This window comes from Equus caballus, unplaced genomic scaffold, assembly GCF_041296265.1.
Source record: "Equus caballus isolate H_3958 breed thoroughbred unplaced genomic scaffold, TB-T2T haplotype2-0000451, whole genome shotgun sequence".
NCBI classification, from domain to species: Eukaryota; Metazoa; Chordata; class Mammalia; order Perissodactyla; family Equidae; genus Equus; species Equus caballus.
Window position 1 is genome coordinate 2,481,684 of NW_027221893.1, and position 72,089 is coordinate 2,553,772.

A 72,089-nucleotide genomic window follows, 5' to 3' on the forward strand; every position below is an offset into this window, starting at 1 on the left:
GAGAGGATGGGGAGAGACGGCAACTCTCCTACACTGCTGCCGGGAGTGCAGACTGGTGCAGCCACTATGGAAAGCAGTATGGAGCATCCTCGGAAAAACTAAGAATCCGTCTACCATATATATGATCCAGCTAGCCCACGGCTGGGTATTTATCCAAAGCACTCGAAAACACCAATGCAGAAAGACACCTGCACCCCTAGGTTCACTGCAGCATTATTCACAACAGCCAGAACTTGGAAGCAACCTAGGTGCCCACCAAGGGAAGAATGGAGAAAGAAGACGTGGTATGTATACACAATGGAATGCTACTCAGCCCTAAGAAATGGTGAGCTCCGGCCATTTGTGACAACGTGGATGGACCTGGAGGGTATTATGTGAAGTGAAATAAACCAGAGGGCGAAAGTCAAACACCACACGGTGTTTGTGATCTCACTCATAAGTAGAAGATAAAAACAATGACAAACGCACACAGAGCCACGGAGACTGGATTGGTGGTCACCAGAGGGGGAGGGGGGAGGGGAGAGAGCCAAAGGGGTGATGAGGCTCACATGTGAGGTGACGGACTATCATTAGTTTTCGGGTGGTGAACACGATGTAATCCACACAGAATTCGAAATACATTACAACGTACCTCTGAAAGCTACATAATGTTAGAATCCGCTGTTACTGCAATAAAATAAAATAAAATAAAATAAAATAAAATAACATAAAATAAAATAGAGAAGTGTTGGAGCCTCAAGAGGCTAACAGGCTTTTGAAAAGTTATTCTAGGGATTTGTATGGCTTAGCTCAGGGCGGCACACACCAGCCTGAGACACAGCTGTGACATAGCCCCTAACTTCAACTAAACTCTATTCCGCCTGGAGGGAAATCAAAACTACTGTAATCATAATTGATTGAAGGCTTCACTTTGTGCCAGATCCTGTGCCAACTGCTTTGCACCAACTGTCTCATTTAATCCTCACATCCAAAAGGCAGGTTACCGTTATTCTCCCCATTTTCAAGGTGAGGAGGCGGAAGCAGAAAGATGGCCATCTGCCTGGAATTCACACAAGGCTTCTCTAGGTAATGACATGACTTTTGGACAAGATTTAAAGGTTTAACACATTCCAGTGAAGACGCAGATCCCAGTATCACAGAACGTGAAAAACACTGAGTCCTGCCACATGTATTAAAACACTAACTATGGATCCTCACAATCTCTTGGCCTGTTTTTTCAGAGGAGGGAAAACCCAGGGTGAAAACCCGTTGAGGAGATGTCTGCAGATGAGGACTAGGTCTGGTCTTTAAAGCCGGGAACTATCCCAGTAGATTCTGAGTCAGTGGGTCCAGAGTAGGCGTCGAGCGTCTCCGTTCTTTGAAAAAGCCCCACAGGCTACACTTCCGTGCCCTTGGAGTTGGGAAGTACAGTCAGGCCCTACATCGGGACGTTTCAGTCAACAACGGGGGTCCCATAAGATTAGTCCCATAGAGCCTAGGTGTGTAGGAGGCTCTGCCGTGTAGGTTTATGAACTCCGTGGTGCTTGCACGATCACGCGATTGCCTGACCGTGACGCACTCCTCACAGCTTAGCCCCACTGTTAAGCAAAGCATGACTGCACTGCCTTAGATTCTCCACGGTTCCAGACCCTGCGCTGTTTAGATGACTGCACACGCAGAGGGCACCGTGTCTGAGGCAGAGAGCGGCTGGAATCACAACAGCTCTCGACGGAGAGTCAAGGAAAGGCGTGCTCTGCTTACACGACTCTCTACTTTTCTCTGTGTCTGAACTATTTTACAGCTAATCTACTTTTTTTAACCAAGCAGCTGTGCCAAAAGAATGTTACCAAGCAATACTAAACAAACCAATATCAACCATACATATTAAATAAGCCTAACCCTACTAGGCTACGGAAAAGGCTTTTATTTCCCTGGGATAATTTGGACAGCATTAGATTCTTTTACCAAGAGCAGCCAAGTCGAGGGAGATTATTTCTAAGTCCACAGTGCTGCAGATGCGGTCAGTAGCAACCGCAAGCTGGAAAGGAAACAAAGTTGGGTGTAATCCATTCCAGTTCACACGTTTCACCAGGGACAGCCTCCAAGCCTTGAATACTTATGTACGCATTTATCCATTTCTTTAACCAACCACTACTAACGCCTACCAAAGGCCAGACACTGCTCGAAGTACTTTACGGATGTGAAATATCCTCTAACCTTTACGCTCGCCTACGGAGTGTGTATGATAATCATCCCCGTTCTACAGATCAGGAAACTGACACGCAGAATGGTACAGTAACTTGCCCAAGTTCACACAGCCCGTAGGCGGCAGAGCCAGGACCCATTTGACAGAGTCTGGCCCCAGAGTCCACGTGCTGAATCACCACGCTTAGTCTCCAAAAACCTGTAGAAAGCGCCAGGCTTAATCGAAAAGTTTTGTTTTCCCCACCCCAGCCTACAGTCCCTACGCGGCCCCAGTCTCCAGGGCATTCTTTCAGCTCCTCTGACAGGCCATGCTCCTCCCTTGCCCTGTCCCAACACTCTCCCGCACAAGTCCTCCTTTTCTTTTAGGCATCCGCTCTCGGCTTCCACATCACTGCCTAAGTCACAAGGTCTAACAGTAAATGCTGCATTTCTCAGCACTCAACACAAAATTGCTTTTACGTACCTCCTAGGTAATTAGTTGCTGCCTGTCTGTCCTTTCCAACTAGGCTGTGAGGTCCCGTACGTCAAACAGCCTGTCAGTCTTGCTCACCAAGTGTCCAGACCACTGGACACGCACCGACCAGAGGAAAGGAAGGACCGGTCCCCAAGTCAACTCTCCAGACTTTCTGTGGAAGGAGGGAACGAACGGAGCACCCTCGAGCCTCACGCTTTCTTTGCCAGACTTTCAAGTGTGGGACACATACCTGTGCTCACAATGCTCCCCGGACAGACCCCACTGCACCCCTATCAGGTAGACCTCTGCACAGGCAAGGCCTTTGGAAAGCACCGGCTCTGCACACAAATATTATGTGGCCCTCGACAGGCCACTTCCCCTGAACCGGCCTGAGCTTCAGGGCCACAAGAGGCTTCGTGAAGACCCCAACGGAACGTAGCCTCGAAAAGAGGGAGACCTGCACTCCTCAGAACGCATGGAGACCAGTGTCGTTACCGACGTCGCGTCTGTCCTTCCAAGAAGCCAAGACCACGGGTGCCGCTTCAGCGCCCGACTCCCGGGCACCGCATCCCCAGGCTGGCCCCTGGGCAGGTGCCCGGCACACACCGCCCGTTCCACGAACGCGTGAAGGGCACGAAGAGACCCCCTCGCTCCCCGCGCCGCACAGCTGTCCCGCCACCTGACGGGCACCTCTCGGCGCACAAGCCTATTCCTCAGGGACACGCTCGCCTCCCACCAGCCCCCAGGCCCACGCCCCCAGGTACCTCTCCCAGACGGAATCCTCTTCGCAGGCGCCCTGGTCGTCCGTGTCCGGCAGGCAGGAAGAGCGGGAGCTGAAGGACGGCCTCCTCAGGCTAGCGGCCGGCCGTGGCTGTGGAAGGCCCGGGCTGCTGTGCCCAGCGGGGACACGGAGCGGCGTCCACGGACGCCGGGGCAACGGACGAGCCCGGCCCGGGAGAGAGCAGCAGAGCGCGGCCGGACTCCGCCGGGCTCGGCTCTGGGCAGGCAGGCGCGGCTGGCCGACGCCTCCCCGGACGGCGGCCCAGCAGCCGCGCGCTCCCCGCGCGCGCCGCCGCCCCCACGCTCCCCGGCCGCTGCCCCGCCCCCCCTCCGGCGGTGGACTGCGGACAGCCACAGGGACACCCTCCTGGGAGAACTCCTGGGGCCCCGCCCACACGCTGCTTCGGCCCTCCGCGGAGCGGCCAGGTGCGCTGACAGGGACGCAGGGGCCCCGCTACGCTGGCTCTCGGGGGAACTGCAGCCTCCTCGGGTTTGACTTGAATGTCACACCCGAAACCATGCAACGCCCACAAGAAAGCATAGGCAGTATGCTCTTTGACATCAGTCTTAGCAGCCTGGTTTCAAGTACCACGTCTGACTGGGCAATGCAAACAAAACACAAAAGGAACAAATGGGACTACGTCAAAGTAAAAGAAATCTTCTGCACGGCAAAGGAAACCCTCCACAAAACCAAAACACAACCTAACAGCTGGCAGAAGAGACTTGCAAACCATATATCGGATAAGGGGTTTCTAGCCCAAATACAGAAAGAACTCACACAGCTCAACAACAACAAAAATCAACAACCCAATTAAAAAGACGGGCAAAAGATCTGAGCAGTGATCTCTCCAAAGAAGACATGCGGATGGCCAACAGGCAAATGGAAAGGTGCTCAACATCATTAGCCATCAGAGAAAGGCAGATCAAAACTACAAGGAGAGGTCACCTTCCTCTGCTCAGAACGGCTCTAATTAACGACACAAGAGACAAGTGTGGGAGAGGATGGGGAGAGACGGCAACTCTCCTACACTGCTGCCGGGAGTGCAGACTGGTGCAGCCACTATGGAAAGCAGTATGGAGCATCCTCGGAAAAACTAAGAATCCGTCTACCATATATATGATCCAGCTAGCCCACGGCTGGGTATTTATCCAAAGCACTCGAAAACACCAATGCAGAAAGACACCTGCACCCCTAGGTTCACTGCAGCATTATTCACAACAGCCAGAACTTGGAAGCAACCTAGGTGCCCACCAAGGGAAGAATGGAGAAAGAAGACGTGGTATGTATACACAATCTACTCAGCCCTAAGAAATGATGAGATCCGGCCATTTGTGACAACGTGGATGGACCTTGAGGGTATTATGTGAAGTGAAATAAATCAGAGGGAGAAAGTCAAACACCGTGTGATCTCACTCATAAGTAGAAGTGAAAAACAATGACAACCACACACAGAACATCGGAGATTGGATTGGTGGTTACCAGAGGGGAAGGGGGCAGGGGAGAGAGCAAAAGGGGCGATGAGGCTCACATGTGAGGTGACGGACTATAATTAGTTTTCTGGTAGTCAGAAGGTTGCAAGTTCAAATCACGTCGGGGTCAAGGTTGTGACTTCTCTTTGGCAACCGATGTAAATTTTGTCTGGCACCTCCCAACGTCGGACTGTCTCTTACCTTTTCTTTACTCCCAAGGGAGTTCTTGTGAACAACTCTGCGATGGACAGGCACCTAAGCTCGACGGTAAGGATGACCTAGAAGGGAAGAAAAACCCAGACGATCTGAAATTTAGATTGTTATGTTCATTTCCTTATCTTGGCTGTGCTTCAGATATGACATGGAAACAGGGCATGAGGAGACTTTGTTAATGAATTTACCCTGGTGTGAAAGTGGTTTTATTGGGTCCCCAAATGGATATGGCATGGTGTCCCTGAGTGGATATTTGTGTCACCTTGATGAAGAAGTTAGTTTCCCAATTCTCTTCTCCTCCTCCCACCCCTCACACACACACAAAAACACACACACACATTTTTCACACTTTGAGCTTCCTTTGTCAAAAGCCCCTGAACACTGTGGTTAAAGGGAAAATACCGTGAAGCTGATGAACAATTTATGTTGAGGGTGCGGTCCTTGAACTCTCTGAGAGTGGAAAATTATCCTGACGTTTACCTCCTTTTTACTTAGGATTCATCTAATTGCGTCTCTCCAATAGGACTATGAAACAATCAAGTTCCAGATACAAACCAGTTGTCGTAACCTGAGAACGAGGAAAAACCCAAGTTTGCAGAAATGGAGATCTTTGTGGCTTTGTCAGGATTAAGCTTTCACTGCGTCAGCCTCACTCCCCATTCAGTTTAAAACCTGTCCTTTGCTGAGCTTAAAGAAATAATATAAAGGCTCTTCTAGGTACGGTTTTTAAAAGGCACAATTGATGAAATCTTCAAATCGACAGCATAGCACTTGCTTTGAGGTCCAAGTGACTTGAACACCCAACCTTCGGGTCCAAAGTCAGATGTGCTAACACTGTGCCAGGAAGTCACAGACACCAACCCTTTTCATATATTTAACGTATGCTAATTTCTCAGTTGCCAAGTTCGGTGTTTACTATCTATGTGTCCGGACAGTTTGGGATTCCTTCTAGGCTCCTTGTCCTTTCATCAGGAGGATGTACAAAAGCAAGATGAAAAGGTGGGAAAAGTAGAGAAAAACTTAGAGCAGACTTGTGGATGGGGGCTCAGGGAATACTTGCCTTTAGCAACCGCAAACAACCAGCTCTTCCTGGGGCTTTTGAGGCTCTGGCTACGCTCTGAGCTGGTCCCGCCCTTTTTCCAGGACTTCTGGTTCCAGCTGCCATTGAGGTTTACTCAGAAGGAATGTGAGGTGGGATGGGGAGAGTTCCCTTTGGCAAGGGAGCATCCTAAGGACCAGCAGGCGCCTGGGGGAATTTCTACCCATGGGGGAAATGGGAGAGGAGCCAATGGAAGCAAACGCTTGGAGTCGTTTGTCTTCCCGGGAGCGGGTGTTTGGGAGCAGCCTGGGTTCTTAGCTGGAGCCCTGTCCTATTTGGGGGACACAAAGTGGCCTGGGGACCCAACCTGTCCACTCCCTCCCTTCCTACCTTCACGTTCCTGAGAATGGCCTGCAGGACTGACTCCCCATGTCATCTGCCCAGGGACGGTCATGCTTGACCCTCCCTCCCTCCCTCCCATCCCTATGTTCAGATGCCTGGAATTTAGCTGGAGCTCTGAGCGTCCCAGGTCTTCTGTAAAGAGAAACGTGGGCGCTGCTGTGGGAATGGGCTCTCTGTGTGGTGGCTCCGCTTCTGAAGGTTTTCTTCTCTTTAGAGTGACCCTAAGAGCAGTTTTCCTAATTTGATTCCCAAACATTTCCATAATCCTAATAAGTCTCACATACACACACACAGACACACACACACACACACCATGTTCTAGGATGTCCAAGCACCGTTTTAGTTGCTGGCAACAGGTCAGAGAACAAACGAGACCCAGCTTTCAGGGAGGCATCAGTCTCAGAATGTACCTGAAGATATTTGACACCTGACAGGCACAACACATAGGGAAGCCTGAGGAGACGATGATGTCTGGATAGGGCTTCTCTTCCTTCTAGCCCTTCATACAAGAGTGTACTAGAGTCGCACCTATGAAGATGACTTTGGTTTTTCTCTATTTTATTTTATTTTATTTTAGCGTGTGTGTGAGTGAGGAAGATTGGCCCTGAGCTAAGATCTGTTGCCAATCTTCCTCTTTTTTTTTTCTCCCCAAAGCCCCAGTACATAGTTGTATATCCTACTTGTAAGTTAGTCCAGTTTTTCTACGTAGGATGCTGCCACAGCATGGCTTGACAGGTGGTGGGCAGGTCCACGCCCAGGATCCGAACAGGTGAAGCCCAGGCCACCGAAGCAGAGTGCTCGAACTTAACCACTATGTCACTGGCAGGCCCCTCTCTCTATTTTAAAAAGAGGATGATTGCTACTTTCTTTTCCTCTTAAAGAGTAAAATATGATTTTTTTAAATACAGGAAATTTGGAGGAGAAAAGTTAAAATTACCCATAATCAAACATCTCAGAGAAATCAAGGCTGTTGTGGTGATGTGCAGCTTCCCTCGTATTTTTCTATATCTGTATATCCTGAAACATTGCTTTCTTATAAAAAATTTTGTTGTACAACAATTTCCCCAGTAGTACTATACTGACAGGTATTACCTATACATTTAATGCGTATTTTCAAAACAGCTTTATGAAAGGAAGGAGGGAGGGAGGCAAGGAGGGAGGAAAGAAACTCAAGAGAGAAAGAAAAAGGTTGCCAACTGGCTACCCCAGTGGAGAGCCCAGTACACTTCCCATCGCAAAATCCTGTACAGCCAGATAGCCAGGAACCGCAACCAGTGTTGCCTTCCCAGGGTTCTTGGCTTACAGTGAATATGGTCCATTCATTCCACATTTCTGGGTGCGGGACATTGAATTGGTTTCTTTTCCAGAAAATCTGAAAGATTCCTCATTTTAGTCATTTGGGTATTAGATCATTTGAAAAATGGAAATTTCCAAAACAATTAAGTTACACAACTTTTTTTTTTTACCCCCAAGAAAAGAGATTTCTGGTGTGAAGCATGTAGAAGCTTCTCTCATTAAAACCCCTGGAAAGAGGCGGCTGGGCCTTATCGGGGAGTCCATAAGCTGTGCTGGTTGTGGCTCCTCCCCCTAGTGAAATCCAGTTCTTCTTCCTCTTCTGCTTCGAGCCAAAAGCCCTGCACACTGTAGGGACTGAGAAGACATTGAAGCTACTTAGAGAGGAAGGAAAGCAACTCAACTCTAGCCAAGAAGAATGTGAAATTGCCCATGGTTGCAAGGGCTTCTAGGAGTGACCAACTGATTTCCTGGGCCCTTGGTTACCCACTAGCCTCGGAATCGTCAGGCTGAGAGCAGGTTCCAAGGTGTCCTTTAAGCTCTGCTAGTTTCAGCTCTGCACAGGTGGAGCGTCTGCAGCATTTTCTCCAACCCAGTGGGGCACAATTTGGGACACACTGCTGCTTCCTACATCAGGGCCATGGGCCACCTGACCCTCAGTTCTTGCCTCTGCAGAACCGAGATGCAGAAATCTTTGGTTTCTGGGACTGAGACACGGGTCCTTGATCCTCTTTAGCTACGTAAGGGGCTCCTGGATCCTCTGGAACTGTCCAGCAACTCACAGACAAGAAATGAAACTAGGGGTGGGATTCAGGGTTCTGGCCCAGAGTCTCCTGTTCTTCCAGTTGAGATGGGACTGAGTGAGGATGCCAACCCACTAGGATGAGCCTTGGGAGCAAAATTTAAGGGTGTGTCTAAAACCTCAGTAATCAACATCAATAATATTTTAGTTGTGATGAAATACACGCAACATAAAATTTTCCACTGGGACCATTTTCAAGTGTACGGTTCAGTGGCATTAAGTACATTCATACTGTCATGCAACCACCACTACCATCCATCCACACAACTCTTTGCATTTTGCAAAACTGAAACGAACTCTCCATTCCCCTCGGCCCTAGCCCCTGGCAACCACGCTTCTACTTTCTGTCTCTGTTTGGCTGCTCTAGGTGCTACTTTAGATACATGCTCACAAAAGTCCTGAGAAGGCCCTAGAATTTCATCTTTGGCTGATCTCCAGGCTCAGTGCAAGTGAAGCAAAGTGAAGGAAGTGGAGGCAGAATTGTAAATGAACGGAGTATTCAATGAAGACCCAGGCATAGAGCTAACCTGCAAAGAATGAGAGTTTCTCTCTCTCTCTTTTTGCCTCCTGACGTTCAAGAAATCTCTATCAAAACACTAGCTGAATGCAAGCTAAAGGAACAGAGACTTCAGAGACTACCCAGGACAAAGAATACAGACTTTACAAAAATAGTTTAGAAAAGACACTAAACAATCATCTGCAGCCTACAGCAAGCAACAGAAAAACCCTGAACGGGGGATGAATCAGATTTTCAGGGTTACCACATTCTACTATTAAAAAAATTCATTTTCAGCAAAATGTTGTGAAGCATGCAAAGAAATAAGAAAGATGATCCATTCATATAAATCAACAGAAATTCTTGATGAGCCTGAGTGTAGAAGCTTTATTTTACTCTATAATTATAGGGATATACTGGAGCCAGAATTTCTAACTTTTTAATTTTTAAAATTGTAATTCAGGGGCTGGCCTGGTGGCTTAGCGATTAAGTTCACATTGCTTTGCTTCAGCGGCCTGGGGTTTGCTGGTTCGGATCCCAGGCGCAGACATTGGCATCGCCCATCAGGTCATACTGTGGCAATGTCCCATATACAAAATAGAGGAAGATTGGCACAGATGTTAGCTCAGGAACACTCTTCCTCAAGCAAAAAAAGGAAGATTGGCAACAGATGTTAGCTCTGGGCCAATCTTCCTCATCATAAGAATAAATAAATAAAATAAAGCTGCAATTCAAGCCTAGAGAAAAATTGTAATAGTAAATGAATTCCCATATTCTCCCCATCTAGACTTACTAGTTTTTAACATTTTGTTGTATTTGCTTTGTAGGTATATAAATTCATACACATATACACACATATACATATATTTATATGCAAACATATATACATATTATTTGTATTATTGTCATTGTTGTGAATCATTTGAGAGTAAGTTGCAGACCTCATGACACTTAAGCCCTAGACGTTTTAGCATGTATCATGATAAATTTTAGCATGTATTATGCTAAAGAACAGAGGCATTCTCTTATATAATCACAGCACAATGATCAAATCTTGGAAATGTAACATTAATACAACAACAATATCTAATATATACAACATACTTAGATTTTAAAAATTGGCCGAATAATGTCTTATACAGATTTTTTCCCTAATTCAGCATCCAATCCAGGATTATGCATTGCATTTAGTTTTCATGTCTCTTTAGTTTCCTTTAACCTGGTATATTTTCAGCCTGCCATTGTTTTTTACTACATTGATGTTTTTGAAGAATACAGGCTCACCGTTTTTCAGAATGATCCTCAATTGGGGTTTATCTGATTGTTTCTTCACGATAAGATTTAGGTTATACAGGATTTTTTTTGCTAGCGAAAATGCACAGGATAATGTATCCTTCTCAGGAGGAAATTCTAAAGCAGTGGCTGACATTCCCCAATATGCTGAAAAAGACGTTAAGGGGTTTGTACACCCGGAGGAAAAAAGGGAAGCACTTACTCCCTCAAGATAGTAACAACTACTAATAGCCAATATTTATTAAGTTCTTCTTCTCTCATTTAGTCTTCACAATAACCCATGAGGTAGGTACAATTATTATGCCTATTTTGCACATAACAAAACTGTAACTCAGGTTAAATCACTCTTTCAATGGCACATGCCAGTGGGCTTTGGAATTGGGATTTGAATCCTGGAATCTGGCTTAGCAACAAAGCACTTAACCATTCTCTCTGAAAGATTACTAGCACTTCGCTAAGAAGGCAGAAGAGGTGTGGTAAATAATGTCACAGAAATCATTGCTTTGGTTGGGACCCAGCTGGAGGAAAGAAACAATCAACTGGAAGAAAGTTTGAACACACTAAACAAAAAGAGTGAATGGGGGAACTGCTGACAAAAATCACCTCACCGAGGAGAAGCAGCACAGGCTCAAACTCAGCCTTCAGAGCACAGTATATGTCCTTCACTCAGCGAAGCTGATGCATGGGTTTAGAGCCTCAACAAAATTAGAGGTTGACAGGCAGGGGAGAAAGAATCCTTCACCTACAACTACTCAAGGCCATGCATCATTCCCAACCTGCTCGGGAAGCTAAAAGACTCTACAGTGAATGCAAACAAATACCATGACCTCCACTCACTTTAAGAGAAGAATTCCCTCACTATATAAATAGTGCTCAGATAAACAAGATGAGTCAAAGGGAACGCACCAAAGCAAGCATTTTATATAAAGAGTGGACCCTGAAAGATCTGTTTATCTTCAAAGATGATTAAATTGAGTTCTATTTATGGTTGACCAGAGGTTTGGACCAACCCTCCCATGGAGTACAAGCTAAATAAAACAAAACAGATGGTTGAAGCCATCAGAGAGCTACCCAGGCAATGAAAATTTGCAGAGACAAGATCTAGAGGAGCCAAAGGAGGTTGAGCTCAACATTTGGGGCCACATTTCTCTTTAAGAGGATTGCTAATTACAAAACCTAAAGTGGTAGCTAAGAGGCTGAGACACTGAAAAGAGCTTTCAGCAACTTCTCAGGGCTGGAGGGACAAAAATCAGAGTCCAGGGCTCACCGTGGAGGATGAGACCTGGTGAACAGTGCGGGCTTTTCACTCGGACCACTGAGGGGCTGGAGCGTAAACAGGGTGAACGAGACATAGACCAGACCTCTCCAGGACGGAAGTCCAGCTCGAACCTTGATTGTCTATTTCTCATTACGTCATTTTTACCATTTCATTTTTAACTTCTAATTTATTGATTATCACTGAATTTGGTGTTGTCAGTGATATTTTAATTTTTCCACATATTTCATGATTTCTCATATATACTTTCACTTACTATTTGCTTTTTAAAAGTTTCCAAAATTTATCTAATTTATTTTGAATATTTTTATTTGCTCTTAAGTTTACTTTTGAATTGATTATATTTGCATTGTTTTCTTTCACCTAGATTCTTTAACATTTTTGTTTTGTTTTCCTGAAATCTGAAATATTCAAACAGTTTATCTTTTCACTTTCTTTTCTAATAATGAAAATATTTAAATGATATTATTTTTCCCCTGAATATTTGTTTGGCTTTCTTTCATGAGTCTCGACATGGTAGACTCGTATTTTAAAATGATTCAATAGAAATATAATAAGATTTTATTCATTTTTATGAGCAAAATGACCAAAAATAAGTATGAATCTAGAATATGTGAACACTAAAATTTATTTTAAAAACATAAGTGATGCTACACCTTAAATATTAACAGTCAAGTTTACCTTGAAAACTTATTTTAAAATTATAATTTACTTGGCCTGATAAAAATGCAAATAAATGGAAAGAAGGAAAATTTATAGGTCAATTTTGTGATTATAAGACAATAAAATTTATAATTAATACTGAGTCAACTTATATACACAAAAAATAAAACCTCAAATACTGAGAAATTTAAAATTAACTTTTTAATAGTAATTGAGAAAATGTGAATAAAAAAGACTCAGGAGTCTGTTTTGTCGTGAAAGAAAGACTCATAGCAGCAATAGTGTAGCAGAACAAACTGTTCCCTAATAAAGGATATGTGGAAAAGTTAAGGATAATGATGATAAATGTAAATAATAGACGTGATTTATTGAGTGACTCTCAGAGGTCAGGATACTTTTTTATTTATTAACTAAAACATATATACAAACACTCCCCTCTGGATATAAATGCACTTTTTAACGTATGCAGTTACTCATTCTGGAGTTTGAAACAAGTTGAACAGTGGAATTTGTTAGGAAAGAAGAATTTCTGTGCCGGATGTGAAGACGCTCCCATTGATCAGCTCACCTGCCCTTTCCGACTTTGGACCTTCCATCTTTGAGTTTGTGCTTCCTTGCTTTGGTTTAATAGATGCAAAACATTCAGGGAGAGGAAATAAAAGAGCACAGGGTCACTTTTCCATTTGGAGAGAAGCTGATGCAGAGAATCAGATAGGGCAGAACTGCTAATGATTTTTACAGAACCTCTTTGTGGAGATGAGGGGGAGGTTATCATTGAAGTGTCCTCTGCCCCTTACATCCTTACATAATGTGTATCCTCCTGGATGAGCTCCTTGGAGAATAGGGGAACACATCTGAAGGCATCGCTTTTACATTGATGGATCCTCTGCAGCTCATAGTGTAACCAAACTCACTGGGTTCGCCTCTTGGCGAGTGTGGAGCTAAAAACACTACCAAGGATGAAGTGGGTGGAGAAAAAGGTTTATTGCTTGCTCAAGCAATGGAGAACACTGGGGGTAGCTCCCCAAACAGTGTCTCTCCGAGCTTAGTGCTGGTGGAGACTTTGTACATCAGAGTGCACAGGATATGTTACAACTGTGTAACAACTGGGCTCAATCAGGGCACAGGTACAGATCATTACATAATGAGTTCAAGGCACCATTTACATAACAAAGTCAGGGTACCATGACATAGCAAGTTCAATGGAACATGCCATTACATACTGAATTCAAGGAACATGTCATTACATAATGGGTCCATGGTAACTTTTGGTCACTTAGAGCTGGAGTAATTTGTAGGAGTCTTGCAGCAATTGTGTAAGTTTCATTGTAGGATGGCAATGTCTGCAAAAAGGGGGACATCAACCTCTGAAAAACTGCTCATTTATTTTTCTCCTTGTCTGGAAAACATTTGACAGACCATGTTAATTACGGATCAAATTCTCAGTAACCCTTTCCTTGCCTGGTTTCTGGTCACAATAGGAGGCATAGAAAGGTCTTGGCAGTCCAGACAGTGGGACTGAATTGGAAATGGTTTGGGGCTAGAAGTCATAGGGCCCATCTGTTCCTGAAACATTAAAAGATCCAATTCACCTGGTCTTCCCCTAAGATACCTACTTTATGCTTTCTGATTATCTATATAAATAGCTTTGAAAATAGTCCTGCTTACTTGCTGGTTCCTCTGGAAATCTTAAAGGAGCTCTATACCTGGAGCAATCTGAGCTCAGGAGAGTTCCCACTCGCACTCCTGTAATTTCATCAGGTTCCCTGGCTTAGGACTTCAGGATCCCTTAAGACCCCTCACTGGGTTAATTGGAACGAATTCTGGACATTTCAAGGATTGAGGCAAACAAACTCCTTCCCAGAGCAGCATGGTGTTTGCCCTATGAATGAAACTCCTGGGGAAAGAGAGAAAAACGTAGTCCCATAACCCTAGCTGGAGAGGAAAATGAGAGAATCACTAAGATGCTCCAGAACATTCTTTCCTGTGCTCTAGGCTCTTGTTGCCTCTAAGTCTGTTTTTCAGGTACTTACCTTATTTATTCTGTATGCATAGTATGGTCTTAGTTTAGTCAGCTTGGATCTGAAGGTTCAAAATTATTTCCTTACCTTGGGCAGCAAAGTGGAATCATGGCCCTTAAAAAGTGGACCTGAGTCCCTGGACACTGTCCTTCATCAGCTCTGAGATCCAGGCTCCAACACAGAAAAGCACAGAACTACAGAACAAGAAGAGGTATTAGAGAGGATTTATTTTAGAATTTTTCATTTTACATTTCCCCAAATAAGTATAAACAACATGAAGCATTCTGTAGATTCTAAGGCACTGTGGAGTGACAAGATGCACCATTGTTTTCTGTGTTACCAATAAAGAAAAAACACTGCCAACTGAATTATGACGTAATACTTTCTTGTTTTGACCTTTTATTTCACATTATTAATAGATCCCTTTTAGACTTATTTAGACCTACTTTTAATCATACATTTTAAAATGAGATATGACTCTCGTACTCATGTAAAAAGGAAAATAAAATGGTTAAGGCATTGCTAAACTTTTCGTGTTCAGAATCCTATTCTTTTTGTGGTGAGGAAGATTGACCCTGAGCTAATATCTGTGCCAATCTTCTTCCATTTTGTGTATGGGATGCTGCCACAGCATGGCTTGATGAGTGGTGTGTAGGTCTATGCCCAGGATCTGAACCTGTGAACCCTGGGCAGCTGAAGAAGAGTGTGTGAACTTAACCACCAGGCCAGCCCCCAGAATCCTATTATTCTGAATCATTTTTCCATTCAGTATTGTCTGTGCCTATGTTTTTCCACCCAGTATTGTTTTCCTTGCCGCCAAGAGTATTAGTACCACAGCAATTCTTAAGTATGCTCCACTATTGTGGCTGAGATTGTTACTGAGCAAGAGCTTGTTGCCTGATATGCATAGAAGCCAATACAAGGGCACTGGCTTTTGAGAGAAGAAAGAGCTTTATTGCAACGTCAACCAGCAAGGAGATAGGAGGCAAGGCTCAAATCTGTCTCCCTGAGCTGAAGCTGGGACAGACTTTTAAGGAGTTGGGAGTAGGAGTAATTATGCATAACACTAGCTTGTTGGAATCTGATTGGAGGGTGGGAGTGTAACACTCTTATAAGTCCAGTGTGCTACAAATCAAGGGACCCTTTGCTTCTTATTAGGTTCCCCTCACCACTTTCTTCTCACACTGAGTTCCATAGTCAGGGAACTTGTGGTTCCCTGTGGCTTGAGGTCATCTGAGGGCAAGGTTTCCATCTTCTGAGCACATTCCAGCTGCATGTTTTGCAGTTCTTGGTCATTGCCCCTGCAAGATGACCTTGACATGTCGTTATTGATACAATAGGGCCAGTACAAATTGGTTTACGATGGTTCCAGGATTTTCTTCCAAGCTGTTGAAACCTATCCTATGTGCCTGTGTATTGGCACGAGCATGACTACTCACCACTAGCACCTGTTCAACAGCAATTATAAGGTACTTCTGGATTTCAGATACGAAAATATAAAAATATTGCACCTATTAAAATCAGTGAAAACAGAAGGATTCACAGTATAGTCTTCTTTTCACGATAATACAATCACTTCTGAATCATTTCTGAGTAGCTGGTAAATTGTGTGTTCCTTGCCTGTGGTGTTTAGATTCAAGCTGAGAAGTGCCATAATCATAGTCTCTTGACTAGCTTTGTGAGTCTTGTATGGACAGTAGTAGTATTGTGGGTATCTGCACAGCACACAACAGAAACATGTCTTGTTAATTTAATCATACTTGTTAGAATTTTGCACTTCAGCTGGTATTTATATTTCACATTTTTAACTTTAACTTATAGGACCTAAAGTTGGCTGCTGTGTTTTTGTTGGGGAAGATGTTGATACTGTTGTTGGGAAAAATGAATTATTTAAAACAAAACAAAATAAAATAAACATACATGCATTTGAAAAGTATTACCCTCTTTGGTGGCCCAGGGTTCGCCAGTTTGGGTCCTGGGTGCTGACATGGCACTGCTTGGCAAGCCATGCTGTGGTGGGTGTACCACATATAAAGTAGAGGAAGATGGGCACGGATGTTAACTCAGGGCCAGTCTTCCTCAGCAAAAAGAGGAGGACTGGCAGCAGTTAGCTCAGAGCTAATCTTCCTCAAAAAAAGAGAAAGCAAAGTGACTTTTCAAAGTCCTGAAATATAAGAAGTATGACAGAGCCAGCAGTATTAAACAATCCAGATTACAGAGACAGTAGGAAGAAAAATCAATTCTATAAGAAGTTCCCACATTATAAAGATCAATAGAATTAGGGACTAGCCAAAGCCTAAACACAGTCTTCATATATGTATAAATCAAGTGATTTTACTCCAGGCTGATTTTCCATTATCCAGGACGCTCTTATGGCTCTCACCAAATTCTATGTACTCCATAATCCCTATTCCTATGTGCCTAAGGAAAAATTAATTAGGATTTCAAGACCAATTGCTAGATTAGCCTACTAATACTAGACCACAGTGAAAGTGAAAAAAGATCCTAACGTATAAGTCAAAGGCAATTTCATAAAAAGAACATTTTAAATTATTATTAAGGCAACCAATGCTACTAAATAGTACTATATGTCTAAATGTTTTACCAAATATAGTCACTCTCAATTACCTGCACTAGAAAAGAAAACTGCATCAGTTAGGATTCTTAAGTTACAAGAAATTGAAAGCTCCTTTGGTTAATTTAAACAGAAAATAAATTTATTAAAAGAAAATCAGGTAACCAACAAACATGTCAACAAGGCTGAGGAAGCACGTTTGGCACCTGGCAAGAACAAGGAAGTCTAGGGAGCTGTGGCATCATAGTCAAAATCAAGCCATAATTAGCCTCCTAAGAACACCACTGCCAGCACTGGTGAACACTAAACACCACTGACTGCACCAGTTCCACTCCTGGACAGTGAACACCACCCCCTGGCATCACTGGCATTAAAATTCAATCCTGCTGCAGCTCTTGCAACTGCTTCCAACTACAATAGAAGCTCTGTAGTCCCTACTTCTTTGTGTTACTAGCTTCTAATTCAAAGTACAGGACAAGAGCATCTAAGTCTCAGCTTAGGTCACATGCCTATTTGCTAGCTGCAAAGCATAGTGAAACAAATGTCTGGGTTTTTTCCCCAAGATTCCACATAGGGAGGTGGTCTGTGCCTATCACCAAAACTCATAAGGTAGGAAATACCCCCACACATAGATAAGGGGCTCAGATGCTTGGCTGCCAGTGAGTACAAATGTCCACTAAAGAGATGCAGATTAAAATTAAACTAGTTGACAATCCAAGTGACTTTTTACTTGGCTATGTCAGTGGAAAAAAAAATATATATATATATATATAGTCCTAATAGTTGCTTCTAACAGTTTTGCTTAGGCTAACTTAAAATAAAACTGTAAAATTGTTTTTTTTTCTCCCCCAAGTGTTGACCAAGATGATGATATAGGAGGATCTTGAGCTCCCCTCTTCCCACAGACACACCAAATGTACAGCTACACTTGGAGCATTCTCTCTGAAAGAGATCCAGAAACTAGACTAGCGACTCGTACACACGGGACAAATGCAAAAATACCCAGGTTGAAACAGGTAGGAAAGGCTGAGACACACTCTCATCATAATCCCCACCCCTGCCACAATGCCATACAGTCAGAAGGGAATCCCCAACTCCACCTTCTCCCTGAGAAGCAAAGGGTTTGACCTCCACATCTAGTGCTCCAAATTTTAAGACTCTCACCAAACAGACAGACTCCCAAAACACCTAGCTCTGAAAGCCAATGGGCTTGTGTCCACAGGACCCACAAGACTATGGCAAATAAATAAGCATTCTTAACAGGAATGCAGCACTCACCAGAGCTATCCCCTCAGGGTTCAACATGGAGTGAGCAGGCAAGTATGTTTTAAGTAAGCCTCATGGTAACCACAAAGTAAAAGGCTAGAGGAGATATACAAGACAAAGAGAAAGTTATCAAAGTATACCATAGAGAAAATCATCAAATCACACAGGAAGAGAACAAGAGAGGAAGAAAGGAATAGAAGAATTACAAAACAACCAGAAAACAACAAAACGGCCATGGTAAGTCCATCCATGTAAATAATTACTTTAAATGTAAATATTTTTTGGCTGAAAGGATTAAAAAACATGACCCAAATATATGTTGCCTACAAGAGACTCATCTCAGCATTACGGACACAAACAGACTGAAAGTAAAGGGATGGAAAAAGATATTACATGCAAAGGGAAACCAAAAGCTATGGTAGCATAATTCTCAGACAAAATAGACTTGAAGACAAAGACTGTAACAAGAGACAGCAAAGGCCATTACAAAATGATAAAGGAGTCAATTCATCAAAAGGATACAAAAACTGTAAATATTTATGCACCCAACATTGGAGCACCTAAATATATAAAGCAAATATAAACAGAACTAAAAGGAGAAATAGGCAGCAATAAACAATAGCAGGGGACTTCAAAACCCCACTTTGAACAACAGATTGATCATTGTGATATTGTAATTTACAATAAGAAATACACATTTGGATGCAACCAACATAGGAGCACCAAAGTACATAAAGTAACTATTAACAAACCTAAAAGGAGAAGTGAACTACTACATAATAATAGTAGGGGACCTAAACCCCACTTAGATCAATGGATAGATCATCTAGACAGAAAGTCAACAAGGAAATAATGGAATTAAATGAAAAACTAGACCAGATGGACTTAATAGAACATATATAAAAACAGCAGAATACACATTCTTCTCAAGTGCACATGGAACATTCTCAAAGATAGACCATATGTTGGGAAAGAAGGCAAGCCTTAATAAATTTAAGAAGACTGAAATCATATCAAGCATCTTTTGTGACCATAATGCTATGAAACTAGAAACCAACTACAAGAAAAAAGCTACGAAAGTGACAGATATGTGGAGGCTAAACAACATAGTACTGCACAACCAATGGATCATTGAAGAAATTACAGGAGAAATCAAAAGATATCTGGAGACAAATGAAAATGAAAATACATTATACCACACCAACTCATGGGACGCAGCAAAAGTGGTCCTAGGAGGGAAAATCATAGCAACACAGGCTCACCTTAAAAAACAAGAAAAATCTCAAGTAAGCACTTTTAAACTGCACGTAACAGAAATAGAAAAAGAAGAACAAACAAAACCCAAAGTTAGCAGAAGGAGGGAAATAATAACAATTAGAGCAAAAATAAATGAAATTGAAGCCACAAAAATGGTAGAAAGGATCAACGACCAAGTGCTGGTTCCTTGAGAAGATAAAATTGACAAACCCTTAGCCAGACTCACTAAGGAAAAAAGAGAGGAGGCTCAAATAAAATTAGAAATGAAAGAGGAGAAATTAACCGATACCACAGAAATACAAAGGATCATAAGAGAATACTATGAAAACTATATGCCAACAAATTGCAAAATCCAGAAGAAATGGATAAATTCTTAGACTCATACAATCTGCCAAAGCTGAATCAAGAAGATATAGAGAATTAAAAAGACCAATCACAAGTAAAGAGATTGAAACAGTAATCAAAATCCTCCCAAAAAATAAAAGTCCAGGACCAGGTGGCTTCTCTTAAGAATTCCACCAAACATTCAAAGATTTAATACCTATCCTTCTCAAACTATTTCAAAAAATTGAAAAAGACTGCATACTTCGTAAGTCATTCTACAAGGCCAACATCAAGCTGATACCAAAGCCAGACAAGGATAACACAAAAAAAGAAAATTACGGGCCAATTTTGCTGATGAACAGAGATACAAAACTCCTCAACAAAATACTGGCAAACCGAATACAGCAAAATCTTAAAAGGACCATACACCATGATCAAGTGGGATTTATACCAGGGACACAGGGATGGTTCAACATCCACAAATCGATCAATGCGATACACCAAATTAACAAAATGAGGAATAAAAAACGTGATCATCTCAGATGCAGAGAAAGCATTTCACAAGATCTAACATCCATTTATGATGAAAACTCTCAATAAAATGGGTATAGAAGGAAAGTATCTCAACATAATACAGGCCATATATGACAAACCCAAGCCAACATCATACTCAACGGGGAAAAACTAAAAGCCATCCCTCTGAGAACAGAAACAGGACAAGGGTGCGCACCCTCACCACTCGTATTCAAAATAGTACTGGAGGTATAGCCAGAGCAATTAGGCAAGAAAAAGAAGTAAAGGGTATCCAAATAGGTAATGAAGAAGTGAAATGCTCACTGTTTGCAAATGACATGATTTTATATATAGAAAACCCTAAAGAATCCATTGGAAAGCTATTAGAAATAATCAACAATAACAGAAAAATGGCAGGGTACAAAATGAACTTGCAAAAATCATTTGCATTTCTGTACTCTAATTACAAACTAAGAGAAAGAGAACTCAAGAATACAATACTATTTGCAATCACAACAAAAAGAATAAAATTTCTAGGAATAAATTTAACCAAGAAGGTGAAAGACCTATACAATGAAAACTATTAAGGCTTTATTGAAAGAAATTGATAAAGACATAAAGAAATGGAAAGATATTCCGTGCACATGGATCGGAAGAATAAATACAGTTAAAATGTCCATACTCCCTAAAGCAATCTGCAGATTCAATACAATCCCAATCAGAATCCCAATGACATTCTTCACAGAAATAGAACAAAGAATCCTAAAATTCATATGGGGCAACAAAAGACCCCAAACAGCTAAAGCAATACTGAGAAAAAAGAATAAAGCTGGAGGCATCACAATCCCTGATTTCAAAATATACTACAAAGCTATAGTAATCAAAACAGGATGGTACTGGTGAAAAAACAGACCTACAGATCAATGGAACAGAATTGAAAGCCCAGAAATCAAATGACATATCAGATTTAATGCAATCCCTATCAAAATTCTAGTGGCATTTTTCACAAAAATAAAACAGACAACCCTATTATTTGTATGGAACCACAAAAGATCCCAAATAGCCAAGGCATAATTGAGAAAGAAGAAAGCTGGAGGCATCATACTTCCTGATTTCAAACTATATTACAAAGTGACAGTAATCAAACTGTATGGTATTGGCATAGAAACAGCCAGACAGACCAACGGAATAGAATATCCAGAAATAAGCCAGAAATATATGGTCATTCAATTTATCACAAAGGAACCAAGAATACACAGTGGGGAAAGGACCGTTTCTTCAATAAATAGTGTTGGGAAAACTAGACAGTCACATGCAAAAGAATGAAACTGTAACCGTTATCTTACACTGTACACAAACATCAACTCTAAATGGATTAAAGACTTGAATATAAGACCTGAAACCATAAAATTCCTAGAAGCAAACACAGGGGGTAAGCTCCTTGAAATTGGTTTCGGCAATGATTTTTTGGATTTGACACCAAAAGCAAAAATTAAAAAGTGGGACTACATCAAACTACAAAGCTTCTGCACAGCAAAGGAAACCATCAACAAAATGAAAAGGGAACCTATGGAATTGGAGAAAATATTTGCAAATCTTATATCTGATAAGAGTTTAATATCCACAATATGAGGAACTCATACTACTCAACAGCAAAAAACAAATAACCTAGTTAAAAAATGGGCAAAGGACGTAAATAGGCATTTTTCAAAAGAGACATGCAAATGATCAACAGGTACAGGAAAAGGTGCTCAATATCACTAACGCTCAGGGAAATGCAAATCAAAACCACAATGATTTATCACCTCATGTCCTTTAGGATGACATGCATCAAAAAGAAAAGAGAGAACAAATATTAGGATGTGGAGAAAAGGGAACCCTTGTGCACTATTGGTGGGAATATAAATTGGTGCAGCCATTATGGAAAACAGCATGGAGGTTCTTCAAGAAATTAAAAGAACTACCATTTGATCGAGCAGCACCAATTCTGGGTATATATCCAAAGAGAAATCAACATCTCAAACAGATATCTGTACTCCCATGTTCATAGGAGCCTTATTCACAACAACCAAGGTATGAAGCAGATTAAGAGTACATCAATGGATGAATGGATCAAGAAAATTTGGTATATATATACACCATGGAATATCATTCACCCTTTTAAAAGAAAGAAATCCTGGGCCAGCCCAGCAGCATAGTGGTCAAGTTCGCATGCTGTACTTTGGGAGCCCGGGGTTCACAGGTTCAGATCCCAGGCACAGACCTAGCACCACGTGTCAAGCCATGCTGTGGCTGCATCCCACACAAAAAGTAGAAGAAGACTGGCACAGATATTAACTCAGCAACAATCTTCTCAAGCAAAAAGAGAGAGATTGGCAACAGATGTTAGCTCTGGGCCAATCTTCCTCACAAAAAAAAGAAAGAAATCCTGTCATTTGTGATAACATGGATGAACCTGGAAGGCATTAGATAATTAAGGCAGACAGAGACAAATAGGACATGGTACCACTTATATGTGGAATCTAAAAAAAAGTTAAAATCATAGAAACAGAGAACAGACAAGTGGTTGCTGGGGGGTCAGGTAAATAGGGAGAGGTTGGTAAAAGCATACAAACTTTAAGTTATAAGATGAATAAGTTCTGAGGATAACATGGTAACCATACCATTTGTTAATACAAAATAACATTGTATTGTATAATTGAAATCTGTTAAGAGAGTAGAACTTAAATGTTCTCACCAAAAAAGAGAAATATCTGAGGTGATGGATGTGTTAATTAACTTTCACAATGTATGCATATATGAAACCATCACATGGTATACTTTAAATATCTTACAATTTTATTTGTCCATTATACCTCAATAAAGGTAGAAAAAAATAAGATAGAAAAGACGGGAGAACAAATGAATATATCCCCAAATAATGGGGTAAACTAGATGGAATTTTATATCTGAGAAAAAGAAAAACGTGCAGATAATTAAAATAGCTTGCTATATATAAAATGTGAATCCTCAGAAGTCATTTGCTACTTTGACTACTGCAATATTAAGTATGTAGCTAGCTACCATAATTATACATTAAAGAGTCTCCTTGATTTTATGCAAATGTTCTCCTATATTTCTTACTACATTGGTAATAGCAATAAAACACAGCTCTGATTATCACTTAGGGACGTGACTTCCATTGCCTGCCCCAACTTAGATTTCAACTTTGTTTTCCATTCCTGCGTTTCATGTATTCCAACACCCGACCAAATGAAAATATAGTTTTTCTTCTCCATATATGGAGACTCCTCCCACCATATTTTGTACTGAAAACTTTCAATACCTTCAAGACCCCATTCAAACATCAGTTTCTTCATGAAATTTATATGCACTTTATAAAAAACAATTTTAAGAGTTTCTCTAATTTTTGTCCGGAAATTTAAATTACCAGAGATTTAGGTGTGGGGAGGTGGGAATGAAGCTCATCTCTTTAACAGTAATTACTATGTTATTCTAGAAAATGGATTTTTAAAGAAATATATTGCAACCATCTCTTTCAGTAAAAGTTTAAGTGAACAATATTAGTTGCCATTATAGCTACATACTGAAAATAAAATCAAAAGGCCATAACTTCTTCATAGAACACTCCACAAGTTATCAATTGTGGGAAGCAGGGATATAGATTACACTACCTTATTCTTCATTAAGATAGAAAGAATAAAGTAAAATAGAGAAGTGTAAAGAGGTTAAGAAAGGGAAAGAAGAGAAGAGAAGGGAGGGAAGGGGAGAAGGAAAGAAGAGAGAGAGAAAGGAAGAAATAAAACCATACTGACTACAAAAATATAACAGGGCATTCTGCCCCTTGCCATTCTTTCTAGTAAGCAAAGATTTAAAGGAAAACGCTAAAGAAATACTTTCTTTAAAAAAAAAAAAGACAGGCAGTAATGTGGTCAAGGAAACATCAAGAACAACACGAACGTACATTTTACATGGAGTACGCAGGAGATGTTGAAACTACATTAGGGATTAAATACTATGGGTGTCACATATCTTAACTGTCAGCTAGTCTTGAATTTTCTTTTTTGTTTATTTTGTTTTGCTTTTTATTTTTCTGCTTAGTTTATCTTTTTAGTGGCGAGGTGCCATGCAAAAGAAACCGTTTCCAGATTGTTACAATCTTGTAATAACATCTTAAGTGTGATTCAAAGTGAAAAATGTAAACAAAATTAATAAAGCAATAACTAACAATTGAAAAAATTATTTTATGGCTTGTGTCACAGTGAAATTAATATTAACCTAAGACATCATAATGTTAACATTGTTAGCTAGCAGACTTATTAAGATTCAGGACAGTAACTAGCCTAGAAAAAGTACTTAGGTTGGTTTTCCACAAAACTAAAGCAGGTCCACCTGATGTGTCAGGAATAGTAATGATATACATTAGAATGCTATGGCTTTCATATAAATTCTTCTCTTGCAATACAAGAAAAAGTTTTTAGAGTAATATGAATTACAAAAGGTATGGTATTGAGAAAAAAAGTGTCAATCGATGAGGCAGAAATCCACCTAATATTCAGAATACAGAGCCTAATTAAAATAAGTTCTTAGAGATTGAATTCTTATAGTACTTTCACATGGAAAATATTGTTTCATAGTTACAGGCTGTAATGATAAACATGAACAGCCATCTCCTGGGTCATACAATGGAAGAGATCTTAGATTGTGAATGATAGCCCAACACAGATGTGTATTTCAGGTTATTCACAATTAAATCTTAAAAACTTTATTTCAACAATTATAATTCACTAAAAGCTTCTAAAGTTGAAGTTTTTCACTCCATTTATGGGATATTTTGAATAAATATTTTCAACTGTTTTTGAATAAAATGTCATCAAAATTTAGAGGACTTGCTTGCAAAAATGTTCAATAACAATGCAGGATACATAGATTGATTTATCAAGTAACTCTTCAAAGAGTCAAATGTTTATGAAATCCAATTAATAAAAGGCAACAAAGAAAGCAAGCTTATAACAACACGCCAAAGTATTCTTTTTTGGATTCAACATCAGTATTGTCTCAAAAACAGTGTAATTCAGTTACATTAACTGTGCATATAAAAAAATGAAAATTTTGACAACTGTAGCTTTGTTCAGTAAAATATCAAGCCTCTTTGACTACAACTGTGAAATATACATGAACTACAACCAATTCCAAGTGTATCTTGGCTACACAGGTTACATAATTTAGTAAGAGTCCTGTTTTACCCAAGATGCTATGATCCATCAAATTTCTATTTATATTATCATTGCAGAAATAATTTTATCTTTAATGTTCTGCAGTTACATGCGTCAAACTATTGTCTGCAGCTATAATCTCCTTAAAATAACTACCAAATCTGAAAGTAACTCCTGATGCTTTTTCAGCAGATTTGGGCATTCAGATTGTCATGTGACCATGAGAGATGCTAAATGCTGGCAAACATTTTGTGTACTAGTTATAGATTCATCAACTCAAATGAAAAACAAAACATCAGTATTTATCATTAAGCATTAATTTTCCTTTATTTGAGCTCCCTGCTGCCAAAAGGTTACAAAAGCATTACTAAACACTATGAAAAAGGAAACGGTTGTTGACAAAACCACTGTAGCAACAACATTCCTACTACTCTTTGTAGGCACTCTGACAGGACTGATTAGCCTCTATTCCTAGCAAATATTTCACTTACACCTAATCTAAAATTTTCCATGTTTCCTATTGACCCCACTCCCAGGCATGGCGGCTATACAAATCTCTCAGACCTTAGAATGCAATGTTACAACTAGCTGGTACAAGTGGCTAGCAGAGACAGCAGCATTAAATACTTCTCCCATCCCATCCAGCAAGTTAGTTGTACCCAGCCACTCATGTCTCAGCACACTTTATCAGCAAGTGCCCTTCATGCTATCTTTAAAAGAAGCTGTTAGTTACTTTCTATCTGGAAAGTGCCAGGCCTGGGTCATCATTGGATGTCTTCAGATTTAACCACATGTTAAAGTGAGAACGTTCTTCACCGCACACGTTGCTCATGCACTAATACAGACCATGGCAGAGGTTAAAATAAAAAAAAGGATGTTCACTGAATCCATCTGGGTTCATTTTAACGGAACCATTAATGGTAGCTTATATTTAATTAAAAAACAAAAACTCCGAAAACAAATGCTAAACTGGGCGTGCCACTAGGATCACAGGCATAAACCATGACTGTCCTAGGCAAACTGGGATGATGTTCACCGTACATTTAAGTGTTATCCCCATTTAACAGATGAAGAAAGAGATGCAGGGACAGAGGCTAATTCACAGTAAAGAGAATTTATTGTAAAGCTAATTAAACTTAAGTTCAGAGCCCTTCATCTGCATATTCCCCTTCCAAGCCCTATACCTAATTTTGTAGTCACAATTTTGTATTCTTTTTTCCATTATGAAGGTCCCTCACAACCTGATCTGCTCCTATACAGAGAGGTTTAATAATTAACCCAAATTCACATAGGACTGGTGTTTTTGCTTGCTTTTTGGGGGGTTGTTTTGCTTTTAAAGATTTTATTTTTCCTTTTTCTCCCAAAGACCCCCAGTACATCGTTGTGTATTTTTAGTTGTGGGTCCTTCCAGCTGTGGCATGTGGGACACCACCTCAGCATAGTCTGATGAGCAGTGCTATGTCCGCGCCCAGGATTCGAACTGGCGAAACCCCGGGCCGCCGAAGCAGAGCGCACGAACTTAACCACTCGGCCACCGCGCCAGCCCTAGGACTGGTTTTGATTTGATCTGGAAAATATATAGTCATACAAGAAAATGGAAAAATAGTATTCATTATTTTTCCCCAGAAGAATCCTAACTGGTATCACTGTCTTGGAGTCTTTCACCACTATATTCCAAACTACACACCACTAGCACCACAAACAAACAGTCATAGAATACTACTTTCACTGTGGTACTTCTGAATTTGAATGACTCCTCAATATCCAACAGATCAAATTTCAACTTCTCAGTCTGGTTTTCAACCTCACCATCACGCAGACACATATACACATTTTTAAGTATTTAAATAAGTAATCTTATCTCCAACTATTTACATAACATTTATTTTATTCTTTTTCTCCATCAAACTTTCCTTTAGCCTTGTTTCTGATTTGCCAAACTCTCAGCTAAAACTTTCCTATGTTCTACTATTGTTCACACTGTTTTTTTTAAATCATATATTCTGGCCCCTGATCTTTCAACATTTTCAAACTTTATGGAATGTCATATTCCCCCCCCCCCCCAATAAGCTATAAATCTCTCAGAAAGAGACTAAATTTCAGTTACTTTATACTCTGACCTGGCACAGTGCCTGGTACATAGCACGCACTAAATACTTTGCACAGGTGAATATTCTAGGCCTACATTTACAAATGCAAACCTCTCCTTCACCTAAATTCAAACAGGATTTTATCTGTGCCTTCTTATGACACGGGTTGCATTCTTCAATCTAAGTTATAGAAATAAACCTCCTCCAATTAAAACAAAAAGTCTTCTTACACTGAATGTATAGTGCTGTATTTCAGATCTATAGTTGATCCCATTCTGAATAGCATATCGAGGCCCAAAGACTGGTCACATCTTTATCTTCTCCTTTCTCTCTTCTCTTACTACCACCTTCATGTCTGAGGTGGCTATGAATTTGGTGAAACAAGTCGTCAATCACCAAATACTGAAAATAAAAGAGAATCTTTTCCAAATTAAAAAGATCAGTGCTTATACCTGTCCTCTTTCAAATTTACAACTCAATGTGACTAGGAAAACACAGGGTCTCAGTGCTGATGTAAAAGTACAAAACAAAGATTAGAGTTCTAGGTCAATGATTCCCAGACAACTAAAAAAAAAAAAATTATTTAATTGGTAAGACTGACAAATGATTCATATTTTTAATTTTGTCAAGAAAGGACTTGGGACCAGCCCCGTGGCCGAGTGGTTAAGTTCGCGTCCTCTGCTTAGGTGGCCCAGCGTTTCACTGGTTCAGATCCCGGGCGTGGACATGGCACCGCTCATCAGGTCACACTGAGGTGGCGTCCCACATGCCCCAACTAAAATATGTACTGGGGGGATTTGGGAAGAAAAAGCAGGGGGAGAAAAAAAGAAAGGACTTAAAATGGGAGGGGCATTTTAAGTCAAAAAAAGAATATAATTTTAGGAAAAAAAGAAAGAACCCATTAAATTGGAAAATCTGACATTATGGCTGATTAGCAAGTTTCAGGGACAGTAGACTGGGAACTGCTATCATAGATATGTCAATTAGTTTCAGCTTAGACCAAATCTCTTTACCCTAAATGAGACTTTGTTTGAAATGAAATGTTATATCTTCAAAGACGTCCACAAAGCATAACACTAAAGCCAAACCAAGTAATTTAAAAATCAAAATAAGGAAAGCTTATTTCTTCCCTAGCCACCAGTCCCTTCCCTCACAAAAAAAAATCTTACATGTGACTGGTAGACTCCCCAAACAGAAGAGCAGCAAAAAGTTAAATGCCAAGTTTCTTTTATGCCAAGAAAACTTGCAAAGACCTTTGCAATTGTAAAGACGCTCCTATCAAATGATTCCGCAATTAAACTGTATATCAGGTCCCTATAATACACAACAAGAATACCCTGGTTTGATTTAGTGTATACAATCAGGTTGCTACAACCAAAATATAAACTTGCTGTAGCCTGCTTCATTCATTTCCTTGGAAAAAAGGTATAAAGCCTCTTTGCAAGTGTTTTCCTGTCTTAATGCAGACCAATCTACTGTCTGCCAAATAATCCTTTCAGGTTCTTTAATACTGCCCTCCCAACCCATCTCTTCTAAGAAGCCTTGGTAAAAACTAGGTCTCCAATTTGATAATTATTTATCTCACTTCCTTTTCAGCTTTTAAGAACCTGTGTTTCATTGTTTCTCTGTAGCGCTTGTTCTGTGCAACACTGTTATCCTTCAAGGTTTAAGGTAATTTCTCTGTTCTCTAAATATCCATAGCCCTCTACATGTGCCACTTTCACAATACTCGTATTTCTACACTGCATAGCACAGCATAGCCATTAAGCATATGGTTCTCAAATAACTGTCATTGATTAGCTGGGTGACCTTGGGCAAGCCACTTAACATTAACAGTGCCTCAGTTTCCCTATCAGTAAAATGAGGATAACATTTGTACATACCTCATAGGGTTCTTCTTAAGAGTAAATGAGCTAATATACAAAAAGTTCTTAGAACAGCACTTGTTATATATTAAGTACCATTTAACTATCTAGTCTTAAAATCATTCACCTAATTCAAATCTCACCATTCTACCATAAATTCTTTTTGTGGTCCAAAGTTTTGTCTTTTTCTCTTTTGAATCCCACTATACAGCTTGACAATGCCCTAAACAGGGAGGCAAGTAAAAACGTATTTGTTGAATTAATTAATGCCGAATTCTCTGATGGAGCAGCTCTGAGAGAGCTTTGTAAATGTTCTCTAGTTACTCGTCTGTATTTTAAGTTCCTAACAGTTCTCAAAATTTTCAAACAAAAACTAATCCTACAACAGAGGGAAATAAACAAGTACTCAAGGATGGTCTGAGACAAGGATTAAAACTTCTACTCTATAGCAGCTCCAATCAACTGCTAGTGATTACTAAGCACTGTCTCAGATTCTGAGGCCCTTACGGCCTCATGGTCAGAGCGCCATGATCAACTAATCTTGTCTACCTTTGTTTGCTGGGATAGTACAAAGTGGAGACACTCATTTTTTCATTACCAATCTGGAGTTTGACCCTAACGAGCCCAACCTCCCCAAGAAAATTTATTTAAAATTCCATATTTTCTCTTACAACTTCACACAAGTTTTGCCTTTTACTCTATAACATATCCATGTTTACTTAAATTAAAAAATATATTTTCCTCCGATCTGTGAATAAAACTGATGCTCCAGGGAGATGTGTCACGTTTCTTCTGTGGTTTCTTAACCCCCTGGTACCTAATATCTCCAGGTGCAGCACTACCTCATTTTGAGAAACACAATCCTAGACTACACGTTTCCTGCAGTACATTGCTTTTGCATCCTCCCACTAGCAACCAAAATACTACTCCCTGAATAACCAGAAGTTATATGACAGAATAATAATAGCACCTATATTTTAATACTGCTTAAGCGTTTGTAAGATGATTTTCTATCTCATTTAATATTCACATTTTAAAGAATTCAAAAGCATCAAATTATAATCATGTATCAACTAAATTGTGTGACGTTTGTAAGTGAGTTTTCACTTTTCTCCAAAGTGGAAGCATGATGCTAGAACATTAGCTAGGAATAAATCAGATAAACTTCTAAAATACGATGCTAACATATCTTCAACAGGATAAATGCTATTGCTAAAATTATCAGACATCGTTACAATACTTGAACACAAAAGCTGTCTTTCCTCTTATAAAATTCCTAATAATTTAAATGTGTTATATTCTAACCATATCATCACTGTCCTGGGTCTACTTGTGACAAAAATTGTATTTAACGGCTTAATGTTTCAATCAAAACAATTCTTTTCGTCAGGGAATTTGATCAAACGAAATTACAGGCCCACATGATTTCCATCCTAGTGGACTTGAAGGTCAACAGCAATGAACAGGTTACATAAAGCTAAATTGTCAACTCATCCTCCTTTATGTGATCAATTCTAAATACAAAACAAATTGCAAATTCTCTTGTAAGTTAAAGCAAAAAACGCTTCACTTTCCCTCCCTTGCAAAAACAAACTAAATTGGATTTATGGTGGATACGAGCCCCCACCAATGGATTTAAGGGCAGCAGGGAATGGCCTCTTCCATAACGCCTTACAAATTTGTGCAAAGACGATATATTGACGCAAAGAAATCCCTTCAAAAAGGGAGAAGCAGGGGCGAGAAGAGGGCTCAGCTGCTCAGAGGTCTCATTAGAGGAGGAGGACCCGGGAGGCGGGGGAGGGAGAGCAGAGAACCTCACCCACGGCGGGCCCCACATGTGAAGCTTTTGGAAAGACAGTGGGGGAAAAGCTGAGCTGCTTTCGGTTTAAGAGCAGAGACATGGCGCTAGGGTCCCCCGGCTTGGGGAAGATTAAAAGACCTCTCCTAGCAAGTTGCCCCCAGGCAAGGCTGTGCCCTCCCCTCCGAGGCCTAGGAAAGAGGCGCCATGACGGGAATGCACGTCCAGGGACGCAAGGCTACAGTCTCAAGCTCCAGCAGCACGACTCACCTGGAGCCCCCGACCCAGTTCATCTCCCCAAAACTTCTGAGAAGACACTGGGGTTCTGACAGCTGCACTTCAGACGGCTCCGTTCAGGGCTAAGCCACAGCTTCCTCGGTTTCAGCCCGCTCCTCTCCGGCCCACGGACCTATAGCCCAGCCTCCCTACAGCCTTTGCGGCCTGGTTAGGCTCCTTCCGCGTCTCCCGGCAGCCTCTGCGGTTTCTGCGGCGACGCTGTCCTGATAGGGCCGCAGGGGACGCCGTGGGAAAGCAGCGCGTCCGAAGGAGGAAGAACACAGCAGTTTCAACCGGTCGGGCGAAGGAACCCTCAAGAAATCAAGTGTCGGGCTGTGGCCGCAGGGTTAGTGTTTCAAACCACCCCCACCATAGTTTTATTTACTTTGGTGTAGGTCTCAGCCTTTTTCTTTTTAGGTCAAAGAACAGACTGAGGGGAGAAAAAGAAGGCAAGAACAAAGATATGGATCCGTAATCCTCAAGATGATGTTTCCATTCCCACATCACTCCACATCCAAATCCTTTAAATATCTTTCACGTGTAGTTTCAATATTCAGTACACAGTTGTTTATTAGAAATATTGCGCTGTAGTAACTTACCATTTTGTGGGTTTCTTAGAGAGCTTGATCAAAACTGGGTTTAGCTGTAAAGACCCAAAGACTTTAAACACCTTACCGAAAAAAATCTCAAAACGAAAGTTGGATTTTAGTGATCGTTTCTGTGTTATGTTTGTATATCCTCACAAAATGTTTATCTTACACACTGTTCTATGATATTTTGGTTAGAAACTAGAAATCTCCTGTACCAAACAAATGCACAAAATGGTTTTTTTTCCCCAATTGTCATGATTGTTTTCCAGATTTTTAATCTGGGCAACCTCTCATTTTCAAATATGATACATTTTCTGTTAACTCATTGGGAAATAGTGCCTAAAATATAGTTGCCTAAAATAGGATTATGTGCCCTGGTAGACATCGTTTAATCATAGAAATACTGATTTTTGTCACAAAAATTCACCAAAGTATATCTATCATTGGTTTGAATTAAACCAAGTGAGTATAGCATTTCAGAACAAATTAGTCTTCGTCATGGAGTAGCTCATCGTTTTTCAGTAACTAAACCATACAGTCGAGTCAGAAGCAATGGCCCAGTGCGTTAGCCTTTCCTACTTTCAACATTTTGAAACAGGTACAAATTAACTAAATTAACTAGAAGGGGAAAATAATTTTATAGAGGATTGACTGACCTTTTAAAATATATTCTATAGGTAGAGACATAAAGGACAGGTTGACCAATCTGTTGAGAAGAGTCAAGAAGTGGGAGCTGGATAGAACCGTGTCTTCTCTCTGACTAGAGTCACTGCTTTCCTTCCAGTCACAGAGAGGCAGTGGAAGTGGTCAATTAGGCTAAGGAAAGATTAATCTATGAGATACATCCTCAGACAAGATATTTGCTGGGTTTTCCTTCACAGCAAAAGACATTTCATTATGAACCAGTTATTAGGTGGTTATTTGTAACAGATGAAATATTGACCTAAGATCTCATCTTCATTGTGTTTGTGGCTCACATGAATAAGGCTAGCATGACTGGTAGATAATGAGTCAAATGCTGTGCTATTTTAGGGCCAGTAGGGCAATTAGGTAATCTCGGGTCAGGAAACAGTTCAAGAAAGGAATACAGCACAGATAAAATACTACTTAGCATTTGCTGAGAAGGAAATGCATCCCAAATCTTAAACCTTAATTTGTCTTTACTGCTAAAAATTATTTACTCTCTGGTGATTTACTATCTAAACACATAATACATATTATCTACATTATACATTTTTATTCATATACTTATATATGTAGGTCTCTTTATTATAAAAATTTATTTCTGATGTTTTACTGTTTAGAAAGCATGTAGTTTTCCTAATATATGTGTATATATATAGTCTCTAATATATATATAAAGTCTATTTAATCCTGCTCTTCCATGGTTGTTGGTAATGTCCACTGTGACACTGACATTGAGAGTATCACACTTGAGAACAGAGTAATTTGATAATTATTGCTTATTTTTTAACTTTCATTCATTTTCAAGATCTTTTTTTAAGATTATTTCTCCTCTCTTAAGAAAAATTTTAATGCTTTCCCATGTAAACACATGTAAAGTTGAGAAGATTGAGTGGAAATTAGGCTGAATTATGTTTACTATAGTAACAAGTGACTTTTTTTCACTCTTTTTTTCTCACCTAGTTTGAAATTCAAACTAAATTAGCATTCTTTCTGCTTTAATTGCATGGCAATATAAAAAATGAAAGAAGTATCTTGACATTCTTAGTTTCTTACTTAAATACCATATATTTCCAACTGGAATTATGTATCTGTTTTCCTATCATCTTGAATTCTTCCTCTGCCTTCCCTGAAGTCTTGAGCTTGGTCTCAGATGCTAGGACCAACCCTGACTCTTGGGGGTAGGGTAGAGTGAAGGGTGGGAGTGGAATTAAAATGGTGATAGTTACATCTGTACTTAAGTGGCTCATCATTAGGTCAAATCTCACATTAACCTTTTCCCCAGTTCTAGTAACTGGCCTCCAACCTTCCCTGCACCACAATTCCGGTAACCAAATTTCTGTCTTTCTATCTTGATTATTTTCCTCATTCTAACAAGTCTTTCACTCAAGCCAATAAAAGCTTGTTCCTATACCCTAGCTTCATTATCAGTTGATAAACTGACCTACCTACAACTAAGTGCAGGCCTGATTTGATCTCTAACCTTCTTTGCTTCTAGATTTCCCACTGCCCTGCTCCTCCCCTGATGTGGCTGTCCTTTGCCAGTGATGCAGGCCACTTGCCTCGACTGCCAGCTGCTTGCTGACCGGCGTAACCCTCTGTGTAAGTGTTCTGCCTGGCTGAACATCCTCCTATCACCCCCAGCTAAGTTTACCCTGGCCCTCCACCTGTCTTATCACAGTCAGGAGATGTGACATAAAGAATTAAAGTTTATAAGGGTAAGAGATCCTTACTTTGACACGTGAGAAACGTGAGATTAGGAATAAAAGATTTTGAAAATAACCACTATAACACTATGATCTCTACATACAGACTTAGAAAGTCTCAATGGAATGAATGATAGATTGTGCTGCTAATATGGTCAGCTATAAAAGAAATTTGCATGAATTTGCCACTCATGTATTAGTCAGTCTGCTGAATTGAATGCAAACAAATGAAAAGAGACCTGTGATGATTCTTGAAATTCATATAGGTACATGGGAAAGGAGTTTTAAAAGTTTAAGGCTATTGTTACTTATGAAAAGGAGAATAGTTCTTTATTCACAGTAAACTGAATAATGAAGATCATTCAACACTGAAACAGGTTTTATATTCTAGCACAAGGGTTGGCAAACTTCTTCTGAAGAGGGCCAGATAGTGAATATTTTAGGCTCTGTTTCATCTATCCAGCTCTGGCTCTGTGGCTTGCAAGCCATAGAAAATAAGTAAATAAATAAATGGGTGTGGCTGTGTTCCAATAAAACTTTATTTATGGACACTGAAATAAAAATTTCATGTAATTTTCATGCACCACAAAATATTATTATTCTTGTGATGTGTTTTCAACCATTTTAAAATGTAAAAACTGTTCTTATCTCAAGGGCCATAAAAAAATAGGTGGCAGGCCAAATTTGGCCCACTGGTTGGGTTATAATTTGCCAACCTCTGTTCTAATTTAATGCATATCTTCCCAGGCTTCCAGTTGACTAGAAATGTGTATGTATGTTGTGGGGGGTGGTGGGTGTGGGGAAGCAAAAATGCTTTTGCATATTCGAAAACACACTCATCCTTACCTAAACATTTTACATATTTAAAAGTATGCAGAATTTTGCTTGACTGTTTAGCAGTTTAAGTCCTCTATTAGGGATGTAGGGAAAATTTTTTTAACACTCTTTGTTTGAATCAAATAACCAAAGTGGGAAGTAGCCAATAGATTATCTCTAAGCCTAAACAAAACAAGCAAAACAAAAGTTTGCAAAAGACAAAGAACTCTCAAAAAAGGTCCCAGAGAAGCTATTTCCACCATCTAACTCCAGTTGGATTCCCAAATGGTTAACTTTAGGTTATAAAGTCACACACCTCCAAGTAACAACTATCTAAAGGACGCAAGAGGGTGGTAGAAGTGAAACACTGCTCTTTTTTATTCAATAGTCACCTTGTAAATAAATACCAGTGCATCAGATCTCCATTGCTAAAAATAGCAGTTGTGGGGCTGGAAGATTTTTATTGTAAGGACAAGTAAACATAGAGATGGAGATATAGCAAAGAACTATTTTCTATAATGCAGAAGACTTCTCTCCTATTTATTTACAAAATATGCCCTCAATTACGACTTGTCTGATAGATTCTGGGACTTCATGAGAAACACAGGCAGAAAAAATAAAATAAAATGGGACTGAAAAACAGATCTAAGTATTTGATAGTTTGCTTTCTCCAGTGTCCCTCCCGCTTGTCTCTTTCCTCTCTCTCCCTTTCAGATTCAGTCCATACCCTTTCACATTCATTCCATATCCTTTTCACATTCATTTCATGTTGGTCCTCTTGCCCCTCCTCCCTCATCTCCCTAGCTCCTTCTGCCTCATCTCGTTTTATAGCGCTTGGAAATTTCCTTTTCTTTCTGCTCTTCCCCTTGTGGTATCTACTAAAACCTTAGAGGAGTGATGTATATTCTGAAACTTCTGTGCGTTTCTAAGTGACGCTGAGCATGCTCAGTAGCTGGGGCAGGTTTTGTCGCCCGCAGCTGCCCTGATTCGACCTTTCCCAAAATAGACATTTAACTCTTTGGACTCCTGCCTAAGGATGTAATTCGCTTTGCTTTCTCCTCATTTTCAAGGTTCAAAGGGAAGCGGCGAGGATTCCAAGGTCCCACCATCCTCACAGCCAATGAGGGGCCTGTGAGGGAGGAGCTTGGGGCAGCTTAGTGCAGCTTGAGCTTCTGAGGGAATCATCCTCAGTAGGTGCAGTGGAGTCTGAGCTCCGCTGCACCTGTCACAGCAGAACAAAATTGAAAAAAACAAAAGCAAAATTTAAGAAAAGAAGAGAAGAAATGCTGCGGACTATGGAACCCTGTAGGACTTTCTGAAACATTTGCTGGGGATTCTGGTGGATCATGATCTTTTAAAACCAATTCTTTTTGAAGCCGGTTTGGGTAATTGGGAAAATGACACATATGCTAAATGCAGCAGCTGATCTAATGAAATGGACCAGATCTAGCGCTGCTAAAAGGGCTGCCTGCCTGGTGGCTGCGGCATATGCTCTGAAAACCCTCTATCCCATCATTAGCAGGCGTTTAAAGCAATCTGGCCACAGGAAGAGAAAAGAAGCAGCTTACCCGACTGCAGAGAACAGAGAAATACTGCATTGCACCGAGACCACTTGTAAAAATTCTTCGCCTGGAGTGAATGCAGATTTTTTCAAACAGCTACTAGAACTTCGGAAAATTCTCTTTCCAAAACTTGTGACCACTGAAACAGGGTGGCTCTGCCTCCACTCGGTGGCTCTGATCTCGAGAACATTTCTGTCTATCTATGTGGCTGGTCTGGATGGACAAATCGTGAAAAGCATTGTGGAAAAGAAGCCTCGGGCTTTCATCATCATATTAATCAAGTGGCTTATGATTGCCATCCCTGCTGCCTCTGTGAACAGTGCGATAAGGTACCTGGAGTGCAAACTGGCTTTCATCATCAAATTACTCAAGTGGCTTATGATTGCCATCCCTGCTGCCTCTGTGAACAGTGCGATAAGGTACCTGGAGTGCAAACTGGCTTTCATCATCAAATTACTCAAGTGGCTTATGATTGCCATCCCTGCTGCCTCTGTGAACAGTGCGATAAGGTACCTGGAGTGCAAACTGGCTTTCATCATCAAATTACTCAAGTGGCTTATGATTGCCATCCCTGCTGCCTCTGTGAACAGTGCGATAAGGTACCTGGAGTGCAAACTGGCTTTCATCATCAAATTACTCAAGTGGCTTATGATTGCCATCCCTGCTGCCTCTGTGAACAGTGCGATAAGGTACCTGGAGTGCAAACTGGCTTTCATCATCAAATTACTCAAGTGGCTTATGATTGCCATCCCTGCTGCCTCTGTGAACAGTGCGATAAGGCACCTGGAGTGCAAACTGGCTTTGGCCTTCAGAACTCGCCTAGTAGACCATGCCTGTGAAACCTATTTTACAAATCAGACTTATTATAAGGTGATCAATATGGATGGGAGGCTGGCAAACCCTGACCAGTCTCTTACTGAGGATATTATGATGTTCTCCCAATCTGTGGCTCACTTGTATTCTAATCTGACCAAACCTATTTTAGATGTAATCCTGACCTCCTATACGCTCATCCAGACTGCTACATCCAGAGGAGCTAGCCCAATTGGGCCCACCCTATTAGCAGGGCTTGTGGTATATGCCACTGCTACAGTGTTGAAAGCCTGCTCTCCCAAATTTGGTAAATTGGTGGCTGAAGAAGCTCATAGAAAAGGCTGTTTGCAGTATGTGCACTCCAGAATTATAGCCAAGGTTGAAGAAATTGCCTTTTACAGAGGACATAAGGTAAGATAGAAATTAAGATGATGGGTGAAATGTGAGACTGTTCGAGCTGCCACTGCAGTGCTAGATACCATCTGTTGTACTGTTGATGGACCCACTTCTTTAGCGTTTTAGACTCCGATGACATCTAAACCTGTACTAGAATGTATGCTTCCTTACCCTTTTTACTCACAAGTTGTTAAAGAATTATAGAGTGCAAACTTTTCTAAAGTTTCATGAGAATAAAATTTTCAGCACTCAGTCTACTTAGCCTCAGTTACCCAAACATGCTCAGAATTATCTCTGAAGCATTTTCTTAAAACTTAAATCCTAATTGGTTGTAGAACATTAGAAGAAAATGTGTTTGGAAACTGAGTAAACACATGTCCATTGAGATGGAAAATTTAGGATGGTATTCTCTTGGTGTTACTATTGAGGGCCCTTTGTTTTTAAGAGGAAAAAAGACCCTGTCCTTTTACATGAAAGACAAGTTTAACAATTTTGCATGCCTGGTCAGCAATGGAGGGTCCTCAGTCCTAAGAAGTGCAGGAGAGTGTGTCTCACAAATGGCATTTCCAACTCTTAGTTAATGTTCAGCACCATGTTTGACACAAATAAAAAGAGGCAGTGAAATGAAATTTTGTCTGGCTTTGAGAGAAAAGCTAAGATTAGAGAAGAAATGAGGAGGAGAAAAGGAATTTCAGAACGTTATTTCTGAATACTAAAGATTTTCGACATTAAGCAGATCCCTAAAATAGTTAGCCTAATTACATAAACTTCCAGAGCATTGAAGTAACCTCAGAATATTAAATACGACCAAATTTTTTAAGGTGATGCATCTGAAATCTTAATACAAATGACTTAGTACAAATGAAATATTCAGGTATTCTTAAGTTGAAATGGTATTTTAATTCCCAAGCAGAATTATTTACTTTTTGAAGCATCATTAGTTATCAAGACAAACGTTTACAGTAGTAGGAATCTGAAGAAGAAAATTTAAAGCAAATTTAGGACTTCTACTCCCCCTTGAAAATTGTCCTTATATGTTGTATTAGTCATATTGACTTGTGATTCTTCTTGAATCATTGAACTCAGTGATTTAAATTATACCATGCTGTAGGCTTCCGGCATTTAAGACAAAATCCAGCAAATTGAGTTAGTTCAAAAATGGAATCTAATTACACATATGTGTGTCATGTGTTTATTTTCAAATATTTTTGGTGTGATCAAGAAGGATAAAGTTCTAACATTGTTTACTCATGTCTTATAGAATATCGTTTAATTTTAACCTCATGCATGTAATTTTGAAATAAAAATTATAAATCACTGACATGTACTTTATATTTACTAAGTATCATGGGTTTTTTTCAATAATATAGGTGTGACCAAATTAAACAATAATGACTCATTCTTATATTAATCTGTATTTTTTAGTTGTTAGAATCATAGATCATACTATACTAAGTAAAACAAAATAATGTGTACCTATCTTTAAAGAAAGCCTTCAGACATACAGTATTTACTTTTGTAACTCATGCTGGGTTCTTGCCTCTTTTTCCCTCTATAGGTGGAAATGAAGCAACTCCAGAAAAGTTACAAAGCTTTAGCCGATCAGATGAACCTCATTTTATCCAAACGTTTGTGGTGCATCATGATAGAGCAGTTCTTGATGAAGTATGTTTGGAGCAGCAGTGGACTGATTATGGTGGCTGTACCTATTATCACTGCAACTGGCTTTGCAGATGGTGGTAATGACATTTATGCTTAATCTTCAATATATGTTTAGGATTATTTCTCTTGAAGGTGTCACTGCTGGTTTTGTGTGAGTGAAACTGAATATGTAGCCATTTTTCTGTGGTCATTAATGGTCAGAAACAAAGGCAGACTTTGCAACATCCAATAATAATACCTGCAATGTGAAAGGAGATAAGTGGCTCAAAAGTCCTTTCCAGTTGTGAGATATTTCAAATTAATATCTTGAAAAGCAGTGTAAGTTCTCTCCATGTGTTTTAAACTTCAGTTCTGCACATCCCATGTATTTAGTCTATAAATATTCTATAACTGGATCTGCCCTGTTTTGTGATTTGAAGAGTTGGTTGACTACATTAGGCAACTAGGAATATTGTTTTAGGAAGTGCTTCACACCATGGAAGGAGATCTCCTCTACTTGTAGGTAACATAGATAAAGCTCCTATGTAGCATGATTTGGTGGCATTGTGGGGGTAGGGGTTGTCAAGCTGCCCCTGTCTAATTCTAGCTATCACCACCCCAGTGGTTTTTACCAACATTTTTCATCTTTGGGATAACTAAGAAAGATAAGGACAACAAGAACAATATTAAAACGTTCTGTAATACTTGAGATGGGAGTTTGGGTCTTAATGGGCAGAGACAAAGGGGAGTTAATTAAATTAGCAGCATTTTCTGCTCTTCCTCCAAAATAAAACGTTCCCCCTTCTCTTTAAAAACCACTTGGTCAAAATTGGCCTTAGTGTTGAAGTAACTAAATAAAAGCATGGGCTTTGTAGTAAGACAGAGCTTAGCTCAACTCTTGGCTTTCCCTCTTCCTGCCTGTATCCTCTCAGTCATGTTAATTAAACTCTGAACCTCCATTTCCTCATCTGTAAAAGGAGAATTGGAAAGGCTACTTCAGAGGACTGTTGGGAGGATTTAACAGAATAATGTTTATAAAGTACAGAGCATGCTCTTGACGTTCTTGATATAGAGTGACAATTATTACCTAGGAAACAAAAGGCAACACTGAGAATAAGGTAACAGAATTCACACTATTTTACGGCTATTTTTGGTGTAGAATTAAGAATTAAGTTATTTGTTTGAAGTCATCTAATAAAAACAAGTAAAAGAATTACCCTATACTTTAATATTTTGAAACAGTGCTTCAATGCTTTAACCAATTATTACAAAAAAACTTGTCAAATTTGAGTCATTCTTAACCTAAAATTGTTCATTTTAGTAAATTGGAATTTGTCAATCCCATGTGATAAGACTGTAGATATACCAAATATACTCCACAACTCAACTGTCTAATACTGTGTTTAGACCACTGGGAAACTGAATTTTATCTATTTTTATGTTTTCAAAGTTTTATTTTTCAAAAAATCATTTAAAAAGTTTATATTGAATAAGGTGTTGTTGGTAATAGTATTTTTAGACATAATCCTTTCATTATAAGATAAAATAAATTGCTTTTTCAAAAAAGTATTGGAGAAAAAAATGACACAAAAATTTATGGTCTTGAGATTAGTTTTAGTAAGACACAACAAAATTATCAGATATTCATAGTGGGTCTAAGTATATGGATGTTTTAAAAGGTTCGTATATAACGTATAGAGACAACACCAATGACAAGATCATGGTGTAGTTCTCTTAGTGCTTGGAAGCACGGGTCTTATTACAAAACCCCAGAGTATTCAACATAGAGCAGAGAAAATGCAGCTATTAATGGTGACAAATTAACCCCACAGAGACCAGTAAGAAGTAAACAGTATATGCAAAGAATCTAACAATCTTATTTCTATGGGTGATGTAATAAGATATTTAAAAATAAATCCTGAAAATATCATATTAAATTAAAGAAACAACATTAAAATTTCACATTGAAATTATGATAATCACAGTGATGCAAGTAAAATAAAGTAATTCTTAAAGCTTCTTTTCAAAAGAGGATTTTATACAAAGAGAAGCAGTATAAGAATGTCATAGAAGAAAAAAATAAATTCGTATGACAGCATTATTATGAGAAGGTGCTTCAATATCTTCTGTAATTTCTAATGTTACTATATATACGCTTATAATGTTTGTACGTATTTACTAAAGACATTTGACCTACAATGATTTAACACATGAAAATATTGTTAGCATTTTACTCATACAAAATTATTTTTTCTAAATAATGATATATCTTTGAGGCTTTAGGTCTTGGAATTACATATCATATATTCTAATCTAATCTTCAGTCTTAATTTACACTTATGCCCTGAGTTGTCCCTTATGTTAGAGATGAATTAAATACATGATACTGTATATTTTAAAGCAAAAATAGGTGGAAAAAGTGGGTGAATGAGAGAAGAATGGCAAAGAGAAAAGGGAGAAAAAGTAGGATAGAGGAAAAAAAGACAATACAATAAAGAAGCAGGCCACTGTTCAGATCTTGACTCAGCTATTTAGTAGTTATCCATCCTTGAGAAATTTGCATAAACTTTATATGCCTCAGTTTTCCTCTCTTAACCATAGGTATAGTAATATATATCTTACAGAATTATGAAATTGTATATAATGTATTTAATGTGCTTTGAAACAGTTCTCAGCAAGTAGTAAGAATTTAGGTGGATCATTGTTAATATTTATTCTATTCTTACCATGTGGGCTCTGGCATCAGATTGCCTGGGTTCAAATGCTTACTCTTTTGCTTACTAGGCTATGACTATGGGCAAGTCATTTAACCTTCTTGTGCTTCAATTTCCTCATTTCTGAAATGGGAGAAATTATAGCAGGGTTGTTAGGAGGATTAAAGAAGAGTACATGTGTAAAACTTAGAACAATGCCTGCTTCATCGAAAATGCTCAATAGACATTTGCTGGCACGATTATTGTTGTTAAGAGAGCAAGATATTTAAAAGTGATTAGGAAGTCAGAGGTAAAAGTGCAGATAGGAGGAAGAGCCTGCATAGTTTTTTTGGAGGAGAAAAGAAAAATAGTTTTGTAGTAGATTTGTTATACCACCCACCTACAACTTCAAGTGAAATCTTATGGTTAGGACAGGATTATGTTTATATTCAAGTTCACATTACAAAATTGCATGTGGAATCATGCCATTTTCACTCAGACGAGGAGCTTAGAGGTCATCCAGTCTGGAGCCCCAGATTTGCCTCAGGGCACACAGATGGTTAGTGGAAGCACTAAGGATAGAAGACATTATGTGATTCCTAGTGTGTTACTTTTCTTACCTTCATCACGCTACCTCCGTTTAGCTATATTGGAACTTAGTCTATAAGGGACTTAACTTAGTTTGAGACCAAGCAATCGTGGGAGCTAATGCTTGAAATAGAGGCATTGAAATAGTTAATTATATATAGTTTCTGTTATATTTTCTTAGAGGACATTACCCCTTTCTTTGCTTTGTATTAAGAGAAAGACTGAAATTATGTCAAGAAAATAGTTACCTGGGAGCTGTATCTCAATTTTTTAATATTATAGGCCACTTTTCTTCTCTTCATATCAAAAGCAGTTCTGGGCAAGGCCAGGGAAAGCTACTTATAGGTCCCTTCTGCCGGACCTTATCACAGACACCTGACAGGCAGTGAACAGTGCACCTAAGCCACTAGCACTGCCAGTAGCGTCCACATGTTGGTGATCTGCTAACGTGAGGTGGCACCTCAGAAGTAGCAACTGAAAGCACTCTTAGGAATGGAACTGAACTCTACCATAACCCTCATAACATGGGTGATATTTTATTCCTAAAATGTACTTCCAACAAGATGATCTCCATAGCTCCTGCTGCAGGAGTATGTCTCATATTCAAATGCCAAATTGTTGAAATATAATTTTGTATTTGGGTCAGTTTACATATGACTACTCTCTTGTTGACCAATTATTGTCACAGTAATTATCAGTACATATCAAAGACATACTTTTTAGCTGTAATTAGCTATTCGTGTCAGGAGCTATAATTTTTAAAGTATAACATACATGCCCACAACGGCACAATCATTAGTGTACCACTCAGTGAACTGTCACAAAGTCAACCCATACACGTAAGCACCACTGAGAAGAAACAGAACCTTACCTTCATCCTAGAAGCTCCCATCCCAGAAACCCCTTCCCAGTCTTATCCTCATCTTCAGCCTCCTACCCCCATCCCCACTTCCTCCTGCCCCTGCCCCCATGCCACAGCAAAGGCAGGCATTTTACCGATCATTCATTAGTATTTGCTGGGTTTTGAGCCTTATATAAATAGTATCATGCAGTACGTATGAGAGTTTTAGTTGCTCCACATCTTTGTCAATGTTTGATGTGAGTCTTTTTCCTTTTAGGCATTCTTATGAGTGTATAAGCGTGCTTCATTGTAGTCTTAATTTGCATTTCTCTGATGACTGAGGAGGTTAAGCACTTTTCATTTGTTTATTGGCTACTTGGATAGCCTTTTTTATGAAGTACCGATAAGTTTTTTCTTCATTTTTAAACTGGCTTATCTGGTTTTCGCTTGTTCATTTGTAAAGCTCTTGTGTATTCTGTAATGAGTAGTTTGTCAGATACACACACACACACACACACACTCAAATCTCTTTTCCCACTCTATTCTTGCCTTTTCAGTCTCTTAAGTGTCTAAGAGAAGTTCATAATTTTAATATAGTTCAATTTATCAATCATTTTCTTTGTTGTTAGTGCTTTTTTTGTCCTGTTTAAGAAATATTTGTGTCACCCAAGGTCATAGAGTTATTCTCCTATTTTTTTTTTTTTTTTTTTTTTTGAGGAAGATTAGCCCTGAGCTAACTACTGCCAATCCTCCTCTTTTTTTTTCTGAGGAAGACTAGCCCTGAGCTAACATCCATGCCCACCTTCCTCTACTTTATACATGGGACGCCTACCACAGCATGGCGTTTGCCATGCGGTGCCATGTCTGTACCCGGGATCTGAGCCAGCGAACCCCAGGCCATCGAGAAGCAGAACGTGCCAACTTAACCGCTGCACCACTGGGCCGGCCCTCTCCTATTTTATCTTCTAGAAATTTATTGGTTTTTCATTTCACATTAAGATCATCAGTTAGAATTGATGTTTATATATGGTATGAGGTAGGGTAAGATTCAGATTTGTCAAGGTGGCAAAGATAAAACATAAATGACAAGAAATAAACTCAGATTGTAAGTCCAAAGAAAAAAGTACAGAAGGGTAGCCTGCTTTTTTAATTTTTAAAAAATTAATAGACAATTTTCTTTAGAATAGTTTTAGGTTTACAGAAAAATTGAGCAGAAAGTGTTCAGTTCCCAAATTTCCCCTCCTCCCATAATTTCCCTTGTTATTTACATCTTGTATTAATGTGATACCTTTGTTATAACTGATGAACCAATATTTATACATTAGTAACTGAAGTCCATAGTTTACATTAGGATTCACTCTTTGTATTATACAGTTCTATGGGTTTTCACAAATGTATTACATAACCTTAGTTTTAAATCCTTTCTCACCTTTTCAGTGAAATAGCAACAGATGTGACCGTGTTTCAATATATCCTTTTATTAGCAGAGCTGAAAATAGCAGTAAAATGAGAAGATATAATGTTAAATATTAAATCCTTAAGTGAGGCACTTTTGACAACGTATTCAAAATATTTGGTGAGGAAGATAAAATGTGTTGATCTGGGATACAAAATAGGTGAGTGCTTTAGGTCATGAATTTATATCTCTGACACTGAGGAATGTACCCTTCTCACAGAGGCTATGCAGTTGGCTGTTGTGAGCATGGCAAAATACTACTGGCACTGCTCTCACAGTACTTTCCAAAGAACAATCCGTAGAATAAAAGTCAAATGAAATCTGTCCAGAGCTATTTGTAATTTTGTTGCTAAAAGCACGAAGAAAACCCAATAGGCATTAATCTGCTAAAGCGACGTGGAAAGTACCATGCCATGTCAAACACCAGTTCATCTGTGCTAGTGTTTTTACTTCTTAACAGAGACTGTCAGTAAAAGCTACTATTTAAACCGCTTTTAACCCAAATTCATAAAATCCCATGATTATTTTAGATCACCAGCCAGATTCTCTATGAGCCAAAACTATTCTTAGTGCTTTAACTGATTCAGCAATTCACTATTTTGGTAGCTTGCTGAGAATCTTTCGGTAATTTTTTTGTGTCTATCTAAATTTTGTCACACATTTAAATGTAAGAATATCTACATTCTGTTTCCAGTCTATTTATTCAATCACATTTTTCACTCCTCACTTATACCAGCACTCAAAGCCTTTCTTTTTTCATTCCTCAGGGAAACTCACTCACTTCAAGGGGGCTAACAGGAGTCCTCTAGAGCAGTGACAATAGTAGGGCTAGGAGGAACCACATTGGACTATTTGTCCTCTTTTTTTTTTTTTAAAGATTGGCACCTGAGCTAACAACTGTTGCCAATCTTCTTTTTTTCCTTCTTCTTCTTCTCCTCCACAAAACCCCCCAGTACATAGTTGTATATTCTAGTTGTGAGTGACTCTGGCTGTGCTATGTGGGACACCACCTCAGCGTGGCCTGCTGAGCGGTGCCGTGTCCGCGCCCAGGATCCCAACCAGCGAAACCCTGGGCTGCCAAAGTGGAGCTCAGGAACTTAACCACTCGGCCACCGGGTGGCCCCTAGACTATTGTAAAAGGGCCCCATGAACTCATGGTGATTCTCATACTCGGGTGAAATCAGTGCCTGACACCAACCCATGCTGTAACTTGATCAAGCTGTTTATCATTCAGTTGGCATTGCTTGAAGTTTCCCTTCTCTGTCCTGTTGCTTATACTATACTTATGATCTATTGAAATTATATGTGGTCTTCAAGGCCTCACTCACAGTCTACTCCTCCATGAAGCATTTCCTGTCTCTTGCAGCAAGAAATGATCTTTGCCTCCTCTAAACACCTCCCATTAACTCTCTTCATAGGCTGCCCTGCATAGTTATTTGGGAACTTATCTTCTCTCTCCTACCAAACTGTAGGCTCCCTAAGGAAAGAGTCTGAAAATCACATTTATCCTTGCATGTCCTATAGCACCTTGCCTAATTTCTTGCATATCTAGGTGTTCAGTAAATATCTGCTGAGTGCATTTTACCTTATATTATGCGTGGATCTCTTTCAAACCCAGCTGAGCTGTCTGTGAGCAAGTAAATATGAAATTATCTGGTAGTCATAATAGGGCATAAGTTAAATATTTGCACTGATATGGAGAAAAAAAACCTTTGCACTGAGATAAGTCAGAGAACAATAAATATCAAAGTTAGACTATGACTATCTATATCACTCTAATTTCTTCATTAATTTTCAGCATTTAATTTAGAACTTTGGAAATAATCTATAGACGGGCCAGATAGAGACTCAAATTGTTGGAAAGATTAAAATAATGACTTGGAGAGAACAATTTTGAAGAATGAGACTAAATTAAATAGATATGCGATAATAACTAGAGAAAATAATAACAGCTAACATTTAGAGAACTTATTATAGGCCATAGATTAGACTAACACTTCATTTGTATTTCACCTTAAAACAACTCTTTGAGATAGAATTGTTTGAGATAGTATTATTGTCTCCCTCATTTACAAATGAGAAAATAGGCATGGAGAGGATAAGTGGCAAGTTCTACTTACCTTACTACCTGCCAATAAGTAGTAAAGCCTGGATTCAAACCTAGTCTGACTCCTCTTAACTGTAATTCTGCATTGACAGTAATTTAGGATGTTCATTCATCTATCCATCCCATCCGTGCATCCATGCATCCATTCAATACACATTAAGGAGTACTATGTGCTGGAGACTCTGCTGAGTACTAGGAATAAAGAATAAAACACACATTCTTGACCCTTAAGAAAGTTAAAGTCCATTGGAAAGGCCAGCAAAAGTTTCCAGGGAAACCTTTACTAAAGAGTTAACTCTTGAAGAAAGAGCTAGACAAAGAAGGAAGAGAAGTATATTGAAGTCAGAAGAAATCATGTATGCAAATAGCAGAGGATAAATAGAGTGTTGCATGTTTGGGCTGCCGCTAGACTGTAGAGTGAGGGTTGGTTGAAACAGGTAGACAGAGGCTGGATTATGAGGGTCAGCTAACTTGCATTTCTATTAAAGGAACTACACTAGAAATATTTGCTTGTATTCCTATTAGTAGTATTTTATTGACCAAATCCATAGTATTTGATTGCCTAGCTGTAATAAGGGCAGGGAGTTGAATTTGGAAAAAGTTAAAAGAATGCTAAGTGAAAATAGTCATAATTCCTATAGACTTACTTTTGTTCCAAGTCTCCTTCTAAAAAAATAATGAAACAAAAGAAAGCTTTAAATAAAATCTCGTACAAATATTGTATTTTCAATAATTCATTAAATTTCTAAGAAATTGCTGGTACTAATGAAAAATTTACATGTGGTTGTTTTGGCCATAATTTCATCTGTATAAAATAAAACATTTAGTTACTTGAAAAAACTCAATAGTTTTGTAGTTTGCTTTTAGATCTAGAGGATGGCCCCAAACAAGCTATGGTTAGTGAACGGACAGAAGCCTTTACTACTGCTCGAACTTTATTGGCCTCTGGAGCTGATGCTATTGAAAGGATTATGTCTTCATACAAAGAGGTACTTGCATTTCTCATCATCAATTTGATTAAAATAAGATATATGAAAATCAAGCAAAATGTAAATTACAAGATATACTTAGTATTTTGGAAACATTTTTCTCTACCAAACATTGCTAAGAGTAAGGCAGCCCTCCCAAGTATATTGCTGCTAATAACCTTTAATTTTTACACTTTCAATTATAACTCCTCTTTTTCTGTCTATAGTATGATGTATTTGTTTTTAATTAAAAAAAAAACCCACACCCCTAGGTGTGGATTCTGGAGCCAGAGTGCCTAAATTTAAATTCTTGCTCCAGTATTTACAAATTATATGAACTTACTCAAATTCCTTAACCTGTCTGTGTCTGTTTCATCATCTGTGAAATAAGGATAATGATAGCATTGACTTTGTAGGGTTGTTGTGAGTTAATACATGTAGAATGTTTAAAACAATACATATTAAGCAGTCACTAAATGTTAGCCAATAATATTACTTATATACCTTGCAAACTTTTACTCATCCTTCCTGACAAGTCAAGCCTCACCAACCACCTCTAAAACCCTCTTGTGATTCCACCTTCTTTCCGCCTTCGTTGCAGAGTCTGGCTCTACCTTCTCTGTGTTCACAGTACACCTGGTGCTTTACCACATTGTAATTGACTATCCCCTGCACCAGGCCCTGAGTGGAAAGCAGGAACTGTCTTACTCAGCTTTACATTCTTAATATCCATTTTAATGCTTGGAATGTTGTACGTGGTCAATAAATACTTGCTGAAAGAATGGTAATGACCTGCAAATATCACAGTGTTAAGACTGGAAATCATTTTATTCAGTTCAGATGTTACATAATATTCCCATGGACAGACATTCTCACTATTAATTACTCTTGTGGCTTTTGTATCAATATAAATTGCCAGAGCATCTTTATAAATTTAGCTGCCTATTAAATAAGCCTCGAATAAGCCATATAAAAGAGTTACAAAGTTTGTGATTTACCCACAAAACTTTTCAGTCTCATTCAACAACTGATTTCTTGAATTGGGTTAAAAAAATAAAAGTAAAACCAGTTGTTTAGGGCCACGTACCAAACCAACTCAATTTTAAAAAATTTTTCAAATAGTAATTTTGATAATCTGAAGACACAGTTTTGAGGATAGGTTTTTTGATTAATAAATTACTTATTAAAATTAAATGACAAATCAAAATTTTGGCCGTCTCACATTAAAATACTTTGGTATCTAAGTCACAGAAAGAATATCAATTAGTTTTTCTACATTGTCTCCGACACAAAAACTGATTGCATTTTGCTTTATTTTGGCTGACTGTGCTTTGAATCACAGAATGTTCACTTCTAAAGAATCTTATTGCTGCTATGACAGCACATGAAAGCATCATGCATTCTCTGCTAGCTCCAGAGGGAGCAAGGGTCCTTTTTAGAGTTAGAGTTCAAGGGCAAACCCCCTGTCTTATATCCCAAAGTAATTTGTCCACAGTCACATTCTCAGGTTTTTTCAGACACTCTTGGCCCGCTCCACCCTGACTCCTGGTCTACTAACTCCTTGCCTCCTGCTTTTCTTTAATTGACCTCTACATTTGGTTTTGGACTTTTTATTTTTTTATGCAAATATATTTAGCCAGGTTTCTTTTGAATCCATATTTTGTTAATCCTTAGCTCTGTTTTCCTCTGCTTGAGAACTCAGGAGATTTTTGTGGATAACATTTGAGAAATTACCCTTTAAATAGCTATAACATTAACATATAGAAATGCGATACTAATCCAGCTACAGACCTCTCACACAGTAGAAACACGGTAGAAAGCTTTTGACAGTAATATGCACTCTTTTACTGCTTGTTTTGCACACACAAAAATCTTACACAAATGTCAGCATTGTTGTATTATTCCACAATTTATTGTTTAAGAGACATTTACTAGTGACCTGCCTCGCTTACTGGTTCCAGTTTCCTAGTAAACATTTCTGTAAGGGAATGGTTTTTGTGCTTTCCTTTTCACTGAGAAAGATGGTCTTGACAGGAGATGAGTCACCTTTCACAGTACCCTGACAACAAGGTGTTCTTTTAATAGAAAAACAGCAGGAGATTCAGCCTAAATTGGATCACTGGCAGGATAGGAGCAAGGTACCACTCTATTGAGCCTTATGGACTAAAGCAGAGATTTATCTCATCTTATCTTTAATCTCACCTAGAAAACAGTCATATTTAATGTTTTTCTTTGGGCATATAAATCATGTTTGGCTTGAAAAGAAGCTGAATTGTGGAATTTGGACTGAAAAGGAGTTGAAGATTTACATTGAGCTCACTCCCAATTTTGGTATCCTCTAGCAGGGATATTTTCTCTGCCAAGCTTAGGAATTTTGACAATCAATTTGACTCAGAAGCATTCATTTCTAATAAGAAAAATATGTATTTTTCTTCTATTTAAACCCTATTTTAAATTGAAAAAAGATATCAAAATAAAGGATCATAATTTCATTGAATGAACTTAAGCTTTTCACAAAATTTCTAATTTTCTGGAAATGAAATCTGTCATTTGAACGAGTCAAATCAGAAATTTGACTAAAGATTTATTTATTTATGAAGATTTTATTTTTTCCTTTTTCTGCCCAAAGCCCCCCGTACATAGTTGTGTATTTTCAGTTGTGGGTCCTTCTAGTTGTGCTATGTGGAACGCTGCCTCAGCATGGCTTCATGAGCAGTGCCGTGTCTGTGCCCAGGATTCCAACTGGTGAACCCTAGGCCGCTGAAGCAGAGCGTACAAACTTAACCACTCGGCCCCGGGGCTGGCCCCAAAAGATTTGTTTTTTTTAAGATCGGTACCTGAGCCAACATCTGCTGCCAATCTTTTTTTTCCCTTCTCTCCAAAGCCCCCCAGTACACAGTGTATATTCTAGTTGTAGGTCCTTCTGGTTCTGCTATGTGCGATGCTACCTCAGCACGACTTGATGAGCGGTGCTAGGTCTGCACCCAGGATCCAAACCGGCAAAACCCTGGGCCGCTGAAGTGGAGCGTGAAAACTTAACCACTTGGCCGTGGGGCCAGCCCCTTGACCAAAGATTTTTAAGTCTCACTAATATTCTGAAATCTTTACATTTTGTTTTTAACCATGACTTGAATGAATAATTTTTTATGTGTTTTATAATCCCAATCAAACTTACATTGACACGTTGCTATGTTGCTCTCTTGAGAAACTTTTTACCGTTACTTGTTTTAGTTATCAGATATGTTATTTATTTTTCATGTATAATAAAATAGGATCTTTAATATTAAATCAAAAAGCTTATATGATTGCATATTTTTTTAAGTCTGTCTTGAGTATATTAACTCTATTTTATTTCTCTGTGTTGGTTTTAGATCACTGAATTAGCAGGCTATACTGCTCGAGTGTACAATATGTTTTGGGTCTTTGATGAAGTGAAAAGAGGCATTTATAAGAGAACTGCTGTCATGCAAGAGTCTGAAAACCATAGCAAGAATGGAGCTAACATAGAATTATCCCTCAGTGATACGTTGGAAATCAAAGGTATTAGACTCAAATTTTTTTGTATTTTTCCTGTATTTAAGTGTTTATCAACAGAACTAAAGTTTTTTAGAAGCTAGTCTTTAACAGATAAAAGAAACCAACATTTATTTATTTAAATAGTTATTCCTAAACTTAGTATTGCAGTGTGAGGAGTGGTGACTAACATTACCATTAAAAAAAAATTGTTACCTTTATTTAGAACAAAATTTCTAGAATTATTTTTGGAAACTGCACATATGGCAGAATGAATTGTTTGCTTTTAAAAATCAAATAACAGAATTAGAACTAATGTCATATTGTTCTTCATCATCCTATGTTTTTAAACTTATTTGGTTATCATATTTTTAAAAATTATATATAAATGTCTTAATTCCCTTTCTGGGGCACCGTGTTTTTTCTGTAAGAAAGGTTAATTTAGAGAAACAAGTAGTTGTAAAGAGTATGGCTGGGTTATATCAGATAGAGTTTAGCTTTGCTCTCATTATGATGTTGACATTAGGTTATTGGTAAGTAATGTTTCTGAGAAAGATTTTCCAAGTAGATGTGTCAAAACGTCCAAATTTACGTTAAACTTTTCTTTAGATATAGATATCTATATTTCACTTGGTTTTCTGATTTGTTACTGTGAATTATCTTTATAACGAATTTATCTATGTTGCATTATACTTTAAGTTATTTACGTAGTTAAGAATAACGTGTGATAGCTTTTGTAACTTAAGTCGTTCCTTAACTTATAGGAGAAGTTATTGATGTGGATCATGGAATTATTTGCGAAAATGTTCCCATACATACACCAACGGGAGAAGTGGTGGCTTCCAGGCTAAACTTCAAAGTAAGATGATATTCAAAAATCTTCTGATTGTTGCCATCACACTAATAAAAAACAACACAGAATTCATGTACATTTGTTAAATACATGGAGGAGCATATGGAAAGGAGGGGAAATCAAGGAAGGTATGCACAGTGGCTGAATTACAAAAGCACTTAATTCCTCAGAAAGCAGAAAGAAAGAGAAATTTGATGTCTACTGCTTTATTGCCAGGTTGAAAATTAAAATTACAGTTCACTGAGAGCCTATACAAGGTTCCCAAACGGTTTTTCACACTGGGTTTTCCCTCACCTGAAAAAACAGGCCAAGAGATTGTGAGGATCCATAATTAGCTTTTTAATCCATTTGGCAGGACTCAGTGTTTTTCACGTTCTGTGATACTGGGATCTGCGTCTTCACTGTCATGTGTTAAACCTTTAAGTCTTGTCCAAAAGTCATGTCATTACCTAGAGAATCCTTCTGTGAATTCCAGGCAGGTTGCCATCTTTCTGCTTCCGCCTCCTCTCCTCACCTTTACAATGGGGAGAATAACGGTAACCTACCTTTTGGATGTGAGGATTAAACGAGACAGTTGGTGCAAAGCAGTCGGCGCAGGATCTGGCACAAAGCGAAGCCTTCAATAAATTATGATTACAGTAGTTTTGACTTCCCTCCAGTCGGAATATAGTCGAGTTGAAGTTCGTGGCTATGTCACAGCTGTGTCTCAGGCTGGTGTCTGCCGCCCTGAGCCAAGCCGTAAAAATCCCTAGAATAACTTTGCAAAAGCCTGTTAGCCTCTTGAGGCTCCTACACTTCTTTATTTTATTTTGTTTTATTTTATTTTATTTTACTTTATTGCAGTGACAGTGGATTCTAACATCACGTAGCTTTCCAGAGGTACGTTGTAATACATTTCGAATTCTGTGTAGATTACGTCGTGTTCACCGCCCGAAAACTAATTATAGTCCGTCACCTCACATGTGAGCCTCATCGCCCCTTTGGCTCTCTCCCCTCCCCCCCTCCCCCTACGGTAACCACCAATCCAATCTCCGTTGCTCTGTGCGTGTTCGTCATTGTTTTTATCATGTACTCATGAGTGAGATCACACGGTGTTTGACTTTCTCCCTCTGATTTATTTCACTTCGCATAATACCCTCAAGGTCCATCCACGTTGTCACAAATGGCCGGATCTCATCGTTTCTTAGGGCCGAGTAGCATTCCATTGTGTATACACACCACATCTTCTCTGTCCATACTTCCCTTGATGGGCACCTAGGTTGCTTCCAAGTTTTGGCTGTTGTGAATAATGCTGCAGTGAACCTAGGGGTGCATGTGTCTTTCTGCATTGGTGTTTTCCAGTTCTTTGGATAAATACCCAGCAGTGGGCTAGCTGGATCATACATATGGTAGATGTATTCTTAGTTTTCTGAGGATACTCCATACGGCTTTCCATGGTGGCTGCACCAGTCTGCACTCCCACCAGCAGTGTAGGAGAGTTCCCTTCTCTCCACATCCTCTCCGACACTTGTCTCCTGTCTTGTTAATTAGAGCCATTCTGACCAGAGGAAGGTGACCTCTCCTTGTAGTTTTGATTTGCCTTCCTCTGATCGCTAATGATGTTGAGCCCCTTTCCATATGCCTGTTGGCCACCCGTATACCTTCTTTGGAGAAGTCACTGCTCAGATCTTTTGCCCGTCTTTTTAATCGGGTTGTTGATTTTTTGTTGTTGTTGAGCTGTCGGAGTTCTTTCTGTGTTTTGGATATAAACCCCTTATCCGATATATGGTTTGCAAGTATCTTCTCCCAGTTGTTAGGTTGTGTTTTGGTTTTGTGGATGGTTTCCTTTGCCGTGCAGAAGATTTTTTTTCACTTTGATGTAGTCCCGTTTGTTCATTTTGTACTTTGTTTCCATTGCCCAGTCAGACATGGTACTTGAAAGTAGGCTGCTAAGACTGCTGTCAAAGGGCATACTGCCTATGTTTTCTTCTAGACGTTGCATGGTTTCGGGTGTGGCATTGCAGTCAGACCCGAGGAGGCTGCAGTTCCCCGAGAGCGAGCGTGTGGGCGGGGCCCCAGCAGTTCTCCCAGGAGGGTGTCCCTGTCCCTGTCCGCAGTCCACCGCCTGAGGGGGGGGGGGGGGTGGGGCGGGGCAGCGGCCAGGGAGCCTCTGGGCGGCGGCGCGCGCGCGCGCGCGCGGGGAGCGCGCACGGCTGCTGGGCCGCCGTCCGGGGAGGCGTCGGCCAGCCGCGCCTGCCTGCCCAGAGCCGAGCCCGGCGGAGTCCGGCCGCGCTCTGCTGCTCTCTCCTGGGCCGGGCTCGCCCGTTCCCCCGGCGTCCCTGGACGCCGCTCCGTGTCCCCGCTGCGCACAGCAGCCCGGGCCCTCCACAGCCACGGCCGCTAGCCTGAGGAGGCCCTCCTTCAGCTCCCGCTCTTCCTGCTCGCCGGACACGGACGACCAGGGCGCCTGCGAAGAGGATTCCATCTGGGAGAGGTACCTGGGGGCGTGGGCCTGGGGGCTGGTGGGAGGCGAGCGTGTCCCTGAGGAATAGGCTGGTGCGCCGAGAGGTGCCCGTCAGGCCGCGGGACAGCTGCGCGGCGCGGGCAGCGAGGGGGTCTCTTCGTGCGCTTCACGCGTTCGTGGAACGGGCGGTGTGTGCCGGGCACCTGCCCAGGGGCCAGCCTGGGGATGCGGTGCCCGGGAGTCGGGCGCTGAAGCGGCGCCCGTGGTCTTGGCTTCTTGGAAGGCCAGACGCGACGTCGGTAACGACACTGGTCTCGATGCGTTCTGAGGGGTGCAGGTCTCCCTCTTTTCGAGGCTACGTTCCGTTGGGGTTTTCACGAAGCCTGTCGTGGCCCTGAAGCTCAGGCCGGTTCAGGGGAAGTGGCCTGTGGAGGGCCGCATAATATTCGTGTGCAGAGCCAGTGCTTTCCAAAGGCCTTGACTGGGCAGAAGTCTACCTGTTAGGGGTGCAGTGGGGGCTGTCCGGGGAGCATTGTGAGCACAGGTGTGTGTCCCACACTTGAAAGTCTGGCAAAGAAAGCGTGAGGCTGGAGGGTGCTCCGTTCGTTCCCTCCTTCCACAGAAAGTCTGGAGAGTTGACTTTGGGACTTCCTTTCCTCGGGTCGGTGCGTGTTCAGTGGTCTGGACACTTGGTGGGCAAGACTGACAGGGTGTTTGACGTACTGGACCTCGCAGCCTAGTTGGAAAGGACAGATAGGCAGCAACTAATTACCTAGGAGATACGTAAAAGCCATTCTGTGTTGAGTGCTGAGAAATACGGCATTTACTGTTAGACTTTGTGACTTAGGCAGTGATGTTTAAGCTGAGAGCAGATGCCTAAAAGCAAAGGAGGACTTGTGCGGGAGAGCGTTGGGACAGGGCAAGGGAGGAGGATGGCCTGTCAGAGGAGCTGAAAGCATGCCCTGGAGACTGGGGCCGCGTAGGGACTGTAGGGTGGGGAAAACCAAACTTTTCGATTAAGGCTGGCGCTTTCTATAGGCTTTCGGAGACTAAGCGTGGTGATTCAGCACGTGGACTCTGGAGCCAGACTCTGTCACATGGGTCCTAGCTCTGCCACCTACGGGCTGTGTGAACTTGGGCAAGTTACTGTACCATTCTGTGTGTCAGTTTCCTGATCTGTAAAACGGGGATGATTATAACACACACTCCATAGGTGAGTGTAAAGGTTAGAGGCTATTTCATGTCCGTAAAGTACTTAGAGCAGTGTCTGGCCTTCAGTAGGCGTTAGTGGTGGTTGATTAAATAAATGGATAAATGCATACATAAGTATTCAAGGCTTGGAGGCTGTCCCTCGTGCAACGTGTGAACTGGAATGGATTACACCCGGCTTTGTTTCCTTTCCAGCTTGCAGTTGCTACTGACCGCATCTGTGGCACTGTGGAATTAGAAATAATCTCCCTCGACTTGGCTGCTCTTGGTAACAGAATCTAATGCTGTCCAGATTATCCCAGGGAAAGAAAAGCCTTGTCAGTAGCCTAGTAGGGTCAGGCTTATTTAATAGGTATCGCTTATATTGGTTTGGCTGGTATTTGTTGGTAACTTTTTCTTGGCAAAGCTGCTCGGTTAAAAAAAGTAGATTAGCTGTAAAATAGTTCAGACCCAGAGAAAAGTAGAGAGTCGTGTAAGCAGAGCACGCCTTTCCTTGACTCTCTGTCGAGAGCTTTTGTGACTCCAGCCGCTCTCTGCCTCAGACGCGGTGCCCTCTGCGTGTGCAGTCATCTAAACCGTGCAGGGTCCGGAACCGTGGAGAATCTAAGGCAGTGCAGTCATGCTTTGCTTAACAGTGGGGCTAGGTTCTGAGGAGTGCGTCACGGTCAGGCAATCTCGTGAGCGTGCAAGCACCACGGAGTTCATAAACCTAGATGGCAGAGCCTCCTATACACCTTGGCTCTATGGGACTAATCTTTTGGGACCCCCGTTGTTGACTGAAACGTCCTGATGTAGCGCCTGACGGTACTTCCCAACTCCAAGGGCACGGGAGTGTAGCCTGTGGGGCTCTGTCAAAGAACGGAGACGCTCGAGGCCTACTCTGGACCCACTGACTCAGAATCTACTGGGATAGTTCCCGGCTTTAAAGACCAGCCATAGTCCTCATCTGCAGACATCTCCTCAACGGTTTTCCACACCGGGTTTTCCCTCACCTGAGAAAACAGGCCAAGAGATTGTGAGGATCCATAGTTAGTGTTTTAATCCATTTGGCAGGACTCAGTGTTTTTCACGTTCTGTGATACTGGGATCTGCGTCTTCACTGTCATGTGTTAAACCTTTAAGTCTTGTCCAAAAGTCACGTCATTACCTAGAGAATCCTTCTGTGAATTCCAGGCAGGTTGCCATCTTTCTGCTTCCGCCTCCTCTCCTCACCTTTACAATGGGGAGAATAACGGTAACCTACCTTTTGGATGTGAGGATTAAACGAGACAGTTGGTGCACAGCAGTCGGCGCAGGATCTGGCACAAAGCGAAGCCTTCAATAAATTATGATTACAGTAGTTTTGACTTCCCTCCAGTCGGAATATAGTCGAGTTGAAGTTCGTGGCTATGTCACAGCTGTGTCTCAGGCTGGTGTCTGCCGCCCTGAGCCAAGCCGTAAAAATCCCTAGAATAACTTTGCAAAAGCCTGTTAGCCTCTTGAGGCTCCTACACTTCTTTATTTTATTTTGTTTTATTTTATTTTATTTTACTTTATTGCAGTGACAGTGGATTCTAACATCACGTAGCTTTCCAGAGGTACGTTGTAATACATTTCGAATTCTGTGTAGATTACGTCGTGTTCACCGCCCAAAAACTAATTATAGTCCGTCACCTCACATGTGAGCCTCATCGCCCCTTTGGCTCTCTCCCCTCCCCCCCTCCCCCTACGGTAACCACCAATCCAATCTCCGTTGCTCTGTGCGTGTTCGTCATTGTTTTTATCATGTACTCATGAGTGAGATCACACGGTGTTTGACTTTCTCCCTCTGATTTATTTCACTTCGCATAATACCCTCAAGGTCCATCCACGTTGTCACAAATGGCCGGATCTCATCGTTTCTTAGGGCCGAGTAGCATTCCATTGTGTATACACACCACATCTTCTCTGTCCATACTTCCCTTGATGGGCACCTAGGTTGCTTCCAAGTTTTGGCTGTTGTGAATAATGCTGCAGTGAACCTAGGGGTGCATGTGTCTTTCTGCATTGGTGTTTTCCAGTTCTTTGGATAAATACCCAGCAGTGGGCTAGCTGGATCATACATATGGTAGATGTATTCTTAGTTTTCTGAGGATACTCCATACGGCTTTCCATGGTGGCTGCACCAGTCTGCACTCCCACCAGCAGTGTAGGAGAGTTCCCTTCTCTCCACATCCTCTCCGACACTTGTCTCCTGTCTTGTTAATTAGAGCCATTCTGACCAGAGGAAGGTGACCTCTCCTTGTAGTTTTGATTTGCCTTCCTCTGATCGCTAATGATGTTGAGCCCCTTTCCATATGCCTGTTGGCCACCCGTATACCTTCTTTGGAGAAGTCACTGCTCAGATCTTTTGCCCGTCTTTTTAATCGGGTTGTTGATTTTTTGTTGTTGTTGAGCTGTCGGAGTTCTTTCTGTGTTTTGGATATAAACCCCTTATCCGATATATGGTTTGCAAGTATCTTCTCCCAGTTGTTAGGTTGTGTTTTGGTTTTGTGGATGGTTTCCTTTGCCGTGCAGAAGATTTTTTTTCACTTTGATGTAGTCCCGTTTGTTCATTTTGTACTTTGTTTCCATTGCCCAGTCAGACATGGTACTTGAAAGTAGGCTGCTAAGACTGCTGTCAAAGGGCATACTGCCTATGTTTTCTTCTAGACGTTGCATGGTTTCGGGTGTGGCATTGCAGTCAGACCCGAGGAGGCTGCAGTTCCCCGAGAGCGAGCGTGTGGGCGGGGCCCCAGCAGTTCTCCCAGGAGGGTGTCCCTGTCCCTGTCCGCAGTCCACCGCCTGAGGGGGGGGGGGGGGGTGGGGCGGGGCAGCGGCCAGGGAGCCTCTGGGCGGCGGCGCGCGCGCGCGCGCGCGGGGAGCGCGCACGGCTGCTGGGCCGCCGTCCGGGGAGGCGTCGGCCAGCCGCGCCTGCCTGCCCAGAGCCGAGCCCGGCGGAGTCCGGCCGCGCTCTGCTGCTCTCTCCTGGGCCGGGCTCGCCCGTTCCCCCGGCGTCCCTGGACGCCGCTCCGTGTCCCCGCTGCGCACAGCAGCCCGGGCCCTCCACAGCCACGGCCGCTAGCCTGAGGAGGCCCTCCTTCAGCTCCCGCTCTTCCTGCTCGCCGGACACGGACGACCAGGGCGCCTGCGAAGAGGATTCCATCTGGGAGAGGTACCTGGGGGCGTGGGCCTGGGGGCTGGTGGGAGGCGAGCGTGTCCCTGAGGAATAGGCTGGTGCGCCGAGAGGTGCCCGTCAGGCCGCGGGACAGCTGCGCGGCGCGGGCAGCGAGGGGGTCTCTTCGTGCGCTTCACGCGTTCGTGGAACGGGCGGTGTGTGCCGGGCACCTGCCCAGGGGCCAGCCTGGGGATGCGGTGCCCGGGAGTCGGGCGCTGAAGCGGCGCCCGTGGTCTTGGCTTCTTGGAAGGCCAGACGCGACGTCGGTAACGACACTGGTCTCGATGCGTTCTGAGGGGTGCAGGTCTCCCTCTTTTCGAGGCTACGTTCCGTTGGGGTTTTCACGAAGCCTGTCGTGGCCCTGAAGCTCAGGCCGGTTCAGGGGAAGTGGCCTGTGGAGGGCCGCATAATATTCGTGTGCAGAGCCAGTGCTTTCCAAAGGCCTTGACTGGGCAGAAGTCTACCTGTTAGGGGTGCAGTGGGGGCTGTCCGGGGAGCATTGTGAGCACAGGTGTGTGTCCCACACTTGAAAGTCTGGCAAAGAAAGCGTGAGGCTGGAGGGTGCTCCGTTCGTTCCCTCCTTCCACAGAAAGTCTGGAGAGTTGACTTTGGGACTTCCTTTCCTCGGGTCGGTGCGTGTTCAGTGGTCTGGACACTTGGTGGGCAAGACTGACAGGGTGTTTGACGTACTGGACCTCGCAGCCTAGTTGGAAAGGACAGATAGGCAGCAACTAATTACCTAGGAGATACGTAAAAGCCATTCTGTGTTGAGTGCTGAGAAATACGGCATTTACTGTTAGACTTTGTGACTTAGGCAGTGATGTTTAAGCTGAGAGCAGATGCCTAAAAGCAAAGGAGGACTTGTGCGGGAGAGCGTTGGGACAGGGCAAGGGAGGAGGATGGCCTGTCAGAGGAGCTGAAAGCATGCCCTGGAGACTGGGGCCGCGTAGGGACTGTAGGGTGGGGAAAACCAAACTTTTCGATTAAGGCTGGCGCTTTCTATAGGCTTTCGGAGACTAAGCGTGGTGATTCAGCACGTGGACTCTGGAGCCAGACTCTGTCACATGGGTCCTAGCTCTGCCACCTACGGGCTGTGTGAACTTGGGCAAGTTACTGTACCATTCTGTGTGTCAGTTTCCTGATCTGTAAAACGGGGATGATTATAACACACACTCCATAGGTGAGTGTAAAGGTTAGAGGCTATTTCATGTCCGTAAAGTACTTAGAGCAGTGTCTGGCCTTCAGTAGGCGTTAGTGGTGGTTGATTAAATAAATGGATAAATGCATACATAAGTATTCAAGGCTTGGAGGCTGTCCCTCGTGCAACGTGTGAACTGGAATGGATTACACCCGGCTTTGTTTCCTTTCCAGCTTGCAGTTGCTACTGACCGCATCTGTGGCACTGTGGAATTAGAAATAATCTCCCTCGACTTGGCTGCTCTTGGTAACAGAATCTAATGCTGTCCAGATTATCCCAGGGAAAGAAAAGCCTTGTCAGTAGCCTAGTAGGGTCAGGCTTATTTAATAGGTATCGCTTATATTGGTTTGGCTGGTATTTGTTGGTAACTTTTTCTTGGCAAAGCTGCTCGGTTAAAAAAAGTAGATTAGCTGTAAAATAGTTCAGACCCAGAGAAAAGTAGAGAGTCGTGTAAGCAGAGCACGCCTTTCCTTGACTCTCTGTCGAGAGCTTTTGTGACTCCAGCCGCTCTCTGCCTCAGACGCGGTGCCCTCTGCGTGTGCAGTCATCTAAACCGTGCAGGGTCCGGAACCGTGGAGAATCTAAGGCAGTGCAGTCATGCTTTGCTTAACAGTGGGGCTAGGTTCTGAGGAGTGCGTCACGGTCAGGCAATCTCGTGAGCGTGCAAGCACCACGGAGTTCATAAACCTAGATGGCAGAGCCTCCTATACACCTTGGCTCTATGGGACTAATCTTTTGGGACCCCCGTTGTTGACTGAAACGTCCTGATGTAGCGCCTGACGGTACTTCCCAACTCCAAGGGCACGGGAGTGTAGCCTGTGGGGCTCTGTCAAAGAACGGAGACGCTCGAGGCCTACTCTGGACCCACTGACTCAGAATCTACTGGGATAGTTCCCGGCTTTAAAGACCAGCCATAGTCCTCATCTGCAGACATCTCCTCAACGGTTTTCCACACCGGGTTTTCCCTCACCTGAGAAAACAGGCCAAGAGATTGTGAGGATCCATAGTTAGTGTTTTAATCCATTTGGCAGGACTCAGTGTTTTTCACGTTCTGTGATACTGGGATCTGCGTCTTCACTGTCATGTGTTAAACCTTTAAGTCTTGTCCAAAAGTCACGTCATTACCTAGAGAATCCTTCTGTGAATTCCAGGCAGGTTGCCATCTTTCTGCTTCCGCCTCCTCTCCTCACCTTTACAATGGGGAGAATAACGGTAACCTACCTTTTGGATGTGAGGATTAAACGAGACAGTTGGTGCACAGCAGTCGGCGCAGGATCTGGCACAAAGCGAAGCCTTCAATAAATTATGATTACAGTAGTTTTGACTTCCCTCCAGTCGGAATATAGTCGAGTTGAAGTTCGTGGCTATGTCACAGCTGTGTCTCAGGCTGGTGTCTGCCGCCCTGAGCCAAGCCGTAAAAATCCCTAGAATAACTTTGCAAAAGCCTGTTAGCCTCTTGAGGCTCCTACACTTCTTTATTTTATTTTGTTTTATTTTATTTTATTTTACTTTATTGCAGTGACAGTGGATTCTAACATCACGTAGCTTTCCAGAGGTACGTTGTAATACATTTCGAATTCTGTGTAGATTACGTCGTGTTCACCGCCCAAAAACTAATTATAGTCCGTCACCTCACATGTGAGCCTCATCGCCCCTTTGGCTCTCTCCCCTCCCCCCCTCCCCCTACGGTAACCACCAATCCAATCTCCGTTGCTCTGTGCGTGTTCGTCATTGTTTTTATCATGTACTCATGAGTGAGATCACACGGTGTTTGACTTTCTCCCTCTGATTTATTTCACTTCGCATAATACCCTCAAGGTCCATCCACGTTGTCACAAATGGCCGGATCTCATCGTTTCTTAGGGCCGAGTAGCATTCCATTGTGTATACACACCACATCTTCTCTGTCCATACTTCCCTTGATGGGCACCTAGGTTGCTTCCAAGTTTTGGCTGTTGTGAATAATGCTGCAGTGAACCTAGGGGTGCATGTGTCTTTCTGCATTGGTGTTTTCCAGTTCTTTGGATAAATACCCAGCAGTGGGCTAGCTGGATCATACATATGGTAGATGTATTCTTAGTTTTCTGAGGATACTCCATACGGCTTTCCATGGTGGCTGCACCAGTCTGCACTCCCACCAGCAGTGTAGGAGAGTTCCCTTCTCTCCACATCCTCTCCGACACTTGTCTCCTGTCTTGTTAATTAGAGCCATTCTGACCAGAGGAAGGTGACCTCTCCTTGTAGTTTTGATTTGCCTTCCTCTGATCGCTAATGATGTTGAGCCCCTTTCCATATGCCTGTTGGCCACCCGTATACCTTCTTTGGAGAAGTCACTGCTCAGATCTTTTGCCCGTCTTTTTAATCGGGTTGTTGATTTTTTGTTGTTGTTGAGCTGTCGGAGTTCTTTCTGTGTTTTGGATATAAACCCCTTATCCGATATATGGTTTGCAAGTATCTTCTCCCAGTTGTTAGGTTGTGTTTTGGTTTTGTGGATGGTTTCCTTTGCCGTGCAGAAGATTTTTTTTCACTTTGATGTAGTCCCGTTTGTTCATTTTGTACTTTGTTTCCATTGCCCAGTCAGACATGGTACTTGAAAGTAGGCTGCTAAGACTGCTGTCAAAGGGCATACTGCCTATGTTTTCTTCTAGACGTTGCATGGTTTCGGGTGTGGCATTGCAGTCAGACCCGAGGAGGCTGCAGTTCCCCGAGAGCGAGCGTGTGGGCGGGGCCCCAGCAGTTCTCCCAGGAGGGTGTCCCTGTCCCTGTCCGCAGTCCACCGCCTGAGGGGGGGGGGGGGTGGGGCGGGGCAGCGGCCAGGGAGCCTCTGGGCGGCGGCGCGCGCGCGCGCGCGCGGGGAGCGCGCACGGCTGCTGGGCCGCCGTCCGGGGAGGCGTCGGCCAGCCGCGCCTGCCTGCCCAGAGCCGAGCCCGGCGGAGTCCGGCCGCGCTCTGCTGCTCTCTCCTGGGCCGGGCTCGCCCGTTCCCCCGGCGTCCCTGGACGCCGCTCCGTGTCCCCGCTGCGCACAGCAGCCCGGGCCCTCCACAGCCACGGCCGCTAGCCTGAGGAGGCCCTCCTTCAGCTCCCGCTCTTCCTGCTCGCCGGACACGGACGACCAGGGCGCCTGCGAAGAGGATTCCATCTGGGAGAGGTACCTGGGGGCGTGGGCCTGGGGGCTGGTGGGAGGCGAGCGTGTCCCTGAGGAATAGGCTGGTGCGCCGAGAGGTGCCCGTCAGGCCGCGGGACAGCTGCGCGGCGCGGGCAGCGAGGGGGTCTCTTCGTGCGCTTCACGCGTTCGTGGAACGGGCGGTGTGTGCCGGGCACCTGCCCAGGGGCCAGCCTGGGGATGCGGTGCCCGGGAGTCGGGCGCTGAAGCGGCGCCCGTGGTCTTGGCTTCTTGGAAGGCCAGACGCGACGTCGGTAACGACACTGGTCTCGATGCGTTCTGAGGGGTGCAGGTCTCCCTCTTTTCGAGGCTACGTTCCGTTGGGGTTTTCACGAAGCCTGTCGTGGCCCTGAAGCTCAGGCCGGTTCAGGGGAAGTGGCCTGTGGAGGGCCGCATAATATTCGTGTGCAGAGCCAGTGCTTTCCAAAGGCCTTGACTGGGCAGAAGTCTACCTGTTAGGGGTGCAGTGGGGGCTGTCCGGGGAGCATTGTGAGCACAGGTGTGTGTCCCACACTTGAAAGTCTGGCAAAGAAAGCGTGAGGCTGGAGGGTGCTCCGTTCGTTCCCTCCTTCCACAGAAAGTCTGGAGAGTTGACTTTGGGACTTCCTTTCCTCGGGTCGGTGCGTGTTCAGTGGTCTGGACACTTGGTGGGCAAGACTGACAGGGTGTTTGACGTACTGGACCTCGCAGCCTAGTTGGAAAGGACAGATAGGCAGCAACTAATTACCTAGGAGATACGTAAAAGCCATTCTGTGTTGAGTGCTGAGAAATACGGCATTTACTGTTAGACTTTGTGACTTAGGCAGTGATGTTTAAGCTGAGAGCAGATGCCTAAAAGCAAAGGAGGACTTGTGCGGGAGAGCGTTGGGACAGGGCAAGGGAGGAGGATGGCCTGTCAGAGGAGCTGAAAGCATGCCCTGGAGACTGGGGCCGCGTAGGGACTGTAGGGTGGGGAAAACCAAACTTTTCGATTAAGGCTGGCGCTTTCTATAGGCTTTCGGAGACTAAGCGTGGTGATTCAGCACGTGGACTCTGGAGCCAGACTCTGTCACATGGGTCCTAGCTCTGCCACCTACGGGCTGTGTGAACTTGGGCAAGTTACTGTACCATTCTGTGTGTCAGTTTCCTGATCTGTAAAACGGGGATGATTATAACACACACTCCATAGGTGAGTGTAAAGGTTAGAGGCTATTTCATGTCCGTAAAGTACTTAGAGCAGTGTCTGGCCTTCAGTAGGCGTTAGTGGTGGTTGATTAAATAAATGGATAAATGCATACATAAGTATTCAAGGCTTGGAGGCTGTCCCTCGTGCAACGTGTGAACTGGAATGGATTACACCCGGCTTTGTTTCCTTTCCAGCTTGCAGTTGCTACTGACCGCATCTGTGGCACTGTGGAATTAGAAATAATCTCCCTCGACTTGGCTGCTCTTGGTAACAGAATCTAATGCTGTCCAGATTATCCCAGGGAAAGAAAAGCCTTGTCAGTAGCCTAGTAGGGTCAGGCTTATTTAATAGGTATCGCTTATATTGGTTTGGCTGGTATTTGTTGGTAACTTTTTCTTGGCAAAGCTGCTCGGTTAAAAAAAGTAGATTAGCTGTAAAATAGTTCAGACCCAGAGAAAAGTAGAGAGTCGTGTAAGCAGAGCACGCCTTTCCTTGACTCTCTGTCGAGAGCTTTTGTGACTCCAGCCGCTCTCTGCCTCAGACGCGGTGCCCTCTGCGTGTGCAGTCATCTAAACCGTGCAGGGTCCGGAACCGTGGAGAATCTAAGGCAGTGCAGTCATGCTTTGCTTAACAGTGGGGCTAGGTTCTGAGGAGTGCGTCACGGTCAGGCAATCTCGTGAGCGTGCAAGCACCACGGAGTTCATAAACCGAGATGGCAGAGCCTCCTATACACCTTGGCTCTATGGGACTAATCTTTTGGGACCCCCGTTGTTGACTGAAACGTCCTGATGTAGCGCCTGACGGTACTTCCCAACTCCAAGGGCACGGGAGTGTAGCCTGTGGGGCTCTGTCAAAGAACGGAGACGCTCGAGGCCTACTCTGGACCCACTGACTCAGAATCTACTGGGATAGTTCCCGGCTTTAAAGACCAGCCATAGTCCTCATCTGCAGACATCTCCTCAACGGTTTTCCACACCGGGTTTTCCCTCACCTGAGAAAACAGGCCAAGAGATTGTGAGGATCCATAGTTAGTGTTTTAATCCATTTGGCAGGACTCAGTGTTTTTCACGTTCTGTGATACTGGGATCTGCGTCTTCACTGTCATGTGTTAAACCTTTAAGTCTTGTCCAAAAGTCACGTCATTACCTAGAGAATCCTTCTGTGAATTCCAGGCAGGTTGCCATCTTTCTGCTTCCGCCTCCTCTCCTCACCTTTACAATGGGGAGAATAACGGTAACCTACCTTTTGGATGTGAGGATTAAACGAGACAGTTGGTGCACAGCAGTCGGCGCAGGATCTGGCACAAAGCGAAGCCTTCAATAAATTATGATTACAGTAGTTTTGACTTCCCTCCAGTCGGAATATAGTCGAGTTGAAGTTCGTGGCTATGTCACAGCTGTGTCTCAGGCTGGTGTCTGCCGCCCTGAGCCAAGCCGTAAAAATCCCTAGAATAACTTTGCAAAAGCCTGTTAGCCTCTTGAGGCTCCTACACTTCTTTATTTTATTTTGTTTTATTTTATTTTATTTTACTTTATTGCAGTGACAGTGGATTCTAACATCACGTAGCTTTCCAGAGGTACGTTGTAATACATTTCGAATTCTGTGTAGATTACGTCGTGTTCACCGCCCAAAAACTAATTATAGTCCGTCACCTCACATGTGAGCCTCATCGCCCCTTTGGCTCTCTCCCCTCCCCCCCTCCCCCTACGGTAACCACCAATCCAATCTCCGTTGCTCTGTGCGTGTTCGTCATTGTTTTTATCATGTACTCATGAGTGAGATCACACGGTGTTTGACTTTCTCCCTCTGATTTATTTCACTTCGCATAATACCCTCAAGGTCCATCCACGTTGTCACAAATGGCCGGATCTCATCGTTTCTTAGGGCCGAGTAGCATTCCATTGTGTATACACACCACATCTTCTCTGTCCATACTTCCCTTGATGGGCACCTAGGTTGCTTCCAAGTTTTGGCTGTTGTGAATAATGCTGCAGTGAACCTAGGGGTGCATGTGTCTTTCTGCATTGGTGTTTTCCAGTTCTTTGGATAAATACCCAGCAGTGGGCTAGCTGGATCATACATATGGTAGATGTATTCTTAGTTTTCTGAGGATACTCCATACGGCTTTCCATGGTGGCTGCACCAGTCTGCACTCCCACCAGCAGTGTAGGAGAGTTCCCTTCTCTCCACATCCTCTCCGACACTTGTCTCCTGTCTTGTTAATTAGAGCCATTCTGACCAGAGGAAGGTGACCTCTCCTTGTAGTTTTGATTTGCCTTCCTCTGATCGCTAATGATGTTGAGCCCCTTTCCATATGCCTGTTGGCCACCCGTATACCTTCTTTGGAGAAGTCACTGCTCAGATCTTTTGCCCGTCTTTTTAATCGGGTTGTTGATTTTTTGTTGTTGTTGAGCTGTCGGAGTTCTTTCTGTGTTTTGGATATAAACCCCTTATCCGATATATGGTTTGCAAGTATCTTCTCCCAGTTGTTAGGTTGTGTTTTGGTTTTGTGGATGGTTTCCTTTGCCGTGCAGAAGATTTTTTTTCACTTTGATGTAGTCCCGTTTGTTCATTTTGTACTTTGTTTCCATTGCCCAGTCAGACATGGTACTTGAAAGTAGGCTGCTAAGACTGCTGTCAAAGGGCATACTGCCTATGTTTTCTTCTAGACGTTGCATGGTTTCGGGTGTGGCATTGCAGTCAGACCCGAGGAGGCTGCAGTTCCCCGAGAGCGAGCGTGTGGGCGGGGCCCCAGCAGTTCTCCCAGGAGGGTGTCCCTGTCCCTGTCCGCAGTCCACCGCCTGAGGGGGGGGGGGGGGTGGGGCGGGGCAGCGGCCAGGGAGCCTCTGGGCGGCGGCGCGCGCGCGCGCGCGCGGGGAGCGCGCACGGCTGCTGGGCCGCCGTCCGGGGAGGCGTCGGCCAGCCGCGCCTGCCTGCCCAGAGCCGAGCCCGGCGGAGTCCGGCCGCGCTCTGCTGCTCTCTCCTGGGCCGGGCTCGCCCGTTCCCCCGGCGTCCCTGGACGCCGCTCCGTGTCCCCGCTGCGCACAGCAGCCCGGGCCCTCCACAGCCACGGCCGCTAGCCTGAGGAGGCCCTCCTTCAGCTCCCGCTCTTCCTGCTCGCCGGACACGGACGACCAGGGCGCCTGCGAAGAGGATTCCATCTGGGAGAGGTACCTGGGGGCGTGGGCCTGGGGGCTGGTGGGAGGCGAGCGTGTCCCTGAGGAATAGGCTGGTGCGCCGAGAGGTGCCCGTCAGGCCGCGGGACAGCTGCGCGGCGCGGGCAGCGAGGGGGTCTCTTCGTGCGCTTCACGCGTTCGTGGAACGGGCGGTGTGTGCCGGGCACCTGCCCAGGGGCCAGCCTGGGGATGCGGTGCCCGGGAGTCGGGCGCTGAAGCGGCGCCCGTGGTCTTGGCTTCTTGGAAGGCCAGACGCGACGTCGGTAACGACACTGGTCTCGATGCGTTCTGAGGGGTGCAGGTCTCCCTCTTTTCGAGGCTACGTTCCGTTGGGGTTTTCACGAAGCCTGTCGTGGCCCTGAAGCTCAGGCCGGTTCAGGGGAAGTGGCCTGTGGAGGGCCGCATAATATTCGTGTGCAGAGCCAGTGCTTTCCAAAGGCCTTGACTGGGCAGAAGTCTACCTGTTAGGGGTGCAGTGGGGGCTGTCCGGGGAGCATTGTGAGCACAGGTGTGTGTCCCACACTTGAAAGTCTGGCAAAGAAAGCGTGAGGCTGGAGGGTGCTCCGTTCGTTCCCTCCTTCCACAGAAAGTCTGGAGAGTTGACTTTGGGACTTCCTTTCCTCGGGTCGGTGCGTGTTCAGTGGTCTGGACACTTGGTGGGCAAGACTGACAGGGTGTTTGACGTACTGGACCTCGCAGCCTAGTTGGAAAGGACAGATAGGCAGCAACTAATTACCTAGGAGATACGTAAAAGCCATTCTGTGTTGAGTGCTGAGAAATACGGCATTTACTGTTAGACTTTGTGACTTAGGCAGTGATGTTTAAGCTGAGAGCAGATGCCTAAAAGCAAAGGAGGACTTGTGCGGGAGAGCGTTGGGACAGGGCAAGGGAGGAGGATGGCCTGTCAGAGGAGCTGAAAGCATGCCCTGGAGACTGGGGCCGCGTAGGGACTGTAGGGTGGGGAAAACCAAACTTTTCGATTAAGGCTGGCGCTTTCTATAGGCTTTCGGAGACTAAGCGTGGTGATTCAGCACGTGGACTCTGGAGCCAGACTCTGTCACATGGGTCCTAGCTCTGCCACCTACGGGCTGTGTGAACTTGGGCAAGTTACTGTACCATTCTGTGTGTCAGTTTCCTGATCTGTAAAACGGGGATGATTATAACACACACTCCATAGGTGAGTGTAAAGGTTAGAGGCTATTTCATGTCCGTAAAGTACTTAGAGCAGTGTCTGGCCTTCAGTAGGCGTTAGTGGTGGTTGATTAAATAAATGGATAAATGCATACATAAGTATTCAAGGCTTGGAGGCTGTCCCTCGTGCAACGTGTGAACTGGAATGGATTACACCCGGCTTTGTTTCCTTTCCAGCTTGCAGTTGCTACTGACCGCATCTGTGGCACTGTGGAATTAGAAATAATCTCCCTCGACTTGGCTGCTCTTGGTAACAGAATCTAATGCTGTCCAGATTATCCCAGGGAAAGAAAAGCCTTGTCAGTAGCCTAGTAGGGTCAGGCTTATTTAATAGGTATCGCTTATATTGGTTTGGCTGGTATTTGTTGGTAACTTTTTCTTGGCAAAGCTGCTCGGTTAAAAAAAGTAGATTAGCTGTAAAATAGTTCAGACCCAGAGAAAAGTAGAGAGTCGTGTAAGCAGAGCACGCCTTTCCTTGACTCTCTGTCGAGAGCTTTTGTGACTCCAGCCGCTCTCTGCCTCAGACGCGGTGCCCTCTGCGTGTGCAGTCATCTAAACCGTGCAGGGTCCGGAACCGTGGAGAATCTAAGGCAGTGCAGTCATGCTTTGCTTAACAGTGGGGCTAGGTTCTGAGGAGTGCGTCACGGTCAGGCAATCTCGTGAGCGTGCAAGCACCACGGAGTTCATAAACCGAGATGGCAGAGCCTCCTATACACCTTGGCTCTATGGGACTAATCTTTTGGGACCCCCGTTGTTGACTGAAACGTCCTGATGTAGCGCCTGACGGTACTTCCCAACTCCAAGGGCACGGGAGTGTAGCCTGTGGGGCTCTGTCAAAGAACGGAGACGCTCGAGGCCTACTCTGGACCCACTGACTCAGAATCTACTGGGATAGTTCCCGGCTTTAAAGACCAGCCATAGTCCTCATCTGCAGACATCTCCTCAACGGTTTTCCACACCGGGTTTTCCCTCACCTGAGAAAACAGGCCAAGAGATTGTGAGGATCCATAGTTAGTGTTTTAATCCATTTGGCAGGACTCAGTGTTTTTCACGTTCTGTGATACTGGGATCTGCGTCTTCACTGTCATGTGTTAAACCTTTAAGTCTTGTCCAAAAGTCACGTCATTACCTAGAGAATCCTTCTGTGAATTCCAGGCAGGTTGCCATCTTTCTGCTTCCGCCTCCTCTCCTCACCTTTACAATGGGGAGAATAACGGTAACCTACCTTTTGGATGTGAGGATTAAACGAGACAGTTGGTGCACAGCAGTCGGCGCAGGATCTGGCACAAAGCGAAGCCTTCAATAAATTATGATTACAGTAGTTTTGACTTCCCTCCAGTCGGAATATAGTCGAGTTGAAGTTCGTGGCTATGTCACAGCTGTGTCTCAGGCTGGTGTCTGCCGCCCTGAGCCAAGCCGTAAAAATCCCTAGAATAACTTTGCAAAAGCCTGTTAGCCTCTTGAGGCTCCTACACTTCTTTATTTTATTTTGTTTTATTTTATTTTATTTTACTTTATTGCAGTGACAGTGGATTCTAACATCACGTAGCTTTCCAGAGGTACGTTGTAATACATTTCGAATTCTGTGTAGATTACGTCGTGTTCACCGCCCAAAAACTAATTATAGTCCGTCACCTCACATGTGAGCCTCATCGCCCCTTTGGCTCTCTCCCCTCCCCCCCTCCCCCTACGGTAACCACCAATCCAATCTCCGTTGCTCTGTGCGTGTTCGTCATTGTTTTTATCATGTACTCATGAGTGAGATCACACGGTGTTTGACTTTCTCCCTCTGATTTATTTCACTTCGCATAATACCCTCAAGGTCCATCCACGTTGTCACAAATGGCCGGATCTCATCGTTTCTTAGGGCCGAGTAGCATTCCATTGTGTATACACACCACATCTTCTCTGTCCATACTTCCCTTGATGGGCACCTAGGTTGCTTCCAAGTTTTGGCTGTTGTGAATAATGCTGCAGTGAACCTAGGGGTGCATGTGTCTTTCTGCATTGGTGTTTTCCAGTTCTTTGGATAAATACCCAGCAGTGGGCTAGCTGGATCATACATATGGTAGATGTATTCTTAGTTTTCTGAGGATACTCCATACGGCTTTCCATGGTGGCTGCACCAGTCTGCACTCCCACCAGCAGTGTAGGAGAGTTCCCTTCTCTCCACATCCTCTCCGACACTTGTCTCCTGTCTTGTTAATTAGAGCCATTCTGACCAGAGGAAGGTGACCTCTCCTTGTAGTTTTGATTTGCCTTCCTCTGATCGCTAATGATGTTGAGCCCCTTTCCATATGCCTGTTGGCCACCCGTATACCTTCTTTGGAGAAGTCACTGCTCAGATCTTTTGCCCGTCTTTTTAATCGGGTTGTTGATTTTTTGTTGTTGTTGAGCTGTCGGAGTTCTTTCTGTGTTTTGGATATAAACCCCTTATCCGATATATGGTTTGCAAGTATCTTCTCCCAGTTGTTAGGTTGTGTTTTGGTTTTGTGGATGGTTTCCTTTGCCGTGCAGAAGATTTTTTTTCACTTTGATGTAGTCCCGTTTGTTCATTTTGTACTTTGTTTCCATTG

The 72,089-nt window shown here is 42.5% G+C and overlaps 1 protein-coding gene and 1 long non-coding RNA gene across 4 annotated transcripts; one reads left to right on the top strand and one right to left on the bottom strand.

The window, feature by feature from the left end:
* Nucleotides 1-9,999: 9,999 nt before the first annotated feature.
* LOC138922134 (uncharacterized) lies at nt 10,000-31,726 on the bottom strand. Its single transcript, XR_011435212.1, has 3 exons — nt 31,561-31,726; nt 14,474-14,580; nt 10,000-12,982 (listed from the first exon to the last, which is right to left on the bottom strand). It is a non-coding gene; the product is annotated as an uncharacterized lncRNA (long non-coding RNA).
* A 60-nt stretch (nt 31,727-31,786) lies between these two features.
* LOC138922133 (ATP-binding cassette sub-family D member 2-like) lies at nt 31,787-52,865 on the top strand. 3 transcript variants are annotated; one of them, XR_011435211.1, is made up of 7 exons: nt 31,788-31,912; nt 34,339-34,442; nt 36,433-38,148; nt 39,692-39,872; nt 48,316-48,448; nt 51,799-51,967; nt 52,705-52,865. XR_011435211.1 is itself a non-coding variant. In XM_070258961.1 (7 exons), exons 3-7 carry the CDS (start codon nt 36,760-36,762, stop codon nt 52,806-52,808), a joined length of 1,965 nt encoding a protein of 654 aa, XP_070115062.1. In that variant the 5' UTR covers nt 31,790-31,912; nt 34,339-34,442; nt 36,433-36,759; the 3' UTR covers nt 52,809-52,865. The 3 variants fall into 3 exon arrangements, 2 of the variants coding, with proteins under 2 accessions (XP_070115061.1, XP_070115062.1); XM_070258961.1 differs by having other exon boundaries at nt 31,790-31,912; nt 48,327-48,448; XM_070258960.1 differs by lacking the exons at nt 48,316-48,448; nt 52,705-52,865 and having other exon boundaries at nt 31,787-31,912; nt 51,799-51,938.
* The last annotated feature ends 19,224 nt before the right edge of the window (nt 52,866-72,089 follow it).

Coding starts and splice junctions, on each gene's coding strand:
- LOC138922133 (XM_070258961.1), top strand. CDS start 36,760: ATGACACATATGCTAAATGCAGCAGCTGATCTAATGAAATGGACCAGA. Junction 48,449..51,798: donor TTATGTCTTCATACAAAGAG/GTACTTGCATTT, acceptor TGTTGGTTTTAG/ATCACTGAATTAGCAGGCTA. Junction 51,968..52,704: donor TGATACGTTGGAAATCAAAG/GTATTAGACTCA, acceptor CTTAACTTATAG/GAGAAGTTATTGATGTGGAT.